Source organism: Gossypium raimondii, chromosome 6, assembly GCF_025698545.1.
Source record: "Gossypium raimondii isolate GPD5lz chromosome 6, ASM2569854v1, whole genome shotgun sequence".
NCBI lineage: Eukaryota > Viridiplantae > Streptophyta > Magnoliopsida > Malvales > Malvaceae > Gossypium > Gossypium raimondii.
This window is the reverse complement of record NC_068570.1, coordinates 4,136,040-4,207,509: the sequence shown is the minus strand read 5'-3', so window position 1 is coordinate 4,207,509 and position 71,470 is coordinate 4,136,040. Positions and strand designations below refer to the sequence as shown.

General features: G+C 34.2%; 6 protein-coding genes and 1 long non-coding RNA gene across 16 annotated transcripts in view; 4 read left to right on the top strand and 3 right to left on the bottom strand.

Moving 5' to 3' along the window:
- The first annotated feature begins 24,588 nt into the window (after positions 1-24,588).
- On the top strand, positions 24,589-28,778 carry LOC105771674 (uncharacterized). Its single transcript, XM_012593084.2, has 2 exons — positions 24,589-24,734; positions 27,890-28,778. The coding sequence occupies exons 1-2, from the start codon at positions 24,589-24,591 to the stop codon at positions 28,776-28,778; spliced, it is 1,035 nt and encodes a 344-aa protein (XP_012448538.2).
- A 1,407-nt stretch (positions 28,779-30,185) lies between these two features.
- On the bottom strand, positions 30,186-32,052 carry LOC105772478 (uncharacterized). Its single transcript, XM_012593744.2, has 4 exons — positions 31,852-32,052; positions 31,643-31,765; positions 31,270-31,326; positions 30,186-31,110 (listed from the first exon to the last, which is right to left on the bottom strand). The coding sequence occupies exons 1-4, from the start codon at positions 31,919-31,921 to the stop codon at positions 31,064-31,066; spliced, it is 297 nt and encodes a 98-aa protein (XP_012449198.1). The 5' UTR covers positions 31,922-32,052; the 3' UTR covers positions 30,186-31,063.
- A 1,254-nt stretch (positions 32,053-33,306) lies between these two features.
- On the bottom strand, positions 33,307-34,964 carry LOC128041938 (uncharacterized). 2 transcript variants are annotated; one of them, XR_008197093.1, is made up of 5 exons: positions 34,567-34,964; positions 34,296-34,372; positions 33,738-33,814; positions 33,545-33,631; positions 33,307-33,356 (listed from the first exon to the last, which is right to left on the bottom strand). It is a non-coding gene; the product is annotated as an uncharacterized LOC128041938 (long non-coding RNA). The 2 variants fall into 2 exon arrangements; XR_008197092.1 differs by having other exon boundaries at positions 33,346-33,631; positions 34,567-34,957.
- A 1,342-nt stretch (positions 34,965-36,306) lies between these two features.
- On the bottom strand, positions 36,307-44,214 carry LOC105771673 (uncharacterized). Its single transcript, XM_052632650.1, is given in 8 exon segments — positions 36,307-36,959; positions 37,153-37,292; positions 37,370-37,471; positions 37,654-37,806; positions 38,386-40,340; positions 40,343-42,833; positions 43,873-43,898; positions 44,181-44,214. Coding segments are annotated over 8 exon segments (5,181 nt in total). The 3' UTR covers positions 36,307-36,679.
- On the top strand, positions 43,648-47,839 carry LOC105771672 (uncharacterized). The gene is made up of 2 exons (XM_012593083.2): positions 43,648-44,077; positions 46,781-47,839. Exon 2 carries the CDS (start codon positions 46,822-46,824, stop codon positions 47,587-47,589), a length of 768 nt encoding a protein of 255 aa, XP_012448537.1. The 5' UTR covers positions 43,648-44,077; positions 46,781-46,821; the 3' UTR covers positions 47,590-47,839.
- A 5,490-nt stretch (positions 47,840-53,329) lies between these two features.
- LOC105772476 (uncharacterized) lies at positions 53,330-57,452 on the top strand. Of its 9 annotated transcripts, none has more exons than XM_052631906.1 (10): positions 53,330-53,579; positions 53,649-53,893; positions 54,081-54,143; positions 54,270-54,343; positions 54,627-54,701; positions 54,801-54,869; positions 55,250-55,370; positions 56,378-56,483; positions 56,887-57,051; positions 57,124-57,452. In XM_052631906.1, the coding sequence occupies exons 7-10, from the start codon at positions 55,303-55,305 to the stop codon at positions 57,205-57,207; spliced, it is 423 nt and encodes a 140-aa protein (XP_052487866.1). In that variant the 5' UTR covers positions 53,330-53,579; positions 53,649-53,893; positions 54,081-54,143; positions 54,270-54,343; positions 54,627-54,701; positions 54,801-54,869; positions 55,250-55,302; the 3' UTR covers positions 57,208-57,452. The 9 variants fall into 9 exon arrangements, with proteins under 9 accessions (XP_052487866.1, XP_052487865.1, XP_052487864.1 ...); XM_052631905.1 differs by having other exon boundaries at positions 53,643-53,893; XM_052631904.1 differs by having other exon boundaries at positions 53,330-53,893; positions 54,633-54,701.
- Positions 57,453-69,567: 12,115 nt separating this feature from the next.
- The window catches only part of LOC105772475 (probable trehalose-phosphate phosphatase D), a 2,323-nt gene continuing 420 nt past the window's right edge, over positions 69,568-71,470 (top strand). The window contains exons 1-10 of the mRNA XM_012593736.2: positions 69,568-69,653; positions 69,745-70,010; positions 70,103-70,315; positions 70,390-70,485; positions 70,576-70,632; positions 70,723-70,824; positions 70,903-70,980; positions 71,094-71,163; positions 71,264-71,334; positions 71,436-71,470. The exon at positions 71,436-71,470 is cut by the window's right edge and continues 58 nt beyond it. Of these exons, the coding sequence (XP_012449190.1) occupies positions 69,768-70,010; positions 70,103-70,315; positions 70,390-70,485; positions 70,576-70,632; positions 70,723-70,824; positions 70,903-70,980; positions 71,094-71,163; positions 71,264-71,334; positions 71,436-71,470 (965 nt within the window). The 5' untranslated portion in view covers positions 69,568-69,653; positions 69,745-69,767. The remainder of the gene's footprint in view (positions 69,654-69,744; positions 70,011-70,102; positions 70,316-70,389; positions 70,486-70,575; positions 70,633-70,722; positions 70,825-70,902; positions 70,981-71,093; positions 71,164-71,263; positions 71,335-71,435) is intronic.

Here is a 71,470-nt window from a genome sequence, read left to right as displayed (position 1 = left end):
ATATATAAATAGATTTTAAAAATATAATAAATTAAATATATTAAAAAATTAAAATAAATGTTTATCAACAAATTGAAAGTAAATTAAAAAGAAGTCTTTATACTTAAATAACACTAAGATAAGTGCCTCTAAAAATAAAATAGTAACAAAATTAACAATAAAACAAGACTAATATAATATCCAAACAATAATACATAGTAATATAATAGTGAAATAACAATAATTTTTTTTTTGCAAATTTAGGTCGGGTCGGGTTTGGGCCAAAAAAAGCTTACTTGAGGCTCGACCCATTTTTAAATGGGCTTTACTTTTGTTACCCAAACCAAATTTTTAAGTCTAAATTTTTGCACAGTAAATCGGTGAGATTAGGATTGAAATATAAGACCTGGCGACATGGTCGTGTGTCATCTGATAATTTCCTTAGGGTGCAAGTTAGTGAGTTACACGGCCTATGTAACACCCCGGAATTGGGTTAGAATTATTCAGGTTAGTTGGTTGTGGGACTGTTAAGTTGATTTTTGCGTTTTAGTGCCAAAATGAACCATCAGGGTTAGTGGCTAGGTCTTTGGCAGCTTAATCTTTGGTCTAGAGTTTGAGTCCAGTGTGAACAATGTGGGAATTTATTTTCTCTTTTTAAGTATTTTTTTATTTACAATTTTAACTCCTTAAAATATATGTTAAACCTTTGGAGGGTTTTTGATAAATTGGGTATTAATTAAATTGTTTTGGAATTTATTTTTTTATAAGAAGATAAGAATAATAAAAATAAGAAAAAATAAAATTGTTTTTCTAGTTCCACACTTTACTCACTTCCCCATTTTTTCGCCGCTTTCTCCATCATGACTTTCACGTTTGTTTTCTTTTTGTTGCTACGATTTCCGTTCATCGTTTCTTTTCCTTCCTCCTCTCCTCCTCTTCAAATTTCTTTTCATTTTCACCACAATCATGCCCCGAAACCCTTGTTCTTTTTGTGTCTCCCCTTCTATTCATTTACAACTCGTTGCTTGATTTTCTTTCTTCCTTATGCTGATTTTGTTCCTCCAATGTTGAATGTTTGTATCCTCTGCGAACCTCTTTATGTGGCTATTTTAACAAAATAGTCCAAAAAATTATTATATTTACAAAAATAACCCAAGTTTAAAAACAATCACCAAAATAACCTGAAATAAACAGTGAAATGAGGTTGTGGCCTGTCAATGGCTGGAACCAGTGTATTTTCTTTAAATTGTATAATACTGGTATACAAAAAAGAAAAAAGGGAAAAAAAAAATTTTGGGTGTTGGCCTGTCAATGGCCGGCACCCCCTGTATACGAAAAAAAATTATAATATATTTTAGAGAAAGGGTGAAGAGGTGGGAAAGTAGTAACCGAAATCAACGTGAATGTTTCAATTACATTAGTAAGGATTTCGGTAAGATCTTAAAAGATGTGGCTTGATATGGGCTAAAAATAATAAGAGTATTTACACCTCAAAATTTGGACTAGAAGTAGGAAAAAGAAAAGAATAAAAAAAATCACGTGATTAAGAGAAAGAAAAGAAAATACTAGTTTTATTACTTAATGCATATATTTTAGAAATAATTGATTTCGAAAAAACTGGGTGCCTATATTAAAACATTAAAATAACAATATTTATTTAATATGAATTAAAAAAACAATTTTACAATGATAATATAATTTTTTTTATATTCCTTACCTACTTTTATTGCTTATTGCATTATTAATTAAACCTTTAAACCGATGAAGATATAGTCCTGGCAGTTGCCTACTGAACTTATTCTCAATGTTAATGATGCTAATCTATAAAATAAACAATTTAAGTAAAAATTAATAACAAAAGTAAATAGAATATCATAATAAAAAATATTGAAATATTACTTTTGGTGTTAAATTGTTGTTGTAATGACAGTAAACAATAGAGCAGTACCGTACTACAGGGGCAGAAGAATTGGTTAGGTAACTAGATCCTGCATTCTCGAATATGGATTTAAGCACCAGATCAAGTTTCACCGCCAACACCCAATCATATGAATATTTCTTTTGCAAAATATTTAGGCATTTGTCAAGATTACGCCACCAAATCTCTTCACGCTTCATCATGTGATCCAGATTTATAATAAAATGGAACTTATCAACAGGTCTCCAAAATAAAGGCGCATCTAGTAGAAACATGGGACACATGTATTTCCTATCCATTTGGACATAGGCAAATAAAAAATTTATGAAATTAATGAAGTAGAACATATGAGTTATCGAACTTTAAAATAAATATATAAAAGATAACTCACAAGTTTTGAAATTTGAGCTGGTTAAGAATTAATGATAATTCATTCGGTATATTGAAATTCTCAGAATTTTGGATAATAGATTCGAATGCAATTTGACGATATAGTTCATCAAATATTTCAACTCATTAATATCACCTTCCATTGGTATTTCAGATGCATTAAAATTGGGTAAAAACTTTACCCCAAAATTAGTGATGAATATAGACTTTATCGGATCTTGCGTGTAAATGCACTTATTATTTTTAGCCCATATACAAGCAACATCATTTAAGATCTTGCAGAAATCCTCACTAATGTAATTGAAGCATTTACGCTGATTTCGGTTACTACTTTCCCACCTCTCCATCCTTTCTCTAAAATATATTACAATATTTTTAAATATTCTACTGCAACCAGCCATTAATCTTGATACCGTAAAAGATGATGATTGGATATTAAGTTGTCATCACCTTGTACGGTACCAAGATGAATGGGTGGTTGCACTAGAATATTCTAAAAATATTATAACATATGTTAGTGAAAAGATGGAGAGGTAGGGAAATAGTAACCGAAATCAACGTGAATGGTTCAATTACATTAGTGAGGATATCATTAAGATCTTAAAAGATGTGGCTTGTATATGGGCTAAAAATAATAAGAGCGTTTACACGCAAGATCCAATAAAGTTTATATTCATCACTAATTTCGGTGGAGTTAAAGTTTTTACCCAATTTGAATGCATCTGACCAACTAATGGAAGGTGATATTGATGAGTTGAAATATTTGATGAACTACATCGTCAATATGCCATTTGAATCTGTTATCCAAAATTATGAGAATTTCAATATGTCGAATGAATTATCATTGTCTCTTAACCAGCTCAAATTTTAAAACTTTTAAGTTATCTTTCATATATTTATTTTAAAGTTCGATAACTCATATGTTTTACTTCATTAATTTTATAATTTTTTGTTTACATATTTCCCTATGTCCAAATGGATAGGAATACACGAGTCTCGCGTTTTTACTAGATGCATCTTTATTTTGGAGACCTATTGATAAGTTCTCTTTTATTATAAATCGATCACATGATGAAGCGTGAAGAGATTTGGTGGCGTAATCTTGACAAATGCCTAAATATATTGCAAAAGAAATATTCATATGATTGGGTGTTAAGCATGATGATCGTACTCAAGCATACATAACTTGTAATGTTTACCGCTTTAATGTCATTACAATGACAATATAACACTAAAAGTAAGATTTCAATATTTTTTATTATGTTATTCTATTTACTTTTTTTATTAAATTTTACTTAAATTGTTTATTTTATAGATTAGCATTATTAACATTTAGAATAAGTTGAGTAGGCAACTGCCAGAATTGTATCTTCATCTATTTGAAGGTTTAATTAATTAGGCAATAAGCAATAAAATTAGGTAACAAATATAGAAAAATTATTTTGTCATTGTAAAATTATTTTTTTGATTCATATTAAATTAATATTATTATTTTAATGTTTTGATATAGGCATCCAGCTTTTTTGAAATTAATTATTTCGAAAATATATGAAAGGTAAGGAAGTTGGTTTTCTCTTTCAATATATTTAAAACTGTCACACCTCAAATTTTGGACTAGAAGTAGGAAAAGAAAAGAATAAAAAATCACGTGATTACGAGAAAGAAAAGAAAATACGAGATTTATTGCTTATTGCATATAGTTTTAAAAATAATTTATTTCAAAAAATTGAGTGTCTATATCAAGACATTAAAATAACAATATTTATTTAATATGAATTAAAAACAATTTTACAATGATAATATAATTTTTTTATATTCCTTACCTACTTTTATTGCTTATTGCATAATTAATTAAATCTTTAAATAGATGAAGATACAGTTCTGGCAGTTGCCTACTCAATTTATTCTCAATGTTAATGATATTAATCTATAAAATAAACAATTTAAGTAAAATTAATAACAAAAGTAAATATAATATCATAATAATAAAAACATTAAAATATTACTTTTGGTGTTATATTGTCTATGTAATGACGGTAAATATTAGAGAAGTACCGTACTACAGAGGGATAGGAATTGGTTGGACAACTAGATTCTGCATTCTAGAATATAGATTTAAGCACCGAATCATGTTTCACCGCCAACACTGTAACAACCCGAATTTGGGGATAGTTGGAATAGTGGTTTTCGGACCACAAATTCGATGAGAAAAAAATTATTTTCATTATATTTTTATGGTCTATGATTTCACAAAATGATTTCGTGAAAATTTCGTTAAAAAATTTTGACGTTTGGGCACTCAATTCAGTCAAAAGGACTAAATTGTAAAAAGTGTAAAAGTTGAGTTCTATATGTTAGAGGTCTCCAATTGTTATGAAATTTTAAATTGGAGGTCTTTATATGGTAATTAGACCATTGGTTAAATTGGTGGACAAGAATGGGCATGGCTAGGCATGTTTACAAAGTTTTTCATTAAGGGCATTTAGCAAGGGGGAAGCCATGGTTAGGGTTTTCAAGCTTCCAAGCTCAATAGTAAGTCCATCCTTGCCCCGTTTTTAATTTTTTACGTTTTTGAAATCCTCGTAACAAGATCTAGCTATTTCTACCATTATTTTGAACTAGGGTTTGTGTTTAAAAATTTACCCATGAATTATATGCATTTATTTTGATGTTTTATGGAAGAATATGAATGTTTGGGGTGTGATGAACGTCTTTTACTAATTGATTTTCGATGAAAATGTCTAAAAGGATTAATTTGTAAAAGTTATAAAATATGTCACAAGTGTGTGGATAAGTGAGTATTGTGGACTGCTATAGTTATGAAAATGGTTCGGCTAGGCCTAAAATGCAAGGAAATTGAATAAAAATTATTTTACGATCCCAGGGGCAAAATCGTAATTTTGTGAAACTTTAGGGGCAAAAACATAATTTTTCCAAAGTATGATTTTTGGACTGGAATGAATAGTGTGAATGTTATATAAGTTAAATGTGTTGTTATAGATCAAGAAAGACGAGAAATTAAAATTGATCGATAAAAAGAAAAGTGAGAAAAAGTGAAAAATTCCCGAATAAACCTTTGGAATAAAAAGGGATACGAATGAAGTGACAGAAATGATCACATATGTGGCACGGACTGTGTGTAGGCCACTATGTAAAAGTGAAAGTGATGGTCACGTGTGTAGTATTATGTGCAGGCTACTACGTGTACCGGAATGATAGGTCGATGCGTAGTAATATATGCAGGCTACTATGCATACCGGATAGTTTATATCACGTGTGTAGGACTATGTGCAAGCTACTACGTGTATCAGATGGTAATGGTCACATGTGTAGGCTACTACGTGAACCGGACATCATTGATTAATAAGGTGGTTGCTCTGTGCTGATTCCACCAAACATCATTGATTAATAAGGTGGTTGCTTTATTATTATTCCGAAGTGTTCATCGAGAAATTGACTAAGTGTAATTGAATAATAAATATAGGTGTGGAATTTAATTGAATATCGACTTAGAAATGGAAAAGTGAATTTTGAATTGAATTGTGATTGAAAGTGGAAAAGTGAAATTATGAAAGAGTACATTTAACAACAAAACAGTTTAGACAGCAACAGTTGTGTGACTTTGAAAAATTACCAAAAATGGTGGAAATTGAATTAGAGGCTGAATAATATATAAAATTGAATCTGAATGAGTCTATTTTCACATAAAAGAAACAAATCAAGCAAAATAGTTATATATTTTGAGATATTTGAAGTTTAGTTAGACAAAGTCAAAATGAGTTCGGAATCCCCTATTCTGACTTTGGAAAATAGTCAAAAATTGTACAAAACTAATTATTGAATAAATTTTATATTTTTAGAATCCTCAGTGAATCTATTTCCAAGGGAAAGAAATGGAAACAATATATGAATTTTGTACAATGGGATAATTAATTTTTAGTGAAGAGAGGTTAGAACTGTCGAGTGGTGAAACAGGGGAAATTTAAAGAATAAACTGTACTATTTGGCTAAACCAAAAATTCTGAAAATTTTATGGTAAGAAGATATGTGAATCTAGTTTTGGGGAAAATTAATAGTTCTTAATTTGGAGCTCTATAGCTTTGGGTAAAAATAATTTAGTGACTCTGACTTGGAGAAACAATTTTAAGTATACATTTAAGTGAATAGTGAAACTATAGAAAATGTTATTTCTAAGAGTGTTATGTACATTAAGGATGTGGAATGGAGAGGAGGAAGAGGAGAAAATTGGAAGAACATATTAATTATTTGTGTATAATTGGCCATATGCTCGATTATAATCGATAAACGATTGAAAAGAAATGATGTTTATAATTGTGCATTATTAGTTATGGTTAAAGTTCATATGAGAAAATAAAGTTTCATAGTATGTGTATGTGGTATACTTGGTATATGATTTGGTATGTAGCAATGTCAGAAATGGTTTATGAATTAACTCATGTTGGTAAGTTTGATACATAAATAAATGTGGTGCTTATCCATGCTTATAACGCTTATACTATATGTTTATTTGGCTAACATATTTGGTGTGTATGCTTAGGCTTTGGCCAAGTTGTGGCTGGATTACGCCACATTAAATTTTTAAAATTATGCATTGAGATGGTAAATTCCTAGATGGAAATATGCTTGTGATCATAAAAGGGTGGTAAGGTTTAAAGTTTGTAATCTTTATTAAAATGGTTTATCATGTGGTTAGTCTTCAAAAAAAGACTAGCTTGCGACTATGGTTGAGTGTAATGTTTATATCTTGTGTGATATGCATAGGAAACGAGAGTGGAAAGGAAATGAAATACTAAGCTCATGCTTGAAGTGTAAAATGACGCAAAAAGGGGACGTTAAGTTAAACGATAAATATGTATTAGTATTGAACTTAATGAAATTGAACTGTACGTGAATTAAATGGAAATTGCAAATGATATGATTTGAATTAAATAAATTATTGTGGTATTGAAATGTATATTGGATTGAGAAATTGAATTGAATCGTGAACATGAGAATCGTGAATTAAATGAAATGGAAATGAAGTATTGAATAGCATGAGTATGTATTGGGTCTCAAAAGCCCAATTTGTTACGAATATAGTATTTTGAAGTTATAACGTGAAGATTTATAAAAGCATGTTAAAAATTTGAAGAGTTTAAATTTGAATAAAATTTTATAACTCGGTTTAACATGTTTATAAGTGTATGTGTTCTGGTAATGCCTCGGACCCTATTCCGGTGTCAAATACGGGTAAGGGGTGTTACAAACACCCAATCATATGAATATTTCTTTTGCAACATATTTAGGCATTTGTTAAGATTACCCCACCAAATCTCTTCACACTTCACCATGTGATCCAGATTTATAATAAAATGGAACTTATCAACAGGTCTCCAAAATAAAGGCGTATCCAATAGAAACGCGGGACTCATGTATTTCCTATCCATTTGGACATAGGAAAATAAGTAAATAAAAAATTATGAAATTAATTAAGTAAATCATATGAGTTATCGAACTTTAAAATAGATATATGAAAGATAACTTACAAGATTTGAAATTTGAGCTGGTTAAGAAATAATAATAATTCATTCAGCATATTGAAATTTTCATAATTTTGGATAACAGATTCGAATGGCATATTGACGATGTAGTTCATCAAATATTTCAACTCATCAATATCACCTTCAATTGGTTTTTCAGATGCATTAAAATTGGGTAAAAATTTTACGGTATACAAGCCACAACTTAATATCCAGTCATCATCTTTTACGGTATCAAGATTAATGGCTGGTTGCAATAGAATATTCTAAAGCAGTGGAATAGGTGGAAGACTGTAAGTCCTTGCTCCCTGAACAGCAGTGGAATAGACGAATGATTGTAAAACCTAGTTCCCTGACCAGCAGTGGAATAGGTGGAAGACTGTAAGTCCTAGCTCCCTAAACAGCAGTGGAATAGGCGAAAGATTGTAAAACCTATTTCCCTGACCAGCAGTGGAATAGGTGGAAGACTGTAAGTCCTAGCTCCTTGAACAGCAGTGGAATAGGCGAAAGATTATAAAACCTAGTTCCTTGACCAGCAGTGGAATAGGTGGAAGACTGCAAGTCCTAGTTCCCTGACCAGTAGTGGAATAGGCAAAAGATTGTAAAACCTGGTTCCCTGACCAGCAGTGGAATAGGTGGAAGACTGCAAGTCCTAGTTCCCTGACCAGCAGTGGAATAGGCGGAAGATTATAAAACCTAGTTCCCTGACCAGCATTGGAATAGGTGGAAGACTGCAAGTCCTAGTTCCCTGACCAGTAATGGAATAGGCGGAAGATTGTAAAGCCTAGTTCCCTGACCAGCTGATTAAATGCTAAAATTTCATATTTTATGTAATTAAATTGGTTAATTTATGAGAGTGCACCACTAATTTTCCCATGTTTATATTGAATTTTGTGCAGAAATGCAATTTGGGGCTAAATAGAAGAAAAAGGAAACAATTGGGCTAGATTGAAGAAAGAAGCAAAGAACGAGGGCCAAAATAAAATTTTTCCAAGATTAATTAGCTGAAATTGTTTTTGTTGACTTAGTGGGGAGATTATTTTGGGATTTTTTTTTTTGTATATCATGGAATATTTTCCTTAATTTTCTATAACTATTTGGCTCCTAATTTAGTAAAGCCACGAGTATAAATAGAGGCTACATTGTTCATTTTATTCATCAATCAAAAATATTAAGTTTTTATCTTTCAATTCATTCTCTCCTTTCTCACGTAGCATTGTTGTTTCTTTAGTTTCCTTTCCTTCAAATTATTAATTTCCAGTAGCCAACCACCTATTTACCTTTAGTTTCAACTATTCACAATTTATTATTTGTCTTTAGTTTCCTTTACTTTCAGTTCCTAAAATTTCTAGCTTGTTACCACTCATAATTTACAATTTCTTTTTGAAATTCTCTTTTCATTCCCAATAGTCAACCACCCCACTTTAATATATTTTTCCAACCCCTATAATCAATCACGTCACCCATCTTTTCACCCATTTACCTTATTTAATTTATCAAATACCAACATGCCCCAAACCTTAGCCAACTAAACCCATTTTTAACTTTAGGTCAGATTTAACCTCGTCAAAACCCGTGAGTTACGAACCCGAGCGATTTAACTCCTAAAATTCCAGTACTTATTACTTCTCCGGATTAAGAGTATGATTTTGTCAACTCACAAAGTCAGATCAACACTAAGTCAAAAAAGATGTCGTTTGATTTAGTGTGATTAGACGTACAGTTGGAATTCCGAAAGGAACATTTCTAATTGGTTTTCTGTGAACACATTGGCGTGCCAAGTGGAGATTGCTGTTTGGTTCCGTCAAGGGGAGTAGTAACCGGATTTAAATATCCCACGCGATTGAGGGCATTGGTTCGAGCTTGGCTCTTCTAGGATGCAAAGCTGCCGGAGTTCTAAATCACGAACGTTTCGTGGTTGTTCCATCGGTAAGAGTTAGTTATTGGACGTTCCATAACTAATTTACACAAGGAAGAGTTGGTGCCCGAGGCGTCCTTGGTAGCTATAACTAGCTTATTAGAAAAGAGGAGTTCATCCAATTTCGAGGATCGATTCAAAGACGAGGAAAATTTGTGCCTAAAGCTGAGCTCATTCTAATTAATTTTTCTTAATATTTATTTCACAGTTTTTATTATTTTGTTTTCAACTTTTACTTTTGACGTTATTTTTCTGTTAATTTTAGGTTTTCAAATTTTTATACCCCTGAACGTCTTGGGCACGACAGCTGCCTCGACATAAATCTGGTCAAGCGAGCAACAATTTATAGTAAACCAGTCTCTGAGGGATCGACCCTACTCCCTATACTGCATAATTTGAAAATTAAGGCGTAGGTTTATATTGGTGGATTCGACACCCATCAGTTTTGGCGCCGTTGCCGGGGACTGGCAACACTTACAATTGTTTAAATCATCCTCATGACCAGATCTACATCCGGAGATCTTGAATACGACCCAGAGATCAAAAAATCAGCACGAGCACAACGAAAAGAGATAGAAGCTCTTAAACGTGCAAGTAAAGCAGAAGTTGAGCTAGGACAAAGGCTCTTAGAAACTGACGTTGAAAAGTTGAGACTAGCAATTCGTACAGAGGCAATTCGACGTGGGAAACAAATCGAAGTGCTTGATCCTGAGACCGAACCACTTCCTGAAACAAAAGAAGTAGAAGACAACCTCGGTGAACCAGAAAAGATGGCGAACCGAACCATTCGTCAATTAGCCGCTGGTCCCAACGAGCAAACACCGTTATGCATCAACTATCCAACTGGAGAAACTCCGTTCGAGTTGAAGTCAGGTCTTATTCACCTTTTGCCCACTTTTCGAGCCTTGAAGAATGAAAATCCACACACTCACTTAAGAGAATTCCACATGGACTGCTCGAGCATGAAACCTCAGGGAGTAACCGAAGATGAAATTAAACTTCGGGCCTTTCCTTTTTCTTTAGTTGATACAACAAGAGAATGGTTATTTTACTTACCTCCAGGTTCTATTACAACGTGGGATGACTTATCTCGTGTTTTTCTTGACAGATTCTTTCCAGCATCACGAGCAGCTGAACTTAGGAGGGACATAGTGGGAATCCACCAAATGGAAAGTGAATCACTCTATGACTATTGGGAGCGATACAAAAAACTGTGTGCAAGTTGTCCTCAACACGGTTTGACCGAGCAATCACTTCTTCAGTATTTCTACGAGGGTTTGCTCCCTATGGAGATGAAAATGATTGACGTAGCTAGTGGTGGGGCGCTTGTCAATATGACTCCTCAAAGGTCAAGAGAATTGATATCCAACATGGTGGCAAATTCCCAACAATATCGGCCAAATACAGAACCCACAAGATGGGTTAGTGGGGTAAATGTTTCATCCTTAGAAGATAAATTGAATAAGCTGACGAATATTGTTCAATCTATGCTTACAGAAAAGAAGAATCTGACCCAACTGTGTGGAATTCGTACTATATCTGAACATCTGACGGATCTGTGCCCACACTTTAATGAAAATTCAACAGCACATGTTGACGCTGTTGGAGGTTTTTCGGGACCTCCACAAAGACGCTATGATCCTTTCTCAAACACTTACAATCCCGGGTGGAAGGATCATCCTAACTTGAATTACGGAGCTCATCCCCGATATAATCCATCGTACCAAGACCTCTGCAACTGCCACCCAAGCCGAGCACATCTCTAGAAGCTGTTATGGAAAGACTTGCCGTCGATGTTGCGAAGTACCAATAGAGGACAGACGCATCAATACAGGAGTAAACTCTCGATGGCGGTAAATTGTTTGGAATCTCAAGGTAAACTACCGTCCCAGACGGAGCCAAATCCTCGGCAAAATGCAAGTGCAATAACTCTTCGTAGCGAAAAAATTTTGGAACCAGTTCCCGACAAAAGTCATGGGCAAGACAAGGAACGGGAATAGCAGATCTCTAATCCAAAAGCCAGACCAGAATCAGAAATTCAGAAACCAATCATGATGCCACCTCCTTTTCCAGGGAAGCTCGCAAAGGATAAGAAAGAGAAAGAGGAAAAAGAAATCCTCGAAACCTTCAGGAAAGTGGAGGTAAATATCCCTTTACTCGATGCTATCAAGCAAATCCCTCGTTATGCAAAATTCCTCAAGGAATTGTGTACTAGCAAAAGGAAGTCAATAGGAAACGAAAGAGTAAATGTAGGAGAGAATGTCTCCGCAGTACTGCAAAAGAAAGTTTCACCCAAATACAAGGACCAAGGGATGTTTGCTATTTCCTGTGAGATAGGTAATGTAGGCATTAAGAAAGCCATGTGTGATTTAGGGGCTTCCATTAATGTTATGCCTTATCCTATTTATAAGTTGATTAATGTGGGTCCTTTGAAAAAGACAGGAGTAATAATCCAGTTGGTGGACAGATCAGTCATCTATCCCGAAGGGTTGCTTGAAGACGTTCTCGTTAAAGTTAGCGAATTAGTTTTCTCTGCAGATTTCTATATTATTAATATGGAGAACGATAACTCAACTAATTCGCCTGACATTTTACTTGGAAGACCATTCCTAAATACCGCAAGCGCAAAAAATGATGTTCAGAGTGGAATATTGACAATGGAGTTTGATGGCGAAATCGTGAAATTCAATGTCTACGAAGCCATGAGTCATCCTAACTCATTATCAAATATTTCCAGTATCGATAGTATAGATTGTTTAACTCAAAATTATTCTGAATATCATGACTTTGATGAGTTGGAAACTGTCCTTTACAGAAGCATTGACATGGATGACATAAGTCGTCTCGAGAAGTTAGCAGTTATAGAAGATCCGTTGCGAGAAATTGTCAAACACTTGGAGACGCAACCATCATTGACGAATCGAGGTAGCCAATTTGAACTATTACCTTCCCAAATTAAAATGTTGCCTTCGATTTTGTAGCCACCAACCCTAGAGCTTAAAGCATTACCGGACCACCTCAAGTATGTCTTTTTGGGAGAAAAAGACACTTTACCAGTGATAGTGTCAAACAGACTAACCAAAGATGAAGAGGAAAGTCTAGTTCGAGTTCTGAAGGATTATAAAGAAGCAATATTGGTTGGACAATAGCCGACATAAAAGGGCTAAGTCCATCCACTTGTATGCACAGAATTTCCATCAAAGATAACACGAAACCAAAGAGAGATGCTCAGAGGCGCCTTAATCCACCGATGATGGAGGTAGTAAAGAAGGAAATCCAGAAAATGTTGGATGCTAGAATGATATACCCAATCTCTGACAGTGATTGGGTTAGCCCGGTTCATGTCGTGCCCAAGAAAACTAGCGTAACAGTGGAAAAAAATTCGTCAGGAGAGCTAGTTCCTACCCGAGTCCAGAATGGATGGAGGGTTTGCATCGACTACAAAAAGTTGAATGTAGCTACCCGAAAGGACCATTTTCCACTTCCCTTCATCGATTAAATGCTCGAGCGATTAGCTGGTAAGACCCATTATTGTTGTCTCAATGGTTATTCAGGATTTTTCCAGATCCCTGTGGCACCTGAAGATCAAGACAAAACAACTTTCACGTGCCCCTTCAGAACGTTTGCATATAGACGAATGCCGTTTGGATTCTGCAATGCTCCAGCCACTTTCCAGAGATGCATGGTGAGCATATTCTCTGATTATGTCGAGAAAATCATTGAAGTCTTCATGGATGACTTCACGGTGTACGGTAACTCTTTTAACGAATGTCTCGATAATCTTACTAAGATATTACAAAGATGCCTAGAATTTAATCTTGTTTTAAATTATGAAAAATGCCACTTCATGGTTGACAAAGGGTTAATTTTGGGTCATATAGTTTCCTCAGAAGGTATTGAGGTCGATAAAGCAAAAATGGATATTATTAACTCATTACCTTACCCCACATCTGTGAGGGAAATTCGTTCGTTTCTTGGGCATGCAGGATTTTACAAACGATTCATAAAAGACTTCTCGAAGATCGTTCAACCACTTTGCAGTCTGTTACAGAAGGATAAAGAATTTAAATTTGACCAGACTTGTAAAGACGCATTTGACGTGCTGAAGCAGAAATTAGTCTCCGCCCGCATAGTGCAACCACCAAATTGGAACTTCCCGTTCGAAATTATGTGTGATGCAAGTGATCGTAGTGTGGGAGCTGTTCTTGGCCAAAGACTAAGGAAAGAGCCTCATGTTATCTACTACGCTTCGAAAACTTTGGATGCTGCCCAAAGCAATTACACAACCAATGAGAAAGAATTATTAGTTGTTGTGTTTACTTTAGATAAATTTAGATCTTACCTGTTGGGAACTAAAGTAATCATCTTTTCTAATCATGCAGCTTTGAAGTATTTAATAGGGAAGAATGAGGCAAAACCTTGACTGATTAGATGGATTCTGCTCCTACAAGAGTTCGATTTTGAAATTCGAGATAAGAAGGGATGCGAAAAATTAGTAGCTAACCATCTGAGTCGATTACAGATTCCAGCAGATGACACACCATTGAAAGATAACTTCCCAGATGAAAACCTGTTTTCAGCAAATGCGGTTCATCCTTGGTATGCAGACATAATAAACTATCTCATCACAGGTACTATACCTTCAGAATTACCAAGGTCTAAAAAAGATAAGATTAAAAAGGATGCTCGATATTACATTTGGGACGATCCCTACCTTTGGAAGCATTGCTCCGATCAGGTAATTCGACGGTGTCTAGCAGAAACAGAGGTACAGTCTATCTTAACTTTTTGTCACTCTTATGCATGTGGAGGACACTTTGGACCTAAACGTACCGCACATGAAATTCTCGAGTGTGGACTATTTTGGCCAAACATATTTCGTGATGCCTTCTTATTCTGCAAAACCTGTGAAAGATGCCAAAAAGTCAGTAACCTTAGTCGTCGAAATGAGATGCCCCTTACTCCTATTCATATTTGCGAAATTTTTATGTGTGGGGCATCGATTTTATGGGTCCTTTTATTTCTTCTTTCAGTAATTTTTATATACTCTTAGTTGTTGATTACGTTTCTAAATGTATAGAGGCGAAAGCCACTCGTAATGATAATGCTAAAACTGTGGTTGACTTTCTTAAAAGTTCTATCTTTTCCAGCTATGGCACTCCACGAGCATTAATCAGTGACAAAGGAACTCATTTCTGCAATAAGCTCGTAAGTGCACTTATGGAGAAGTATGGAGTGACTCAACGAATTTCTACTGCTTACCATCCACAAACAAATGGGCAAGCTGAAGTGTCAAACTGTGAAATCAAGTCCATCTTGGAAAAGAACGTTAAACCTAACATAAAGGATTGGAGCTTGAGATTAAATGACGCACTTTGGGCGCTTACAGGACAGCTTACAAGGGACCAATAGGCATGTCACCTTACCGACTCATTTTTGGTAAACCGTTCCATCTCCCAGTCGAATTAGAGCACAAGGCATTTTGGGCAATTAACCAATGTAATATGGAGATGGAGACTGCAAGAAGGGCTCGAAAGTTGGACATTCAGGAACTTGAGGAAATTAGAAACGATGCATATGAAAATGCTCGAGTTTATAAAGAAAAGACGAAGGCGTTCCACGATAAGATGATCACTAGGAAGCAGTTTTCAATAGGACAAAAAGTTCTACTATACGACTCCACCTTAAAAATTTTCGCTGGTAAGCTTCGATCCAAATGGATAGGTCCATTCATTATAACTAATTTATTCTCGAATGGTGCAGTAGAAATACAAAGTGAAGAAACCTGAAAGTTTTTTAAGGTGAATGGTCAACGACTAAAACCCTTCTACGAGAATTTTCAAACGCACACAATTGAGGAGGTCGTTCTCGAGGAGCCCGGAAGTTGAATAACAGGTCATCGAGCTAACAACGTTAAACAAAGCGCTGTTGGGAGGCAACCCAAATTTTCTTTTCCTTTATGCAAATAAAATTTTTGGTAAAATGAAAAATGAAAATGCATGTCGAGGATTAGTTTTGTCTAAGGAAAGACTTGGTACTTAAGTATGTCCATTGTGACTCACCTCTCTTTCCTGGGAACTTACTTGGTGCATTTATCACGACTATTTTACCAAATATCGTAATTTTAGTTTTTAATTTATTTCTGGAGTTTATAGCTTAGCTAATAATTTTGAAAAAAAAATTTAATTTTAATTTTCCTATTATTATTATTTTTACTATTTTATTTAGTTTCTATTTTTATTTTTGCAGGGAAGCATTCCAAGACAAAAGTAAAATTCCACATGACAACCCACAAATTCTTTTTATTTTTCAGCCAAGGCCCACTCTACATATCCACCATTTTAAAATCAATCCAAGCTAACCCATTAAACCAAACCCAAACCCATCATACCTACCCAAAACCAAAAAAGAAAAAAACAATCAAAATTTAAACCCAAAATTTCCCCCCCAACCGTCCACCCCTTTTCCATTTAAAAAAAATCAAAAAGTCTTACACCCATCAAATCAAACTTTTCACCTAGAAAAAACAACCCCACTACCCCATATTAACTCTCCACTTTTACCCCCCAACCGTCTACTCCTCTCAAGTAAAAAAAAAACTTTCACCAATCAAATCCTATACCTTTCACCCATCACATCATAGCCTTTTCTTTACCCTAAAAAATAAAACAACACACAATCACATTTACCCCCCATTTGACCAGCCAAAGAAAGAAAGATAAAAAAAATATTTTTCAAACTCTACCTTCTTTCTTTTATTTCCCCTTTCTTTCTTCTTCATCTTCAACACCATAACTCAAACCTCCAAGAAAACCACCACCACCGTCCACCACCAAATCATGGTTCGTACACGCGAACGCGCGACGCAAGAATCGCCATCCACCATAAACTGACAACAACACCGATTCACTGCCCCAACATTCGTCATAATTGACCCCGACGAATCTCCTCCCTCTTCGCCACCACAACTGCACCGCCTTAGAAGCAATCGCAGCCCAACTCTGATCACCGTAGTCTACTTACCCCATGAGCCACCCGTTTCGGCCGACCACCATTCCGACAGCCCAGTCGAACCACCTAACTCATCTAACAGTCACGATCGCCCATCTCCCCGACCAAACGTCCATGCACGTCGACCACCACAACTGAGACCTTCGAGAAGAACTCTGCGGTCCCCAAACGATGGTACTGAACCACGTTCAACGCAAAGACAAACCCGAGGCCACCAACAGCCACCTTTGGCCGGTTCATCCGCTCCAACGGCAGATGATACTGAAAATTATGAAAATGAAACGAAAAATCAAGACACTGAGTATCATCCACGAGAGTGAGGTCAATTCCGACAAGGGAGAGGATTCATGCCACCGGAGAACAAATTTCACGGGAATCTAACGTTTACAAACCCGGCACATCAAGCACAATTCGAACAAATCCAACATCGCCCTCTTCTAGTATGTAAACACATGGACTCATTCTCATTATATTCTTTAAATATTGAAGAATCTGTTAATCAATATTTTGATGCTATTGGGTGGACCGATTTTGCTGCCATTGATGAACCTGCATATTATGAGTTGGTTTTTGAATTTTATTCAACATTTTACTTCGACCGTTCTGCTAACACCATAGATACACCTCATGCTGTTAATTTTCGCTTGCTAGGTGTATATTATAATCTATCTATTTCTGAGTTTAATGTTGCTCTGGGATTTGTTAGTGAGGACTATTTAGCAACTGATGACTATTATGACTCATTTCTCGACATACCGCCTGACTTTGATGCTAATGAAGCTTTAGCTTTGTTAACTGAAATGAGACAAATTTCGTACGATCCGAAACGTTGTAAGGACATAGGAATTCATAGCCCCGCACTACGATATATACATCGATTCCTTGCTTTCAATTTTTCAGGACGTAATGATGCGTCTGCCTCTTTAACTAGAACTGAATTATTTTTTCTATGGTGCATGCATTCGGACAGGAAAGTGAAATAGGCTATTGGTTTGCTATTCAGTTTCAGCATGTTTTGCGGTCGAATCGGCCACTAATCTTGGGTACTTACATCACACGTTTAGCCTCCAATTTGAATCCATCAACTATCAATTTTAGTTCTTTAAATTTGGCATACAAAACGGACTCTTTAGATACATACTGCTTGGATTCTATGGGGTTACTTGCCGATACCCCTTCTTCTTTTTATTGTCCCTCCAGGTACAAGAACAGATCGGTCGCATAGAGTGTTCCGATGAAGACACCATCAAGGGCCGAAGCCTCCAAGTTCTGTCGAATCTCGCTTAACCCGAATCGAGGAAGGACTCGACTCTTTACGTACCTTAGTGACAGACGTTCTCACACATCTATGAGAAAACCCTCCACGACATTAAAATACATGGGGAGTTTATTTTCCTTCTTTTACATACTTACTTTTACTTTATATCCTTTAATATTTCATTGGGACAATGTAAAATAAGTAGGGGGAGGGAAACATAAATTGGTTCTAAATTTGCTTATCTGTCATCGCTATTTTTGCATGTTTTTGGTAAAAGGTAAATTTTTTTCTTTTAAGTTGAGATGGTACACTTATGGTTCGACCTATTTAGCTATTTAGTTCTTTAACATAAACTTTTTAATAACCTAGACTAAGTGGGTAGGAAATTTTTAGGAATTATGAGTTTGCTTGACTGCCTAACTTATTGTCTTTCAAAAAAAAAAGAGAAAAAATTATAATAATTCTCCTCTGATATGATTGTTAAGAGTGAAAAATTGGAGCTGTACACCAGACCAAGTAACCGGAATGTGGTGCTTGGGTTGTCATTACATCTCACGTAAAAAGGTTTGTGTGACTGTCTAATTTCTTTGCACTCACTCCGCTAACAAGTTATCATGAGTAGGGCGAAATAACCCGCTTAGAGACGTCTGAATTAAGTAACAGGAACATGGTGCTTGGGTTGTCATCATGTCGCGCGTCAAAAAATTCGAAAATGTCCTAAGTACAATAAATAATAAAATGAAAGGTAAGCCTATCAAGTTCTACTAAATTTTGAAATATATTTACTTACTTCTTAGGCTAGGTTATTTGAGATGTTAATGTTCCAGGATTAAATTGTTGAATTGTACAAATCATGGGGGTCAAGTCCTATTTTGGAGAAAATTTTTCCTTTTGCAGATTCATACAAAATGCTCGAGGACTAGCATAAGCTAAGTAGGGGGATTTGATTAAATGCTAAAATTTCATATTTTATGTAATTAAATTGGTTAATTTATGAGAGTGCACCACTAATTCTCCCATGTTTATATTGAATTTTGTGCGGGAATGCAATTTGGGGCTAAATAGAAGAAAAAGGAAACAATTGGGCTAAATTGAAGAAAGAAGCAAAGAATGAGGGCCAAAATAAAATTTTTCCAAGATTAATTAGCTGAAATTGTTTTTGTTGACTTAGTGAGGAGATTATTTTGGGATTTTTTTTTGTATATCATGGAATATTTTCTTTAATTTTCTATAACTAGTTGGCTCCTAATTTAATAAAGTCACTAGTATAAATAGAGGCTACATTGTTCATTTTATTCATCAATCAAAATATTAAGTTTTTATCTTTCAATTCATTCTCTCCTTTCTCACGTAGCATTGTTGTTTCTTTAGTTTCATTTCCTTCAATTTATTAATTTCCAATAACCAACCACCCATTTACCTTTACTTTCAACTATTCACAATTTATTATTTGTCTTTAGTTTCCTTTACTTTCAGTTCCTAAAATTTCCAGCTTGTTACCACTCATAATTTACAATTTCTTTTCCAAATTCTCTTTTCATTCCCAATAGTCAACCACCCCACTTTAATATATTTTTCCAACTCCCATAATCAATCACGTCACCCATCTTTTCACCCATTTACCTTATTAAATTTATCAAATACCAACATGCCCCAAACCTTAGCCAACTAAACCCATTTTCAGCTTTAGGTCAGATTTAACCTCGTCAAAACCCGTGAGTTACGAACCCGAGCGATTTAACTCCTAAAATTCCAGTACTTATTACTTCTCCGGATTAAGAGTATGATTTTGTCAACTCACAAAGTCAGATCAACACTAAGTCAAAAAAGATGTCGTTTGATTTAGTGTGATTAGACGTACAGTTGGAATTCCGAAAGGAACGTTTCTAATGGTTTTCTGTGAACACATTGGCGTGCCAAGTGGAGATTGCTGTTTGGTTCCGTCAAGGGAAGTAGTAACCGGATTTAAATATCCCACGCGATTGAGGGCATTGGTTCAAGCTTGGCTCTTCTAGAATGCAAAGCTGCCGAAGTTCTAAATCACGAACATTTCGTGGTTGTTCGGTCGGTAAGAGTTAGTTATTGGACGTTCCATAACTCATTTACACAAGGAAGAGTTGGTGTCCGAGGCGTCCTTGGTAGCTATAACTAGCTTATTGGAAAAGAGGAGTTCATCCAATTTCGAGGATCAGTTCAAAGACGAGGAAAATTCGTGCCTAAAGCTGAGCTCATTCTAATTAATTTTTCTTAATATTTATTTCACAGTTTTTATTATTTTGTTTTCAACTTTTACTTTTGATGTTATTTTTCTGTTAATTTCAGGATTTCAAATTTTTATCCCCCCAAACGTCTTGGGCACGACAGTTGCCCTGACATAAATCTGGTCAAGCGAGAAATAATTTACAGTAAACCAGTCTCTGAGGGATCGACCCTACTCCCTATACTGCATAATTTGCAAATTAAGGCATAGGTTTATATTGGTGGATTCGACACGCATCACCAGCAGTGGAATAGGTGGAAGACTGCAAATCCTAGCTCCCTAACCATTAGTGGAATAGGTTAAAGATGGCAAGTCCTACCTTCCTGCATCAACAGTGAAGCAGATCGAAGCCAATGGTCCTATCTCCCTGAAGTTGAAGTGAAGTGGATCGAAACACCCATTCCTATACCACTGAAGATGTAGTAGAATGGAATGAGGCTACGTGAAGAAGAAGAGTACCAAGGTCCAGCACTACCGGGCAAAATTGGCCCTTTTTAGTCTTTGCTTCATTCCCGTTACACGACAATGAGCAAAGAGGGGCAGCTGTAATGGCCCAATATTGCCCGGCCCAAATCAGAAATAAATAAACAAAGTAAATAAAACCAGTATAAAAGCAAAAATGTTAAAAGTCCATTTACAAATAAAGTAGTCCAAATACATCGGCCCAAATCGTTTTAACCCACTAGCCTAGCCCAATGTCCCCAATCCACTAAGCCTAATGCCCATTAGCCAACCCTAGCCTAATAGCCCAACACCAAGCAGCACTCAAAAAACCCTAGGCAGCAAACAACTTCCAAGCGCCGCAGCCACCAAGACCTTCGTCCTCACGTGCCAAGTCTTTGCCCTCGCGCGCGCCTCCGTACGTGCGCCACCGCTACGTGCCACGCCTCCATGCACTGCGTTGAGCCGCGCCACATCACCGTACAGCCTCTGTATACCTGCAAGAAAGACAAACAAATGGAAAAGGCAGAGAAAATCAAGCAAAAAGAATTAAAATCGCCAGCAAATCAGAGAAAATTGAGAGAAAAAACAAAAAAGAGCAAAAAAGAAAGGAGATTTCATTTTTATTTTTATTTTTTTACTCTGTATCTTTTCGGTATATAAACCGATTGCGATTGCAAAAAGGGGGACACGAACATTGTATGCAAACAAAAAAATCAGAAAGCAATAAAAAAATCAAAAAAGTTCAAAGAGGTGATTTTTTTGTTTCTTTTCTTTTCTTTTTCATTCTATTTGATTCTTTGTTTTCTTCTTTGGCACCAAACGAAAATAAAAAGAAGAAGAGAAGAAGTATCTTACCGGAGTAGATGCCATTGGAACCTGGTTTGCTCCGTCTGAATCGGAGTCAGATCGGGTTCATGACTGAGCGGCGCACAAAGGAAGGTCTGCTTAGGGTTTGCAGATCTGTCAAAATGGCTTAGGGCCTTTGTTTTTTTTAATTTTATGCACACTATAAAACGATGCCATTTGAGGTCTTTCTCAGTGGCCCCAAAACGGCGTCGTATTGGGCCATTAACCCGATGACCCGACCCAGATGCGGCATGGAGAGGGATATTTGCGCCACTGGTCCCTCTGTTTTAGCTCATATTTCTAATTATGTTTTCTTTATTTATTAATTTTACCCAATGTGTTTTGGATTCTGCTCACTTTAGTCCTTCTCTCAGCGCAGCATTTCGAGGTGTTGGGATTATTTCCCTTTTGATCCCTCGTATCATTCGCGCTTTTCACTTTTGTCCTTTTTATTTATTTTAATTCTGTTTGTGGTTCTTTAATTTTATTTTAATCGTATTTGACCCCCCTTTGTTTTACTTTATTTTCATTTTTTTCTCTTAGTTTAATTTAATACTTTTGTTATTTGCTTTTTAAATAAGTTCATTAATTAACTTATTATTATTACTGTTGTTAATATCACTAATGTTACTATTATATTAGTATATATATTTATTTACATTTTTGTACATACATTATTTTACTATATAATATTATTTTAAGTGTTAACATTTATATACGATATTATTTTATACATATATGCAATTTATATTAAACTATTTTGATTATATACATGTATATATAATATATTATTGATTTTATGTTATATCTCTTATTTATTTATACATATGTATGATTTGTTTTATTTTAAAAAACCTACATTAATATACTTTGGCTTATTTCAACTTTATATATATTATTATGCATATATATTAACATTTATATTATTATTTATACCAAGGTTACCATTTTATATTTGATTTGTCCAAATTAATACATATATCGTTTTATGTATTTTGGTTTTCTTTAAAGATTTATTTAGATACTATTAATTTATGTAGTATTTACTTTAACTCTATTTTGATTTATTTCAAACTTTCATATATGTGTATTTATTTTATATGTATACTTTCATATATGTGTATATATGTGCGTATATTATTGATTTTTAATTCATTAGCTTTTAAATGCGATATGTACATGTAACCATTGTTCTTATAAGTACGGCTTTATTGGTTTATTAATTGCTTATCGTCTATTAGTGTGCATTTCAATTTACGAATCACCATTTCGCATTGTACGTTATTCTTCCATTGTTTTATTTATTCAAAAGATTACGTTTCATATCATTTAAATGTCAAAAGCATTTTTATCCAATAAGCTTTTGAAATAACGCAAAGTTCGGTATTTGGAATCTTCGGAAGAATTGAGCCTATTGGGTTCTAATTTTTCTCGTCGAATCTAAATAATCAAGAATATCCCTTTTAATCAAAACATAAATAAAAACTCATTCTCGGGAACTCGATACGTCGTGTCCTAATGTATTGGATGTGACATGTCGTTTTCTCGAAATGAAGATTTTAAAAAATAATAAGGGCTATATTCAATGCTAGGAATTCTGAGAAATTGTGCCCTAACGTATTTGGTTTCAATTTTTCATCTGACTTAAAGCAATTGAATATCCCTTTTTAACTTCACCGCAACAGTTTTGAAAATCAAAAGACAAGCTTATTCTCGAGGACTAAAAATGTCGTGTCCTAATGTATTGGGCATAACATTTTATTACTCTGAGACGAGAAGGTCTTTAGCATTCGCCTCGATTTATCCAAGCATCTTTTATAAAATTAACATTAACAAAAAAGGGAAGGATCGTATTTTAAATCTTTTCAAATTCTTGACACTAAGACATTAAACAATTAATTCGGTACCAATTTTGGGCGTTACTAGGGTGCTAACCCTTCCTCGTGCGTAACCGACTCTCGAACCTGTTTTCTCAAAATTCGCAGACCTAAAATTATTTTCAAGGTGATCCGATCACACCCCAATAAAAGATCGGTGGCGACTCCCATTCCATTTCCAAAGTCGATCCCCATTTTTTCAAACATAAAAATGGTTTCGACAAGGCCTATTCAGATGAGTATCTACGAAACCCCAGCTCATTGCTACAGTATTGAGGAGGAGGCAAAAGACGATCATCCTTGGTATCAGAGTATCCTATAGTATGTGAAGAATCGGGAGTACCCTAGTTAAGCAACCGAGAACGACAAGAGAACTCTGAGAAGAATAGACATTGAATATGTCTTAGATGGGGAAGTGTTATACAAAAGAAGGAAGGATCAAGTACTGTTAAGATGTGTGGATGCTGTGGAAGCCAAGAAAATTTTGGAGGAAGTCCATGAGGGTATCTGTGGGACACACGCCAACGGTTTCACGATGGTCAGACAGATCATGAGATTCGGGTATTATTGGTCCACCATGGAAGAAGATTGCATTGATTATGCCAAAAAGTGTCACAAATGCCAAATTTACGGAGACAAAATACACGCGCCTCCTTCACTTCTTCACATCATGACCTCTCCTTGGCCGTTTTCCATGTGGGGTATGGATGTTATTGGGCCAATATCACCAAAGGCTTCTAATGGGCATCGCTTCATCTTCGTGGTCATTGATTACTTTACCAAGTGGGTGGAAAATGTTTCATACGCAAATGTCACGAAGTCAGCAGTCAGGAAATTCTTAAAAAAGGAGATCATTTGTCGATATGGAATGCCAGAGAAAATCATATCCGACAATGCGTTGAATTTGAACAATAGCACAATAGCTGAAGTTTGCAGCCAATTTAAAATCAAACATCATAACTCATCGCCGTATCGTCCAAAAATGAATGGTGCAGTGGAGGCGGCCAATAAGAACATTAAAAGAATTATGGGGAAAATGACTGAAACTTACAAGGATTGGCATGAGAAGTTATCATTTGCTCTCCTTGCCTATCGGACATCAATTAAAACTTCTACCGGTGCAACATCATTTTCTCTAGTTTATGGAATGGAGGCAGTATTACCCATTGAAGTTGAGATCCCTTCTCTACGGGTGTTATCTGAACTACAGTTGGACGAAGCCGAATGGGTCCAATCTCGTTACGATCAGTTGAACCTAATAGAAGAAAAGAGGTTAAATGTTATCCGCCATGGGTAGATGTACCAGAAACGAATGATGCGAGCCTATAATAAAAAGGTTCGCCCCAGAGAATTTCGTGAAGGGGACTTGGTGCTAAAAAAGATTCTTCCTATGCAAAAAGACTTTAGAGAAAAACGGATGCCAAATTGGGTCCTTATATTGTGAAGAAGGCCTTTTCCGGTGGAGCTTTGATCCTAAGTGAGATGAATGGTAAAAGTTTACCAAATCCTGTAAACGCAGACTCCGTCAAGAAATACTTCACTTGAAAGAAAAGGGAACCAAAGTGAAAACCCGCAAAGGGCACTTTGCTCCCTAAAAAAAACTTTTGGAGAGGCCAAGGTGAAGACCCGCAAAGGGCGCCTTGAGACCAAATGGGACTTAAGTCAAAAACCCGAAAAGGGCGGCTCAAGTATTGATCGAAATGGGGCACGAGGTGAGTTGAGCTGCTCAAATTTTGATTGGGGCATATGATGATCTTGCTTTACCTGAACCAATAAGAAAGGGTACGCGACATCTTGGAGCATTGACAAAGTACTGCAGATCCCCTAAACACATATCAAACTCAAAATGGCCTTCAGAAAGTTTGTACAGAGAAATTCAAGCTGCGATAACTAGGGCACCTAGTTCTTATTTTATTAAATGTGTTATCCTTGCAAATACCTTTCTCTTCTTGTTAAGATACTCATTCTCAATCAACTTTTTGTTATTCTTTCTTCGTTATCCTCGATGCTTTATTTCTTCCGAGCTATGTTCATAACCAACTTTATTCTTATCCATTATTATGATCTTTTTGTAAGCATGTTGCATTGGAATAATGATTAATGGACTAATAAAACTTTCACAAAGGAAGTTTCGCATATTACTCTGAAAAGTTTCTAAATAATAAGAGCCTGAAACAGGACCATTGTTTAGAATGCTCCAAGTTTAAAGGTTGGAAATTTAGGAAGGAAGAATCTAAATTTGGACTTGCTCTTTGGATTTTGTTGTCAAAAACATTGATTGAACAAAATGACAAGATGCCATGTTGGTGGCAAAACTTAAATAAACAGGCAAACAATGATTATCAGGCAATAAGAGGAGGTTTCCTCGAAGAAGAAAGCCTTCATTTGAGTGTAAGACTTTGGTATGTCACCCTGAGAATGGCGTAAGGGACCAAAGAGATTTAGATCCCGTATCCTGGAATTGTGATAAGAGATGATTGAGAAAAGCCTTCATTTGAGTATATATTTATACCATCGAGCTGTAGTGGGAGAATAATGGTACAATTTTTGCATCCCAGTGGATTGAACGTTGAAGTTCATAGTGGGGGCAATCCGACTAGGTGTTTCTTTGGAGACGTCAGTTGAGAGGGAAGGCATTACAGCGTTTCGGTGATAAAGCATTAATAAATTTCGTACAATAATAACTTAAGCAATAAAGCAAAATTGTTGTAAAAAAATGACATTCTGCATTCATGCAAACATCATACATACCTAGTTAGGAGCATTTGACTCATTCTGATCATGACATCCTAATCACTAGGCATAATTAAGTTCATAAAATGAATTATACAGGTCATGTTCCCCAAAGAACAGATCCGTGAAATCACAAAAACCTAGCTCCCTGACCAGCAGTAGAATAGGTGGAAGACTGTAAGTCCTAGTTCCCTGAAAAGCAGTGGAATAGGTGGAAGATTGCAAGTCCTAGCTCCCTGACCAGCAGTGGAATAGGAAGAAGAAATCACAAGCCCTAGTTCCTTGACCAGCAAGGGAATAGGTGGAAGATTGCAAGTCCTAGCTCCCTGACCAGTAAGGGAATAGGTTGTGTTCAATGCTAGGAATTTTGAGGAATCGTGCCCTAACGTATTGGGTTTCAATTTTTCATCTGATTTCAAGCAATTGAATACCCCTTTTAAACTTCAAGAATTTTGAAAATCAAAAGACAAGCTCATTCTCAAGGACTAAAAATGTCGTGTCCTAATGTATTGGGTATGACATTTTATTACTCTGAGATGAGATGGTCTTTAGTATTCACCTCGATTTATCCAAGCATCCTTTGTAAAATTAACATTAATAAAAAAGGAAGGATCGTATTTTAAAATCTTTTTAAATTTTCAACATTAAGACATTAAACAATCAATTCGGTACCAATTTTGGGCGTTATGAGGGTGCTAACCCTTCCTCCTGCATAATCGACTCCTGAACCTATTTTCTCAAAATTCGTAGACCTAAAATCGTTTTCAAGGTGATCCAATCACACATCTTTAAAAGATCGGTGGCGACTCCCCATTTTTGTTTTTTTAAAGTCGACAACAAAAACTTTTTTTTATGTTTTTCAAAAAAGGGTGGTTTCGACAGCCTAGCGACTCCACTGGGGACACCAAGAGAGCCAAGCCGTAAAATGGATTGTTTTTGTCTTATTATTGAAAATTGAAGATTTAATTTAAAAAATTACAATCCTCTCATTGCATTTGTGTGTGGTACGATTATTGTAAATTAAGTTTTATATCCTGGCATCACATTGCATAAGACTGTCAGTCTTACCCTCTTAAGTGGGAGTGAGAAACTAGTCCTTCGTGAGGTTTTCACCTCCGTGCAGGATAGTGAATCGCTTCCGGGATACATCCATACCTATGTCTTCGTGAGATTTTCATCTCCATATAGCCATAGGGAAATGTATTCCCCCGAATCGAACTCGGTCCGTATGAGCCTATAATGGGTGAGGATCGAGGAATCTACTGGTTCGGGTACCTCAACTGTAGAACCAAGCCGCATATAGAAAACACTAGGAGCCCACCCTTGATCATACTGCAGAAACCCTAGCGGTTACCCAGATAGATGTTCGATTCTTTTATTTACTTGAAGTTATGTTTTTGTATATTGCACTAACTTATGGTATTTTTGCTATGTTTTCATGTCACTTCATATTCAAAAGAGTGTCGATTCAAGTTCGATTACTAAACTAGAAAGTTTGGCATAGAGAACGGATTTCTTGATAAAGTAGAGGACAATGCTGTTGTTCGTATGTGATCAGAGAAAACACAATTAGAGAAAGGAGATAGTCTAGCTGGGGAACACACGTCGGAGTTGTGGGACTACACCCGTATCAGCGTAACTCAAAATAACCTTCAGGAATTAAAGGTAATATAGGATCACTGGAATGACGAAACTAAGCAATTGTTCAACTCTAGTTATGGGAATTTACCTTATCTACTCGACATTAAGGCAGATGAGCATCTGTTTCGGGCTTTCGCTCAGTATTGGAACCCCGCGTATAGTTGTTTTACCTTCGGAAGGGTTGATTTAGTGCCCACTATAGAGGAATATACAGCTTTGCTTCGTTGCCCGAAGATCCAAGTTGATAAAGTCTACTCTAGAGCCGTTAATGTCCCAACCTTTGTAAAGAAGTTGATAAACGTCACCGGAATGAGTGAGCAGTGGGTCACAGCACGGATCAAGCAGAAGGGGGAAAGCAAATGCATCCCTTGGAAAATCCTGCAAGAGCTGATTTTGGCGCACCCTGATGCGAGAAAAAAAGTCGACATCTTTGCTTTGAGCATTTATGGGCTAGTAATTTTTCCTAGGGCCCTAAGGCACATAGATGAGGCGACCTCTAACCTCTTTGACCGACTTGATAAGAGGGTTACACCAGTTCCGACAATTTTAGCAGAAACCTTCAGGTCGCTGAATGCATGTCGAAGGACGGGCAAAGGCAAATTCATCGGATGTGTGCAGCTTCTACTTGCATGGTTCCACAGTCATTTTTGGAAAATTGATAAGGTTTCGTATCGAGTGTTTTCTGAAAGTTATTCGCCATTAAAAGAGATAGCAGCTACACCAAGAAGAGATGACATCTTGGAAGAGAAATGGTTGGTCATTCTTCAGAGTCTTCATGAGGAGGACATAGAGTGGAGAGCCCCGTGGTTGCTTTCGGATGAGATCTTGTACCGATGTGGTAATTTTGATTGGGTCCCATTACTTGGAATCTGGGGAGCTGTTGGGTATGCTCCATTGATGGTGCTAAGACAGTACAGGTCAAGGCAGTTTATTCCTGCGACCCAAGGTTTAGCTGAGTTCTAATTCTCGTACAAGGACAATGGCTATAAAAAGAAAATTCGAGAGATAACCAGTGCATGGAATCAAACTCGACGGATGAAGAGATTACGCGCGAGAAAGGTATTAGCACCCTCGCGACGCCCAAAATTGGTATCTCGTTAAACGCGCGTTGTCTTAATTTTAAAAAATACGAGTTCAATTTAATATTTAATCGTGATTCGATTGAAACACGAGAAATTTTTTAACATGAAGAATTTTGAAGCAGAATTTTTTTTTTAAAAAAACGAAAATTTTTGAAACACGAAAATTTTATAAACACGATTTTTCAAAATACGAGAAGATTTTTTTAACACAAAAATTTTAAAACACTAACATTTGTAAAACACGAAAACTCTTGAAAATGCTAAAAGTCGAAAATTTTGAAATACGAGTAATATTTGAAAATACGAAAATTTGAAACACGAATTTTTTTTTAAAAACGTACCGTATTTAACACAAAACTATGATATTCACCCCTACATGGCGATGAAATCATCGAATTAGTGTTAAATTGATCCAATTTGATATTTAATCGGGATTCTAATAAAACACGAGAATTTTTATTAAAATACGAGGAATTTTGAATATTTTCGATTTTTAGAAGGGCGTCTCGTATTTAACACGAGTCATCGATATTCACCCAACATAGCGATGAAATCAACGGCTCGATGCTAAACCGGTTCGTTGCCTTGTGCATTAAAAATAATTTTTGTTTTTTTTTTATTTTTTAACATACAAATAAAAATCACAATAATATTTCTAAAGAATAAATTATTTTAAAAAAAATGCTAATTTAATTTAAATAAGATAATATTTAAATAAATGAACTAGAGTAAAAAGATTAAAAAAAATTTACCAAAAGCCCTTTCCTTTTTCCTTCTTTTTCTTTTTTCCTTTTTTCCCTTTTTTTTTCTGTAGATTGGGCCGCTGCGAATCGGGCCTGCTTCACTGCTGTTGGGCTGCACTGGCGGACTGGGCCTGCTGGACTGGAGGCTGCTGGCCTGTTGCGTCTGGGCTACAGGATGCTGGGCTGCTACTATTTTGGGCTTCTGCTACTGGATCAGCCCACTGCTTCTGCACTAATCTGCTGCTGCTATTTTTTTTTTCTGGACAGGCTTGCTATTTTGGGGCTGCTGGAGCGCGGGTCGGGTCGGGTCGGTGCGAGTCTGGTCGGGTCGACCCGGCTGGTTTTAAAATATTTTTTTTCTTTTTTTTCTATTTTCTTTCCCTTTTTCTTTCTTTCTTTCTTTTTTCTTTCTTTTTCGGGTCACCCCTAGCCCCCTTTTTTTTTGCCGCCGTTGATACCTCCGGCGCACGGTGGTGGGACAAGCGGCGGTGCTTCCCTTCTCCTCCTCTCTTCCTTCTCTTCCTTCTCTTCCTTCTTCTTTGCTGTTTGGGTTGTTTTTTTTTTTATGGCTTTTTGGTTTTCTTCTTGCTTGTTCGTGTAGGTACAAAGGCGGTGAGGGGATGCCGACGCACGGCGGTGAGCACGGTGGTGGTGAAGGCGGCGGTGGAGGCCCTTTTGCTTGCTGCTGTTTGAATTTTTGCTCAAAAAAACCGTTTCTTTTGCTGGTTTTTCTCTGTTTTGGTTGCTGAAAATCCCCCCTCCCTTCTCTTCAATTTTTTCTTTTTAAAAGCTCCAAATTTTGTCCTCTTTCTCATTGTTTGTAGGTGGCAGAGGAGCCATGATGGCCTAGGGGGGCTGCTGGAGTAGCTCGGCTGGGAGGGGTACGCTCGGCTGCTGCAGCGGCGATTAGACAAGTCCAGAAGGACTAAATTGCATAGGATGCAAAGCTTCTGGGGCAAAAGTGTAATTTTAGCAAAATATGGGCCAAAATGTAATTTCTTGAGAGTTTAGGGGTCAAAGTGAAATTTTCAGAAAGTCTAGGGGTCGAAATATAATTTTATAAAGTTTTGGGGTCAAAATGTAAATTTTAGAAAAGTTTGGGGTCAAAATGTAAATTTTGAAAAGTACAGGGGTTAAAATGCAAAAAAATAAAAAAATAAAAAATTTCTTTTTTTTTTTCAAACACGAAATTAATCTCGAACAAAATTCAGTGATTACAGTACTCTTATTGTAATCGACTTAATGGTGGTCATCTTTTATAAATACAAATTTGTCATCACACAAGTTTAAAAGAAAGTAAAAAAAAAAAAAAAGCTGATCATTTCATCATTCAATTTTAAACATTTAAGAAAGGTATAGGTTTTCTGTCTGGCCATGATTCTATTTTCTCAAAGCACTTGACAGGTACCACCCCATCAAAACCTTAAGTCAATATCACTTTGTTGTCTGAAATGTAAAGCTTCATGCCTTCTGCAGTCATCAAGAAAACAAGCGAAGACAACTTAAGAACCGTAGTTTGGCAAGAACAAATCAATATATGTTCGGCCACGACTCTAAAGAAAAGTGAGAAAGATGACTTGCTTCTTTCATGATTCTATGAACCGAAGCAATGACTGCAAGCATGCTTACCTTCCAAAGCTTTTCTAACATCAAGATAGATCAAAACGTTAACATCTCGTCTCATACCTGAAGAGGGTAAAAGATACAAATCATCATAAGCCCTCTACAGCATTTAGATTCACTAAAACTCAATTTATGCCGATTAGTGCTTGTCATTTCCCATTATCGCTTAAAATTCACGTTTTATATCGGCACCTTAATAATCCCCTTTCATAATCTTTAGCATGAATCCTATGGTGAAATGTAGATAACAAGCATAACAACACCCCTAAGCAGTTTGTCACGTATACAGTGCTGGCATATTAAAAATAGAGAGTAAAATGAAGGAGTTCGTATGTCAAAGTTCAGAGGAACAGTAAAGAGAAATTTCATGATATCTCACCACTTGTCACTTCACCGTCAGTCGGCAAGCCACTTGAGAAGTGAACATGCAATCTTTTCATGCGCTTCAAACCCGACTCCAAAATTGATTCCAAATTCCTCTTATAGGTTCCATGTACGCAAACTATCATCTCAGGGAAAATCAAGAGGATTATGCAAAATAAAAGGCATAAAGAAAGTCCATAAATCTAAGAGACATGATGTTCTTACATTGCACTTCATCAGCTGAAAGTATTTGTTTTAATAATCTTTCGGACTCAACTGTCTGCCAACGTGACATACAATATCTTCCTTAGAAGTGCATAGACATAAATAAAGATGCTCAAAACAACAGCTAAAAATAATCTAAGGTGACAATTCAGATAAAGCATGAAGAAATTAATAAATTTTTAAGAAAGATTCATCACCATGACGGTATGTAGGGGTGAGCATTCGATCGAATCGAATCAAATCGAATCGAAAATTTTCGAGTTAATCGAGTTTTCGAATCTTATTTTATCATCCTAAATTTATTTGAAGTTTTCTCGAATCGAGTCGAGTGAGATGGAATTCGAATCGAATCGAATCGAATATATTTGTTCGAGTTAAATTTTAAAAAATAATTTTTGGTCCTTATAACCATTGTCACCCATCATAATAAAATTTGTCCACCTTAATCAATTTTTTTATTAACTTTCAACACTTCATAATTTATTTATTAATTTTTTATATATTGGTTAGCTTCTTTGCTTGCTTAGTTGTTTCAATTATCTTGATTCTTGTCACTATGTATTTTAGAATTAAAAATATATTAAATGTAAAATATGATTTTTTAATAAAAGTTATTTTAAAAATAAAATGTGAAATTGATACCAATATAAAATTTTAACACGAATATTTTATGGCATAATTAATAATTCAATTTTAATATAAATATTCAATATGACTAAACAATTCAATAATATAAATAATATAAAATGTGAAATTTAATTTAATAATATAAATAGTAAATATAAATAAAATTATTACTATTTATGTTTAGTAATTTTTTGGATAATTTTGATTTTTATTTGAGAGTAAAGGTGAGAAGTAAAAGTTTAGGGAAAAATAAAAGTTTTGGGTAATAAAAGTTTGAGGGAAAGTAAATAGGGGGAGTAAAATTTTGGAGGGAAAATATTAAAAAAAATTGGAGGGGGGAGGGTTTGGGATAGATGAGAGGTGGGATGGCAATAAAAGTTTTAGGAGAAAAGTGGGAGGGAGTAAAAATTTTGGGGAAAATTAAAGGTTTTGAGGGTTTTTGGGAGTAAAATTTTGGTGGAAAATAGATTTTAGGTAGATTGGGGGATTGGGAGGGGAGGGGAGTCAAAGTTTTGGGGGGAAAGTGGGAAGGAGTCAAAGTTTTGAGGGAAAAGTAAAAAGGTTTGGGAGTTTGGGGTAAAAATATAAAATATTATAGTTTGATATTCGAATTATTTGAATTATTCGAGTTATTCGAATTCGAAAACTCAACTCGATTCGAACTCGAAATTCGAAAAAAATATTCGAGTTGATTCGAATAACTCGATTAACTCGAATAACTCGATTCGTTTAACTCGAAATTCAAATTTTTTTTCGATTTTTTCGAGTCGAATCGAGTTTTGCTCACCCCTAACGGTATGGCCTTGGTTTGTACGTATCAGAAGCTCCCCATTTTCCTCAAGAACGCTAAACCGTTGTTTGTTATCTTTTCTGACAGCCTACAATCAATAAACATAAAAACCATGAAATTTCTTTTGGCTGCAAAACGAACATTTTCCTTCTCATGATTGTTTATACACCAACATTTTGGAGACCAAGAATCTAAATTACTACTGGTAACAGCTCAAAGATCACTTATAAGTAAACAACAAATAGCATTTAGCTCAAAGAAAGAAAATGTTTATACATCAATAGCTCAAAGAACATTTCTGAGGCAGTACATGAACTGTCCTCTTTCTCCTCCCGCGTTCGGCACAACTCATCTGCTTCTTCCCTGCATTAGTAAACTGATCACTTAATTTGCTTATATAAAATTCAACATGCAAATACATGGATTTAGCAGCACTAAAAGGAATAGAATTATGGAAGAAGAAAACAACAATTTTTTTGTCGGCATCATCCAGCTTTTGCTTTTGAGCACCGTCAGCTGCTGACTGCTCACTAGGCGATGGATACACTGGAAAATCATTACCGAACATAATATTAAGTTGCTACCAACTATGAATTCAGTCAATTGATACAACAGTAAGTCCACATCTTCATCAACAAAACAACTGCACAATATATTTGCTACTTGAAGAGATTTATGTGCTTCACCTCATTTCTTTCCCATTATTTACATTTTAGAAAAGATTTCCATTCATTTCCTCGGCAGGGATTTCATTAACATTGTCTTTTACAAAAACTAGAAGTTTTTCATAAGAATTTCACGACACTACTTATTAATGTATTAGATGCTCAAAGAAAGAAATTGCATCAGTTGCTAGTTTCAACTGCCTAAAATCTCATTAGCACATTCATCATAAGAAGCCTTCTTTTCTGGAAAGATTACTGAATGCAAAACAATGATCTGAATTTATCTGTAGGACTATTTTTGAAATTTAACCAAATAACAGAGGGGTCATTAAAATAAAATGAAAATTTTAGCAAAAACAGACCCTTTGGTTGCGTCCTCTAAGGTATACAGCAGTTTCATGGCATCGGTGTATCTCAATTCACCAGCAATAGTTGAAATCTGCAAAAGGAGAAATGCATGTTAACCCGTAAACAGTCACCACCATCACCTTGACCAAACTGATTTGCAAACCAAGGGAAGGGAAAGGGAAGGGAAGGGAAAGGGAGAAGAAGGGTAACCAAACATCAGAAGAAACAAAAGAAATAATATGGGTAAAGAGGAAAGAAAAGCAACTGGAGTTGCTAAATTTTTACCGGACCAACAATCTCCAGTTGATTTGGGGCTGACCAGCGTGGTGGAGGCTGCTTCTCACCGGACTGGCATGCTGAACCAAAGGGCTGACCAGTGCGGTTGCTGCCATTCCCCCCCCCCCCAACCGCACCTCACTGGTATGCAATGGCAAACCAAAGGAGCCCTTAGTTACTAGTAACAGTCTTTCACTCAGTTTTGCCTCCTATAATGAAGACAGTCACAGTTTTTAGTGTATATAGGTACTATATATGTTGCTTTTAACCCTCCTGCACTTTGCTTTATATCTGAATTCTAGTGTTCTTTTTGTTATTATATGGTGTGTCATATGTATCGAACACTAATATGTTCAGTTTTTCGTAGTTTTTCATATGTTTGAAGGATTATTATACACTCGTACAAACGTTCTAATGTGTACAAACTCATATAGAAGTCCGGGTAACATAGGTTATAACACTGTGATATGGTATATACTCGACCTCTGTTTTCATATGAAATCACTCTTTTTTGTTTCACAGACAAAGAAAATTGCCCAAAGACAATACAGGATGTGAAGCTAATTAATGCTGGAAAGATACTTGAAAACAACAAGACACTTGCTGAGTCCACACTTCCAGTTGGTGAACTTCCAGGAGGTGTAATTACAATGCATGTCGTTCTGCGCCTTCCTTTGTCAGACAAAAACAATGGTAAATCCCCAGCATATCTATTTGATTCATTGCACATGAAAGTAGCTTGAGGGATATGACACAATATGCCTTCTTTTAACCATTATTACAATCGACCAACTAAATCACCAATATAGTATGTTGCCCCCTGGTGAACATTTTCTTCAATATACTTTCAGCAGCTATCATTCCATAAGTAACCTTAACATTTTGATCCTATTCCTCCTCTTCTGCATGCCAAAAGTTCCACAAAGTTTTTGCTTATAGGTGAAAAATTAGGGTTCTTTTAGTTCATTTCCACATGATCCATCTTTGTTTTCCTATTCTTGTCTCTGAGCACCCATAGCTGTTGGAAATTGGAAAACCGGGGTTCAAATATATGTTGTTTAGCACCATATTTGCATTATGAACTTTGCTTGATGTGCCTTAATTACTAATTCCCCACATTTTATCCAGAGAAACAACAGGATGATTCTCAAAAGAAAAGTAGCTGTTCATGCACAATATTGTAGCTGCTTAATCAGATCCGATACTGGTTTCTTCAATGCATTCCTGTTAGATTTGTTCTGATTGCAATCCTTCATCTTTACATGTTTGAGGCTTATTCTGATGGCTGCAGAAACATAAACAGAAAAAGTAGTATGATTTGGTTTTACTGGAATATCTTGCATTTCCTTTGTTGCTTCTGAAAAAAAAAGGGTAAAAGACAAGAAGTGTTCAATTTGAAGTTTAGTTGATTATGGATCAGAAAAAGATTAAAAAGTGAAATTTATAGGAGAAATTATTAAATTTTTTGTTTTTTTGTTGATACTGCTTTGAAAATGTAAATCCTTGTCACCTGCACAGTGGATAACCATGTTTGATTGTTTACAATGATCTTTTTTTTTTCCATTATACATGGAGTAGAGTAGACCTTAGATTTAGCATCATTACAATGAACTTTCCCATGTTAAAACAAGGTTGATTGAAACCAGAAAGGCTTGAGAAAAGCCTAGTGAAGAACGCAAGGTCAAGCAGAAAATCAACAAAGAAAAGGGCAGGTATGCAGAAAAAGGAAGCAGAGATTAAAGACAGGTGTGACACAAATATTGAATAACTGCTGCTAGTGATGAAGTGAAAATAGTTGTCAATAAAGAATTTCACTATACAATAGAAGAATTAAATCACTATGACCAGGGGAAAAAGGTCGAAGTGTTGCATCTATCTATACCTTATGATACTGTTAAACCCGTTACAGAGGCCGGGAAATTTATATTTATTTACATAAAATACAGCTGCTGTGCTTTTGAACATTGTGTACCAAGCTTGGCAAACTTGAACCCTGCAATAGCTTAATAGCCGGTGAAGTCTTAGGAAATTTAATAATTTAATGATAAGGAGCAGCAGGCATTAACTTAATCCTGTAAGGGGTCATTTTGAGGACATCCAGTGCCATGCTTGTTCTTGTGGCTCAGGAATGGTCCCCAGGAGAAGCTGATGAGGAGCGAATTAAGTTTTGACCTTTCCTCAATGCCCGAACATTCTTGAGAGTCATCATTAGTTTTTGTCTCTCTCCTTCAACCTCTGCAAATTGAAGGCTTAGCTGAGAGTATCGTTCATGCATCTCTTTTAGTTCAGTCTCTACAGCTCCATATCTGCCCTTTATCTCCAACATGTCTTTGATCAGTTCATTGATGTCCCTGAAACTTTTGAACACTGCTTCCTCATCATTGTGTTGTTTCAGGAAAGAGCTGCAGCACAAGAAAATATTATGTCAAATATTCTTTGATGTTTCCTTTCCTCAGCTAGGGTTAGTACTTTAAACATGCAAGCCACAGAAATTTTCTTGAAGCGACCTTCAAGGCCAAAGCAAGTTGTTTCCCTTAATCAAAAAGGTTGTCTCAGAAAAGCAGGCTAGTGTTATTTTCTAAAACACAAGTATACCTCTGAAAAAGGATGCTTGACTTCTTTGTTTGCAGTGCCTCCGCAAGCTCAAGTTCCAATGCAAGTACTCGTTCTAATGCATTTCCAGTTTCTGAATATTCATTAAACATAGGAAATATGCTTCCCAGTTCTTCATTCATCTGTGCATGGGCAAAAAGTGAGAACCTGATTGAATTACTCTATCAAAGTTTCATGGAAGAGGTCCATATTGATCCACCTTATCTAACTGCATTAATTCTTGCTGTAAACCTGGAAACTTGGTGTCGAAATGATGAGCATCTTTTGAAAGAACCAGATTCTCATTTTTCATCCTTTCCAGCTAAAAGCATAAAAAGAAAAAGAAAGAAGAGTAAATTAATCACCATTACTAGGTATTATCCTAAAGAAATTTTATGCCACAAATGTAATGATTCCCTAGCTCAACAATGTAAGAAGAAATTGCAATTGAATTCAAGATAGATCATCACTAACTGGCACCTTATGCTTTGACAATAAACATACCTCACTAGTTAGGTGGTCCATGCTAGATCTTAAGCTTTGAGCTTTAAAACGATCATTGATTAAAGCTAGATGCTTTGCATCACTGTTTGGCAAGTTGCATTGGTTGACAAGTGCCAGACTGTGAACTTCATGTATATCATTAGATACAAGATCCTGATAAACAATTAAGTAAATCATCACTATAAAGAAATTTCATTATGTAAATAGAAGAGTCACACAGTAGAGGAAGGATAAATGAATAGATAACATTTTCTTCAAAGAAACCTTCATCCAAGACTCTTGATAAAGGAATAGGATAAATTTGAAAATCGAAAAAAACTTTTTAACCAGTTAACATACAGTCTAAAGCACAAAATGCAAGATAGCTTATCAGAAGAACTGAAAGGGAGACCTTAAAGATTAACAACTTTGACGATGCTACTAAACCTAAGGCCTAGCCTGTGGACAGGTCTAGATAACATCAAAGTAAAAATAATGCAATTGTATCCTTAGGACCAAATGCATTTTCATTTGTTTCTTAGAAAGGCATACTTAGCATTCACATTAAGTTGATAATCAACATACTAAATGCTTAAATTACATCATTAAATCTAAGATAGTGAAAAAAATATATATGCAACACAATAGAATCATATGCCACATAAATATTATAGTAATATAGGTCATTCAAAAACTGAGAATTGTCAATTGAATCAAGAATAGTGAAAGATATAGCAAAGTTATAACAGTTACCTGCTCAAGTTGCGAATTTGTGGGTGCACTTGTACAGTCACTTCCATCATCTGCATCTTTGGAGTTTTTTGGAGTATCTTGGTCCAAATATTTAAGATCAATGTCCCTAGTTTGAGCATTATTGACAACCAGCTCATCAGAGAAGCAACCATCTTTCAGTTTGCCATCTTTTTCGTTCTGAACATTCATGGTTGATGTGGATGCCTCAAGCAATTCTTTCACTATGCTAAGTTCAACTGAGATTCTAGATTTTTCCTCCTTGCATTCTTGCAAAGAAGCTTCAAGTTTCTCTTTTTCTTCCTTGCAGCATTCAAGGCTTATCATTGAGCAATCCAATTCAGCTTTCATCAGATCATAAGCCCTCATTTTTTCACGCTTGTCTAAAACCAACGACTGTAACTCAGCCTCCAATTCCAAGATCTTAACACCCAGTTCTTCAATTTTCTTTAAATGAGAAGCTTCTGATTTCTTTCTATTCTCAATCTCATCAATGGCATCTTGTAATTTCCATAGCATTTCCTCACTATGCTTTTTGGAGATAGCCAACTGGTGCTTTAGTTCTTGCAGCCGTGTTTCATACTGTTCTTTGATACATGCAATTCGTAAGGACTCTTGCATAGCAGTTGGTGGTGCTTCAGATTCCCTCATCTCCCGAGCCTGGATGGACTCCGCATCAGCCTTATCTTTGAGCTCCTTCAAATGAATGGACAAGTTCTTGAACTCTTCAGTCTTCAAAATCTGTTCAGAAAGCCTTTGAGAAAGCTCATTACACTGATTCTGCAGCAGCAGCACTTCATCCTTACGCCCTACCAGTAAGCTTATCTGAGTGCTTTGTTCATCCAATTTAGCTTTGAGTACTAAGACATTGAGTTCCAGTCCTTCCTTCAATATCATCAGATCATCAATCTCTTCTTGGGAACCACCTAGTAAGTGCTTCAGCCTTTCAACTTCAAGAGCATGCTGATGTTTATCCTCAAAGAAAGCAAACTCAAATTTTTCAATCCTACTTTTGTAATCCTGAAGCTCAGATATTGCAGAGCTATTTTTATTTAGAAGCACCTTGTTTTCAGCCATGGAAGCTTCTAACTCTGATTTTAGGGAGTCCAGACTCACCGATAATCTTCTATTTTCTTCAATGCAATGTGCTTCACGAGCAAGACAATCATTAAGTATACTCTCAAAATTAAGATGCTTCTCTTGAAGCTCCCCAAGGTGTCTTTCAGAGCTGGAAAGTTGACAAACAAGGTCAGTGGTCCAGGTTTCATATTGAGTTCTTAAGAAAATGACGCTAACACCTGCAGCTACTGAAAGTTCATGCATTTCAGACAACTCAGATTCCAGAGAAGTAATAGTGGAAGACTCTTTGAGAGCATTATTGAGGCACTCATCATACTGCTGTAAAAGACTGCAAACTCTAGATTTCTCTGATTCTAGGTCAAATAGCATTTGCTTAAGATGGGCCGGTTCAGAATTCTGCTGATCAAATTGCAACAACTGATGGTGCTTCTCATTCATTTGGGAAGTAAGGTCTGTAACCATACTCTCTAAATTATTTTTGGTGCTTCTTTCTGCTTGCAGCTCATCATGCACAGAATGCAAACTTTCTTTCAAACCATTAAGCTCCAAAGCAAGATCGGCTGCCTCCTCAGATTTATCTTGTAAAGATTGCACCAACGTTTTGTTTTCTTCCACAAGTTCAGCCACAATCAACTTACTGCTTCCCAGATCTTCATTAACAGACTCTAAAACCAACAGTTCTTCAGCAATCTCCTTATTCTTAGAAGTAAGTTCTTGCAGCTCTGCTTCAAAATGCTGAAGATCAGATAAAAGATCTCTCTGCCGCTGTGCATAGGTTTCAACTTCAGAGCTATCCTTGAGCTTGTCAGTAACAGCTTCAATTTCCAACTGAATCTTTTCTACAACCACATTGGACAAATCCATTTTATCAACCATGATTGTATATCACGTTCAAACTTCTGTTTCATTAGCACCATCTCTGATTCTACCGCACTTAAAGACACCTGAGCCTTGTCTCTTTCATCCATCAGATCTTTCTTTTCCTCCAAGAGATGAAGAAATTTTTCATATGCATTATTCTGGGCCTCTTCTACCTCGACAATGACAGATGTCAAGTCCATGGATTCTCTATCCTGACAAACCAAGTCACTTGAGAGGGATGGTTCATCAAAAAACTTACCATAGGATGACAATAAGTTAAGAAACTTGTTTCGCAGAAAGTCAACAGTATTTTGCAGCTTTTCCTTCACAAGGTTCAATTCATCAAACTCAGTTTTGATCATTCTCAACTCATCCTGCAAAGAAGAGTTATTGTTTCTAAGATTATCATTTTCCAGAGTTCCTTCCTTCAATAAATTAGCCAACTCAGTTTTCTCCATGACACAGGCATCAAATTTGCTCTTGTAACTTTGGTACTCCATCAAGTGGCACTCCAGTTCAGTTACCTTCTCAGAGAGAAGATGATTTTCATGGGTAACATTTTCCACATTTGCTTCCAAAGCTTGTTTCTCCAAAGCCAAGTCATTATACTTGGCAATGCAAGTAGCCTTGTACTCATTAAGGGAATGAACATCATCGGTAGCTGTCTGCAGCCTTTGCATCAATAACTCCTTGGACTCAACAGAAAGTTCCAATTTCCATGTAAGCTCATCCATTTTCTCTTTCATTGTTTTCATTTCATCACTTGCTTCAAGCAAAGTATCTTGTAGAGTGTTTGAAAACACATCCAAGTATGCATTCTGATAATGCATTTCACAAACTTCTTCTTCAACCTTCTGATAAAGGGTTTCCTGCAAATGGAGGGATCTTTTCAAGTCTTCTAAAAGAATATCTCCACCCAAATGTTGTTTCTTCACCCCTACATACTGATTTTGAGAATGCAAGGGCTTGGTGGGTTGGAATTCTTCTGAATCCAGCCCATGGTTCCGCACCATCTCTGAGTATCCTCGAGAGTTTGTCTGTGAAGAATCTACAAAAGCTTGCCTGATAAGATTCTCATTTGTCTCAAACACAGACATAACCTGAGAAGAAAGCAGCTCAAGATCCTTTTGCAACTGGCCCACCGCAATTGAATAATTAAGGCGTGCCCTTTTCAGTGCTGCTTCTGCAATAATAGCCCTTCTTTCCAGTTCCTTGCTTAGAGATTCCAAATCTTGTTTTTCTTCGGCAAATCTCAAGACTTGTTCATTCATATCTTGGCGCATAGCCTTCATCTCAGCGTTAGCAGATTGCACCCTATACAAGCAAGTAGAATGCTCATTTCTGAGACTCTGCAATTCTGCCATCATCTGTCTTTGGTTTTCCTCAAGCTCCTGAACAAGAGCTTCATAGTAGCACTCCATCTGGTCCATTTTCTTTGCAAGGCTTTCCCACTCAGCTTTTGATTCATCCAACTCTCTCAGAAGTTCAAAGATTTTGCTTTTCATTGCATTAGAAGTACTCATAGAATCAGGTTCATGTGACACAAGGCCAGGCACAGTAATACAAGGTACCATGCCTGGTTCTGGTTGATAAAGTTCTGCATCAAAACTAGTTGCCGGTGTAAAAGAATTAGTTAAACTCATTTCTCTGGTACTCTTCATGTTGCATCTGTCGGATGGTACTGACCTAAGAATAAAAATTTCTTTTTGAGTTCCCTGTTTGAGATCTTGCAAGATGCCAAACAATGCCTCCAAGTCTGCTTGAAGGAACCTTTGGTCTCTTTCATGGTAATTCAGACATGCCTTGTTTTGAAGTTCCCTTATCTTTTCTTCCATAACTAAAAGCCCCTTTGAGAATATGACCTCTAAGTCTTGAAGTAAGTGATCCTGGTCTTTCTTAATGGCTTCTTTGCTGGTTAGAGAAGGGCACAGTGTAGAACTCGACATCCGCTCAAGGTCATCTTTCAACCTCGAGCACTCTAATTTTAAAGCAGAAACCTCTTTTTCCAACCTTTCTCCTGAAGAAATCTCCGTGACAAGTTGCTGAGCAAACTTCTCAGTTTCAGCACCTATTTGACTAGCATGATTTTGTAACAAGCTTACTTCCCTCTTAAGTTCCTGAATAGATGACTCTGCCACTTCCAAGCATCCTCTAAGTCTGCTATTTTCTTCGTAGACAACGGTTAAGTCATTATCCCCAGAATGGTCTGAACTCCAGCCATGAACCCAATTGTTAGTCCCCTGTGCCAAAAACCGATGATCTGAAGGATCTCCTTTCTCTTGCTGAGGGCTATGACCAAGGCCTGTCAAATCACCTGAGACTGTACTCTTTATGCTGTCAATTTCATGAGTACTGGAAGTATCATGCTTCTCTGCATATAAACTTTCTGATGTATTAGAAGAACCATCAAACCCAACAGCTGAGTCTCCATAGTCTTCATTCAAGCCAACATCTTCTTCAAGCGATGAGTGTTCTTTAGATTTTTCTTTAAATCTAACCCTCGGATTGACCTATGTACAGAACAAAAGGTAAAAGATTAGATTATCTCCTAAGAACAGAAGACAACAGGAAATCACGTACTGCTCATTCATAAGAAGCTTGCAACAACTGAAGAGCCTACAATATAGATTTTCACATAACTTGAACACCCAAAATTTCACCCCCAAAAAAAAAAGAAGAAAAAGTATATTTAAAGATACATCGAGTGCTTGTTGCAAATTGGTTTAATTTAGACTAAAAAAAAGTTCAAATTTCAATGTGAAAATAGTCACCAAGTTCAAGTTCTAAAAAATGATTTAACCCTTAAAAATGGTAACAATTTGTTTGCAGAAAAATAAGTAGTTATATCACTGGAAAAAAAACTGGGGTGGTGAAAACAGATTCCATCTAATTTGCCTGGAAATTTCATTATCTGCTGCTGGTTGCTGGCAACTAGCTATTGGCATTATGATCCTTATGTTGTCCATTATGATGCTAACCTGAATAATTAGATTATTTAGATAAAATACCCCTGCAAATTGATTATTTTTAAAGCTGTTTTCAGCTCTCTCATTGACAGATTCAACCTGATGTGGTCACGATTTGAATGGTATAATTTGGTCTAACTAGCTGGCATATGAAATTTTCATTGTAGTTCAATCTTATTGTTGGTTTTTTTTAGGTATCTTGAAACGTGTTGTACTACCATAAGATTCGAATTCAATTTTTCTTTTAAAAATACCCAACTCCTAATTACCCAATTTAATAAAACATGGGTTGAATTTTAAAAAGGCTTACAAAAAAGAATCTTTGAACAAAAGCATATCTGCAAATGGAGTTTAGGTTCCCCATTAGGCAACTTATGCATATCTTAATGATAATGATTCTTTCGTTCCTTATATTACTATTAGTTTAAACTTTAAATCTTTCTGTTTTTGGAGTTTTCCTGGTAGTCTCAAATGCACAGTTGTATTTCATTGTTGATGGGCATCAAATTGCTGTAATTGTTGTAATACCAATTTTTGCCCGGTCCCTAAACTAATTATAAAAACAAAAGCCGTGCCACGTCACCATCACCGTACGGCCTTGCAGCTGACCTGCAAACAGAGAAAACGACACGACAAAAGAGAAAAACCGTATTTCTTTTCATTTTTTTATTTTTGTTTACTTTCTCCCGGCCTATAAAACGAAGGCCGGGGCCTTTGTACAGTTTTTTTTACAGAGAAATTAAAAAACAAAAGTATTCAGAGAGAAATCAAGAAGGAAATTCTGAAAGGTGATTTTCAAATCTTTCTTCGTTTTCCCTATTTTCTTTGATTCTTGAGTTCATCTTTTAGGGTAGAAATAAAAGAGAAAGCAAGTTTAGAGAAAGGGGGTACCTCGCCGTCGAATCCTTGCTCTCTCTGTCGTCATCGGAGCCTGAGCAGGGGTTCAGAGATCCGTTTGAAGGATCGATGAGCCGAGCGAAAAAAAAAAAAGGAGCTTCAGTTTTTAGGGTTGATTTTAGTTTTAATGGTGAGACTTGAAACGTTGCCGTTTGTAGATAATGTGATAGCTTCAAAACGGCGCCGTCTGGAGGTCCGTGACCCGCGCGATGACCCGACCCGGGGAGGATCCGCGCATTCTGACTTATTGGGTTATTTCCGAAATCAGTCCGCCCCCTTTTCTGATGTGTTCGAATCGGTCTCACCCCTTTTTCAATTTAGTCTCACACTTTGCTTTTGTTTAAATTCAACCCGGTTTGCAACACGGCGTTTTGGGGAAACGGGATTTTTTCCCAATCGAACCCCATATGATTCGCGTGTTGTAGTATGGTTTTTTTTTATCTCATTAGTTACCTGTTAATTCGGTTTTGTTTGTAATTTAATCCTTTTTGTTATTTAGTTTTTTTTCATTAAGAAGCTTATTGTTATTACTATCATCAGTATTGTCACATTCATTCTTATTCTTAATATACTATTATATTATCACGTTTTACATATATATATGCATTGGTTTATTTTTAGTATACTACTTTATTTTATGGGCATCATCGTTTTAAAATTTTATATGTATTCATTTTTCTTACGATATACTATTATTATTATTACTTGTTTTTGTCTTATTCCACAATATGATTTCTCTAAAATCCACTTCCCACGTATTTCTTAGATTTGTATATGTATATACATACATATTTTACATAATACTATTATATGTGCATATATTTCTTATTAAATTGTTTTCATTATATTTACACGCATAATCTATCGTTGAGTTTACATTATTATATAGATAGCTTATTTCTTTCAAATACTTTAGCATCTTTAATCTATTTCAGATTATGTCAATATTTTAATTCATGCAAATTTATTTTAATCTTTTAATACATATATCAGATTTATTTCTTAAATTATGTTTAATCTTACATGTTTCATTGGTGTCATTTTGCTTGATTCTTAATTAGTTCCCTCTTATTAGTGATATTTACATAATGTACGAAATTATTATTATTGTGCTTGCTTGTATTTGTTCATTAATTGCCTATTGCTCATGGGTGTGCTTTAGTTTACGAATTATCATTTCGTGTTGTACATCACTATTCAATCGTTCCTTTATTTATTCATTCAAAAGATTACAAATGTCAAAATTACTTCATGCAAAAGTTTTCAAGATAACGCGATACTCGAAATTTAGAATTCTCGAGAAAATGGAGCCCTAACGTATTGGGTTCTAATTTTCCTCGTTGAATTTAAATGATCGAAAAACTTTTATAATCAAAATGCGTAAATAAAAAAACTCATTCTCGGAATTTGACGCTACGTGTCCTAATGTATTGGATGTGACATGTCATTTTCTCGAAATGAGATTTTTAAAAAAATAAGGGTTGTGTTCAATGCTAGGAATTTTGAGGAATCGTGCCCTAACGTATTGGGTTTCAATTTTTTATCTGATTTCAAGCAATTGAATACCCCTTTTAAGCTTCAAGAATTTTGAAAATCAAAAGACAAGCTCGTTCTCAAGGACTAAAAATGTCGTGTCCTAATGTATTGGGTATGACATTTTATTACTCTGAGATGAGATGGTCTTTAGTATTCACCTCGCTTTATCCAAGCATCCTTTGTAAAATTAACATTAATAAAAAAGGAAGAATCGTATTTTAAAATCTTTTCAAATTTTCAACATTAAGACATTAAACAATCAATTTGGTACCAATTTTGGCCGTTATGAGGGTGCTAACCCTTCCTCGTGCGTAACCGACTCCCGAACCTATTTTCTCAAAATTCGTAGACCTAAAATCGTTTTCAAGGTGATCCAATCACACCTCTTTAAAAGATCGGTGGCGACTCCCCATTTTCGTTTTTTTAAAGTTGACAACTAAAACTTTTTTTTTTGTTTTTCAAAAAAGGGTGGTTTCGACAGCTTGGCGACTCCACTGGGGACACCAAGAGAGTCAAGCCGTAAAATTGATTGTTTTTGTCTTATTATTGAAAATTGAAGATTTAATTAGAAAAATTACAATCCTCTCGTTGCATTTGTGTGTGGTACGATTATTGTAAATTAAGTTTTATATCCTGGCATCACATTGCATAAGACTGTCAGTCTTACCCTCTTAAGTGGGAGTGAGAAACTAGTCCTTAGTGAGGTTTTCACCTCCGTGCAGGATAGTGAATCGCTTTCGGGATACATCCGTACCTATGTCTTCGTGAGATTTTCATCTCCGTGTAGCCATAGGGAAATGTATTCCCTTGAACCGAACTCGGTCCGTATGAGCCTATAATGGGTAAAGATCGAGGAATCTGCTGGTTCGGGTACCTCAACTGTAGAACCAAGCCGCATATAGAAAACACTAGGAGCCCACCCTTGATCATACTGCGGAAACCCTAGCAGTTACCCAGATAGATGTTCGATTCTTTTATTTACTTGAAGTTATGTTTTTGTATATTGCATTAACTTATGGTATTTTTGCTATGTTTGCATGTCACTTCATATTCAAAAGAGTGTCGATTCAAGTTCGATTACTAAACTAGAAAGTTTGGCATGGAGAACGGATTTCTTGATAAAGTAGAGGACAATGCTGTTGTCCGTATGTGGTCAGAGAAAACACAATTAGAGAAAGGAGATAGTCTAGCCGGGGAACACACGTCAGAGTTGTGGGACTACAACCATATCAGCGTAACACAAAATAGTCAGTCGATAGAAGAACATTTGCGGGTTGTTCCCTCTGAATTGGAAATGATGAAGCAAGATTTTGAGAAGAGGAATGCAGAGCTTGAAAAGAAGATTGAACAATTGGAAGAAGAAAAGATGCACTTGGGATTAGATGTGGATGTTCAAAAGTTAGAGACTGAGAAATTAAGAAAAGGTAAGAACAAGGCTGAGGAAGACCTGGAAAGTTTGAAGACAGACTATAAGAAGATAAGGTTATCAATGAGAACTGCTGGGCTAGGGAAGACCTCAGAACAGTGGCGTCAAGAGATTCGGGAAGAAAAGAACAAGGCTGATGGATGGGAAAAGAAATTTCGAGAGGTTCAGACGCGAAACGGAGCTTTAGAGAAAAGTCTGTCGGAGAACCAAAAGGAAAAATGTGAACTAAAAGATAGAGTGGTCGAGTTAGAAAGATCTCTTCATCATTATCGAAGTCAAAATTCTGCGATGGAGTTGAAGGCAAGCTTGAGCAAGATCGAAGAAATGAAAGGAAGAATAGATGAGTTGGAATCGGCATTGCAAAGTTTTGAGATCCAGACTGAGCACTTGGAAATCAACGAAAATCGACAGAATGAGCAAATTCACCATCTTCAGAGTTAAGTTGAAAATAGAAATCATATCATGGGAGAAGCCATAGTTCAAATCCGAGAAGTAGCTGATCACCTGCAAACTTTGGCAGTACAAGCCGATGCACTGAGCGTAAAATATGAGCTGGAATCAAGTCAGGGACAAGAACTAGCTTCATTACTTAGAAAAATTAAAGTTCTGAGCATTAGGGCCAGAGCATATATGTAACCTGTTTTATGTAAAGAATTTTGTTTTCTAACAAAGCTTTCTAAATGAAATTGAATCAGAATCGACGCCTCTTTGCATTCATGCATTCGCATTACATCATATGCATTAGAGTCCACCGAAAGACCCTAATTGGTTAAAATTATTACAGCTAATCTGGAAACCGACAAAAGCTTACCGATTAAGCATCAATACGGTACTCGCCAAAAAACTAAGGAAACGAACCAAAGATTAGAGAAACTGGAGCAAATGCAAAAAGATATGCAAGAACGGTTACAAGTACAAATGCAAGAGCGTCTAGATAAAATCCAAGAGGACATGACGGAAAATTTGATCAAAGCTCAAAAAGATGCGATGGCTGAATTGACCCATCTACTGACGGGAGGAGTAGATAAAGGAAAGGGCCCTATGGCCAATCCTAGAGAAGGTAGTGAGGATCCGTTATATCCTTTGGGTTTTACCCCACCAAATGCACAGACCCAAGCTGAAATATACCCAAGGAGACCATCCGTCACAATTAGGCCCCAAACTGGTGTCTCAGTTCTCTTGATTTTCCTAGGAGGATCAAGTTTAAGCCCGGGAGATAACCCACCTAATCCTATCATTCCTGATTTTGATGAAGCTGCTGAAGAAGGAAAGGCGAACGTGGAATTACCAAAACAATGGGCGGATAAATATAAATGGTTGGAGGAAAAATTTAAAGCCTTGGAAAGCGCTGATAACAACCAGGGAATCGTTTTGCAGCTTGAAAGCTCATACTAACATTTAAATATTCATCCCTCCTAAAAATTTCCAATTACCCACTAAAATTCAAAATAAATATTCAATTCAGTCCTTAATCCCAAAACGATGAAACCTTGTTTTGCCCCTCAAAAATTAAGATGAAATTTTATTACATTGCAATGGTCAGCCACCAGATAATATTTTGCATATGGTTCATGAAGATATGAGTAGGAAGGTGCATACCAGATTATTTTTAATCTAAAAATTAAATTAAAATTCAATTTATCATAAAACATCCACATAAGCACATTTTCAAAAAAAATTCAAAGCCCAACTAATTAGCAAGTTAGCTTTTTCATGATTAATTCTAATTCTAATTATATAGATGGATAATAATTTCATGTATTTCATACTAAAGTATATTTTATTTTAGCATATTATTTGTGACGGAAGATTAACATTTTTTTTTATTTTTTTGATATAAAAGATAGATTTAGTCAAGATTAAATTAATCGAGTCCAAGTCACTTTAAAATAATCATCATGGAGTAGTTAAAAATTTTCATAGCATGGTCGCATGAATATAAATCTACCCAAGGGCCTTGAGATGGTGCTGCCAACAGAAAGACATGTGAAATTCGAACCATCCAAATATGTTGAAGTAGATCTTTAATTGCTCGTGTCACAACTGAATAATATTGCTCACCTCCATTTACTTCGATCACTTAATTTCAGTACTATCCATCTCAAGTATCATCCACTTTAAGCTGAAATTCTATGCTATTTGGAGCTTTTCTATTGCACCCCAAAATTCAGCCATAATCACCTAACAACAATAAATATTTTTTAAGAAACCAGCAATCCAAAAGTCATGATGATCACGTATTAGTCCGCCACTTGAAGCATGCCCAGACCTCTGACAAACTGCACCATCAGTGTTTACTTTCTACCAATCATCTTTAGCTGGTATCCATCTTATGAGTATGCAAGATTTATCAATTATGTGCCTCAAAAGGATACTCCATCTCATGATTGGACTGAAGATAACTATCTCTTAGAAGCTTTTCTCCAAAAACACTTTCGTTAAAATAACTTCATCTTTAGTATCAAAATGCTGTCTAATCAGTTCAAAGTGATCTCCCTTGATTCTTCTTAATCTACAAAGTCATCACTCGGCACCATGGAAATCAGATGGCTGAAAGCAGATTGGATGGGTTCAAAGTGAGCCCATTATTCCTTTTACCATCAACTAAAGTTTTACCTTTGAATAATTACAGTACTAACAGTTCCATTCACAGGTAATCGAAGTAATTCAACCCAACAAATCGAATTTTATTGCTTCAGATGGTTTCGGTTTATTGATTTTTTAAAAATAGTTAGTGGTACTAGTTTGTGTATAAAAATATTTTTAATATTATAAAAAATTATAATTTAAATAAAAAGTAAAATTATGCTTGGTTCGGATAATCATAATTTTTATTTTATTTTATAAATTAAAAACCAAGTTAAACTGAATAAATTTAAATAATAATCACACAAATTTAATAATAAACCCAACATTATAATTCAAATAGATTTTCAATTTTCTTACTCAGCTCAGCTCTAGGAGTAATATCTCATAAATTAAGAATATTGACTTCTACTTGTATGATAAATGGTTTAATAATTAAGGGGAGGGGGAGGGGGAGGGCTTTGTGGCTAGGGACCATGATGGAGTTGTTTTGTGGGGTGCATGGCTGAGTCTCAATGGCATTCATTGGTTTAATATAAATTTTATCTGATTTCAAGCAATTGAATACCCCGTTTTCTAAATAAGCCTCATTTTTTTGCCCAAGCCCATATTTCGGGCCTATATTTTTACCCAAACCCTCCCATATTTCGAGCGGGCCGTCGGGCAGGGCCGGGTCGCTCGGCCCATGAGCACCTCTAATACAGATTGAGTGATAACATATATACAAAATATAACATTCATGATTATTTCTTAAAAACAAGAATTTGTTGGATTCCTACTAACTAGTAGATTTGGGTTCCTAAGGTATGTATGAATTTGACAAATTCATACTTTTTTATACATGATTATTTCATATTAGTGCTTTCCTAATAGATTCCCAGCCCTTTTAACTTCACTCGAAAAGGCTATACAGTTGTCTCAGAGATGAAGTTTTGGCTCTGAAGAAATTCTGTATGATTGGTACGGTCATCATGATTTAACTGGCCTCGGGAATGTACAACCTTCATCACTGCACTTGTTCCTTTTAGTCTTCCTTTCTGTCTTCTTGCAACATCTTGTTTTAGTGGTTTACAAGGTTTCCTCATCTTACTGAACAGAAATTTTTGCAACATACATATGATAAGAAGCAAGATGAAAGTGCAGAAAATATAACTATTACTAAGTGAGGATAGATTTATTCAATAGGCTGAATTTGATTCGAGATAGTTAATGTTATTACTAAGTGAGCTATTTGCTTGTTGAAATCAGTAAGAGAGTGGACAAAATATTACTTAAGAATATAACTCTAATAAATGGGAATTACTTAATCCTACAACTAGAGAATTTGAAGTAGAGAAAAAGTAATTAGTAGGGGACAAAAGTGTTTATATGGAAATTCCTGTTAAATATTTTGCCATCCTATTTCCGGTTTTGTGTCGCATGTTTTCTTGGAAAGTAAGAAGGTTTTGTTATTATTATTATTATGATTAACAATGTTGATTTTTAGGGTCATTTGGTGCCTTTTAATGTGTTCTGTTGCTGGATATGTTTTTAATTATTTTTGTTAGAACTTTGAAGTTGTTGATGTAATTGAGTAGTTTATTTTGGGTACCGAAACATTGACAAAGTTAAAACTACAGATAGAACATGTTTAAAGCATAACTATATGGTATTCTGATTTTGCATTTTATTCAATTCTTTTTAAGGCCATCGCTTTTGCCTTTGTATATATAATCAAATAACTAGTAATATCACCCATTACGTGGTTTGATTTTCTATTTTAATAATTAATTAATTTTATTTTTAAATTAAATAAAATTCAAGTTAAATATTAAGTCTTTTTCTTGTTCATTATATTTGTTTTTGAAAATTAAATTAAAACTTCATGGTGAATAATATGTTGTTTGATTGAATTCCTTTAAACAAATTATCCTAATTGAATAAATTGTAATTATGTGCATTGTTTTAGTAGGTAAGTTGTTTTGTTTCTTATGTATATAATCACTTTAAATTTTTTTAGAAATATTATTTTCTTTTACTTTTAAAAAATGTTATTTTATTTTTGTTTAATAAATCATTTTTATCAAATTCATGTAGGCATTAAAATGCAAATTTATTTAAATATTTTTATTTTAATATTAGAATGGAGGACTACACCAAAACAGGCTTTTAGCGGCACCTTCAACGGCGTTTGGACAAAAAATGCCGCTAAAAATCAAGCATTAGTGGCGCTTTATGGAAATCGCCGCTAAAGATTGAGCATTAGTGGTGTTTTTATAAAAGCGCAACGGCGTCGTTTTATTATCTTTCGGGGCTTTAGCAGCGTTTTTAATAAAGCGCCGCTAATACTCGGGGCTTTAGCGGCGTTTTTGAAAAAGCGCCGCTAATGCTAGGGGACTTAGCGGCGTTTTGGGTAAAGCGCCGCTAATGATAGGGGCTTTAGCGGCGTTTTTGGTAAAGCGCCGCTAATGCTCAGTGTTTTAGCGGCGTTTTTGGATAAGCGCCGCTAAAAGCTTTTTTATTTTAATTAGTTTATTTATATTAATTAAATAAAATTCAATTTATTTCTAATTGAATATTTAAAATCTTTAGGAAAAAATAATGACACGTAGAAATAATTTGAAATAAAACACATGGAAAAATTAAAAAAACTTTTGTTTAAAATAATTTTAAAGTTTTATGGGTACTGATTCTTGATTTTTTAATTTATATATTAAAAAATTCTTATATAATCGTAAAAGATATAGTATTAATTTTAAAATATTAAATTAATTATCACTATAATTTGGGGTTTTAGTTTAGGGTATATGATTTATTTAAGATTTAAGGCCAGTTTAGGAGTTACTATTTTAAAGTTTAGAGAGTATGGGGTTTAGTGATTATGGATTAGGGATTATGGTTTAAGGGTTGGGATTTAAGGTTTAGGGGTTAGGGGTTTAAGGGTTATACATTAGGGGTTAAGAGTTAGGAATTTAAGATTTAGGGATTTAGGGGTCGGGTTAGGGTTTTGGGTTTAGATTAATTATTTTTTAATTTATATTTTAAATATGTTCTTATATAATTGTAAAAGAGATAATAATAAATTTGTTTAAGGTTTTTAGTTTAGGGTATATGATTAATTTAAGATTTAAGGTTGGTTTATGAGTTCATATTTTAAGGTTTAGAGAGTATGGATTTAAGGATTATGGTTTAAGGGTTGGAATTTAAGGTTTAGGGGTTAGGGGTTTAGGAGTTAGATGTTAGGGGTTAAGAGTTAGGAATTTAGGGTTTAGAGATTTAAGGGTCGGGTTAGGGTGTTGGGTTTAGATTAATTATTTTTTTAATTTATATTTTAAATATGTTCTTATATAATTATAAAAGAGATAATAATAAATTAAATATATTGAAATTATGAGTACAGTTTAAATTATTTAAGAAATATATAATAGATAGACTTTATATTTATTGGCATGTGGATTTAAAAATATATTGAAATTTCAGCAGAGCAAAACAGCGTCGTTTTATACAAAATAAAATAATTTTTTGCGGCGTTTTTAAGAAAAACGCCGAAAATAATAAAAAAAATCAAAATCACGCCCACTCCCAAAAAATAATTTTTGATTACCCGCTCATTACTCCCTCTTCTTCTCATATCCATGGAGCGCCCTAAATGCCCCCAAATAAAAGTTTGTACTTAATTCTTTTTCCCTTTCAATCTCAAAATTTGCCCCCAAATTTCCCATTTTCCCTTTCAATCAGATATTTCTGAATAAGAAAAAGAAAAATCAGTACTTTCTTTCCATTGAAGAACTAGAAATGAAACAGGATTTCAAGGGAAAATGTCAAGAGAAAAACTAAGAAGAGTCGCACTTCCTCCTGTTCAAGAGGTGTTCTTTTTTATTTCTATTGCTTTCAGTATATATTTTTTTGATTATTTCTGTTGATAATAGTTGTAGGAGTTTGAGTGGTGATTCTTTACGAGGTGTGGAGTTGCTGGTGCTACGGCGGAAGAGGAGAATGGAGTGACAGTTGTTGAGATGAATGCTGGAAAGCGGAGACGGGGAAGATTGCCGATGAATCAAGTGAGAACCACGTCGTCATCGGCGGCGCCGCCACTGCTTCAAAGGAAGGATGAGGATGATGAAGAAGATGTTTGTTTTATATGCTTCGATGGCGGCAGTCTCGTGCTTTGTGATCGACGGTGAGTTTGGAAATTTTTTAACATTCACAATGGAATGCTAAAACTTACAGAGTGTGTAGTACATTGATTATTTTGGTAAATGTGGCGCCTCTTCCTTTTTCAAATGCAAAGGTGTAGTACATTGATTATTTGGCCTCTATATTTATTCCAACAAGCATGGTAAATTTCTGCTTGTCTCTTTGTTCAGAGGGTTGCTGATGAGAGGGCAACAAAAGCTGCAGAGCTTGAGCAGAAGGTGGCACTTCTTGAGGTAAAACAAAATGATAACAGTGCTTTTTTAATGAAAGCTTGTCCTTCTGGCTGGGCTAAATATGAAGTGAAAAAGCTCTTGAAATTAACCTGATATATCAAGTTGAATGCACATCTTTAAATCAAGAATTGCAAGACATGGAAGCTCGTTTTCGTCGTGGACAAAAGAAGTCCCCAGAAGAAGCAAATCAAATGCTTCAGGTAAATATGATGAGGATGTAACTTTCTGAACTCTGTCTTGAAAATTATATTTTTTGGTCTATTTCCATCTAGCCAGTCTAGAAAATAAAATGCATCTTACCTATTTGATTTCAGTACCTCAAGTAATCTACTGGAATGTGGGTTTCTATATTATTAAGAACATTCTGAAGTCAACAGTTCAAAATGTAATTAATATCTAGTTATAGGCACAATCTGTGGCCATTAGCTGTTCCACCAACTGTAATTAATGTAAGAGGCAATGGCTTAAAGATGGTGATGTTAGATGCAGGCATGGCAGGAAGTGGAGCGTGCACGCCAAGGTCAAAGAGATGCTGAGAGCAAGCTCTCTTCATTAGAGGCAAGTATTATCATTGTACATTTATATCAAGATTATTTTGTTTTCTTTTGCTGACTGATTTGTGGATTTATTTTCTCTGATCTATTTGTCTAGCTGCAGGCTGAAGTGCAGAAAATGAGGGTTGAAATGGCTGCCATGAAGAGGGACGCTGAGCATTATTCACACCAGGTAACTGTTAAGATTGATTCACCTTTTAATTAGAAGTGTGGTTGTCAATTGTATTAATGATGTATAAACTGAAAGCGCTTATTATAGTGACTGTTGAACTTAGTAAAGCCTTAAATTTCATTGCTTATTTGATTTATGTAGTTGTATATCAACTATCAAGTTACATGGCACTGATTTACTGTTCTTGATATCTCATTTCTTAAATTTTCCATCTCATCTGAAACTGTGATGAAATTCGGTTCATCAGTTGCTTTCCATATGCAAGTTTATAAAGTATATTTCAAACCAGGCATTATTTTATTTTCTAACCCTCATTTTTTAGCATACTTTTCTTAACATGGAAGAATAAGCTATGATTTTGACCTTGATGTTGATGGCAGTCGCATTATTTAACACCAAAACCCATATTTTACGGGTTTTTCAAAGAAGAAAAATGCTGAGAATAGATGGTCTCTGCAAAAAGATGGGCTACAAGGACGCCAAGTTACTGATGCTTTACGGGTATTAGATTTATCCTTTTTCATCTGCTTCTTGTGTGTTCCTAGCTTTCACTGTAAAATAGGATAGCTAAATTATATGGTTTCTGCATGCTCCAAATTCCTGAAAAAAGGTTGAGAACATTGGCAAGTAAATTTTTAGAGAAAGTTCTATGAAGTTTTTATGGATTCTGTGGCGCAGACCCATATTTTTTATTTTGGCATATCATGTAATTGTTGTACAAGTAAAGTAAAAAGTAGACTGAAGCAGTTTACTATGAAGTTTTTAGAGAAAGTTCTATGAAGTTTTAATCTATGCTTGTTTTCCCATAGATTTCCATTCTAACTAGCTTCGATATGGATCTGTTGCTTTCAGTTTCACGCGATCTCCTCACTGTTAACTTGTAATTATCCTTTTTCCTCACTGTTGAAGTCGAGTTCGTTGAAAACCCCTACTTTTAAAAATATATATACATTCGTTTCAATTTATTCTGTTGAGTTTACTTGAAAATTTGTGGAATTATGTATTACCTGCTTTATTTTTTTAATAGCTTATACTGTTAGTGAATTAGATAGATTTACTCCCTGTTATACCTATATCTAAGTTGAAATTATATATGCCTTTGCATTCCAAATATGAAAAATTGGAAATTAGGCATAGCCTATTGAAATTGGTGTTTTGATATGAATGTGTTATGCTTCTGTTTGTGCAAATCTGTATCGTACCATGGTAGGATATTCAACATTTGAGTTTGTGTTGAACAAATATGCAATGGAAGTGCTTTGTAGGATTATCAAAGGAATTCTCACCAATAAGGTTTGTTTTACATGATTTTTTTATGTGCAATTGTTTTTACTATCAAATTCATGCTCATATTTTAGTTTAATAGCTTTTCATTTTTGAGATGGTTATAATGGGGGTTTTATTCTACCAATCAGTTGGTGGGTCTTTTTTTTTGTCCTTTTTCATTTTCTACTTTTTTTTTTTCTGGTTTTGTAATGGTGAATGCAGTATGGTTGATGGTTTTGCAGGGGAAGAAGTTCTATTAATAGGTATTTACAATGGAAGAGTGGTAAGGTTTGGAGCAAGTCATTTTCAGCTGGGGATGATTCTTGTAATTCTTGTTCTGAATTGGAGGTAATTTGCAATAGCTAATTTTATTATGTTCCTTAAAATTTCCAGAATCCAAATTATTATGAGGGGAAATTGTTAATTTTACTAAGAGAGCAAGGGTTTTTATTATGAATTTATGATATATTTGTTTAGGTTTGTTGAAAAGACTTTTAGATTCTGAAATCATGTTGTTATACCAGGATGGTAAGTCCCATGAAAAGAGTTTTAGATTCTGAAATCATGTTGTTATACTAGCAAAGAAGCATTGGCATAACAATAGACTTTTAAGGGGAGACATATGAAAACATGAAACAATTGTTTACTCGTTGAGAATTAACGGTTTTGCTAATGAATGACATGTCGTTATCATGATATACATGTTTTGATTTTCTTTTTTTTCTTACCGGTAACAGCTAGCTTTGTGCAGGATTTATATCTCATTCTCATGCAACATGCTACCACTTGGGTGATACAGGTTAAAAAGTTGCAGCAGCAGTTGCAGGAAGAGACCGATTTGCACTTAGCTCTAGCAAGTGCTGTTGAACATTGTGGTTCACCTTCTTCTAGTTCTCCAGGCAAGCTTCCAGATAAGGTCAGTCTCCTTCCGTGGGATTTCTGTTCTTTTTTTATATTCTTTTCTCAATTTCTGAAACTTGGATTTCAGGCCCAGGAGCTTTTAGATAGCATAACTGTTCTCGAGATTACCATAGCAAAGTTACAGCAAGCATTACACCAGGGACTGTGTTAATTTTGTTGGCTGGAAGGTTTATGGGGAAGAGAGTTGTTTTCTTGAAGCAACTTACTTCTGGGCTCCTTTTGGTCACCGGTGGGCATTACATATTTTACTGCTATCCTTGTTTCGTCATTGATTTGCTTACTGCTTGAAAATATTGGATGTATGATATATGTTATTCAATTGCAAGCTGGATATATGAACATGTTTGTTAAAACCCTTGTTATTGATTTCTGCAGTATTACTTCCATAGTTTCTCACTTGGTTTATTTTCTAGAAGCATTATGCTGCTTTTATCTTATAAATAAGATTTGATGGTAGCAAACCAATTTAACATTTAATATGCCCGAGATTAAGTGATGCTATCTTGAAATTTAATGCTTCAGAAGACGATAAACGTGGTGAAAAATATCGATTCACTATAAAATTGATTTGATTAAAAGTATATTAATTTAAATAATATTTTTTTATTTATCCTTAAAAGTATATTTAAAGTTTAAATTAAAAAATAAAACATAATATAATATTTATCATAAAAATAAATATTATTTGATTAAAACAATTTTTTTTAAATGTTATGTTTTTAGTGGCGTTTTTGCAAGAAGCGTCGGTAAATGTCTGTTTTATAGCGGCGTTTGTGGTAAAAGCGCCTCTAAAGGTCATGATCTATAGCGGCGTTTGTAGTAAAAGCGCCGCTAAAGTTAGCGACGCTATCATTAGCGGCATTTTTTGCGGCGCTTCGAAAAGCGCCGCTAAAGGCCTAAAAAAGCGCCGCTAAAAGCCTGTTTTGATGTAGTGAGGATAGATTTATTCAATAGGCTGAATTTGATTCGAGATAGTGAATGTTATTACTAAGTGAGCTATTTGCTTGTTGAAATCAGTAAGAGAGTGGACAAAATATTACTTAAGAATATAACTCTCAAAATGGGAATTACTTAGTCCTACAACTAGAGAATTTGAAGTAGAGAAAAAGTAATTAGTAGGGGACAAAAATGTTTATATGGAAATTCCTGTTAAATATTTTGCCATCCTATTTCCGGTTTTGTGTCGCATGTTTTCTTGGAAAGTAAGAAGGTTTTGTTATTATTATTATTATGATTAACAATGTTGATTTTTAGGGTCATTTGGTGCCTTTTGATGTGTTCTGTTGCTGGATATGTTTTTAATTATTTTTGTTAGAACTTTGAAGTTGTTGATGTAATTGAGTAGTTTATTTTGGGTACCGAAACATTGACAAAGTTAAAACTGCAGATAGAACATGTTTAAAGCATAACTATATGGTATTCTGATTTTGCATTTTATTCAATTCTTTTTAAGGCCATTGCTCTTGCCTTTGTATATATAATCAAATAACTAGTAATATCACCCATTACGTGGTTTGATTTTTATTTTAATAATTAATTAATTTTATTTTAAATTAAATAAAATTCAAGTTAAATATTAAGTCTTTTTCTTGTTCATTATATTTGTATTTGAAAATTAAATTAAAACTTCATGGTGGATAATATGTTGTTTGATTGAATTCCTTTAAACAAATTATCCTAATTGAATAAATTGTAATTATGTGCATTGTTTTAGTAGGTAAGTTGTTTTGTTTCTTATGTATATAATCACTTTAAATTTTTTAGAAATATTATTTTGTTTTACTTTTAAAAATGTTATTTTATTTTTGTTTAATAAATCATTTTATCAAATTCACGTAGGCATTAAAATGCAAATTTATTTAAATATTTTTATTTTAATATTAGAATGGAGGACTTTCATCAATAAAATTTATAGGTTTGGAGCTTATTTAACTATAAAATACATCTATCATAAAAGAAAAGATAAGTTTATTTTTATAAAATAGACATTTTATTGAATTTTAATATTATATTAATTAACTTATTATTGTTAAATATTAAAATAGAATATAGAAAATATTTGTTACTAAATTTTGTCTTCAAGTTAGCAAAATTCAAATAATTGAGAAAGAAATGGAATTAATGGGTTATTTTGCAATTATAAATATTATTAATGTTATTAGTCTTGTAACTACTTTTCTAACAGAAATTGTTAGCAATATATATTATATTTTGAACAATTTCATTAGAAGTTTTGATCATACCTGTTATGTTTGATGCAATTCTTAAAATTACTTAATAATTTTTCAATTTATAAATAGAAGGATAATATATTTTAGTGTATTTGAATCGGCTTCTCTCACATTAACAACAATATTCATATTAATTGAGTTAAGACTCAATCGATATATATATATATATATATATATATATTAAATACTAAGTAGATGAAGCTTTTATTTTGCTTAATTTAAAATTATTTAAAAGTTGAGTAAGGTGATGATAATCAAAAGTAAGAAAAAGAATCCAATAGGCTAATCATTAACCTTATGTAGGTATAATCTATATGTTAGGACCTAAGTTATTTATTCAATCTTTGGGGTTATCTAATTGAGGAAAAAATATCCTTTGCCTTATTCCCAATACACTTATGTATTAATGTATCTCAATGCTCCACTAATTTTGAAAGAAATAGTGATTTAGGAATTTGATATAATGTTTTTGTTTCTTGAAAAATCGCAAATATCATATGTTACTTTCTTAATTTTTAAAAATATAGTTTGAATTTTTTCATTAATTTAAAAATAAAAACTATTTTATGATACGAAAATTAAAACTAATTAAAAATCAAATAAAAAAATAAACTTAGATTTATCCCAATTCTCGATGTTTGTTAAAGAAAAGTTATGAATCTTAGATTTGGTCTAAAATCACTTTTTATTAATAAAATCGTGAAATTAAACAATATTTTATAAGTTGATGGTAGGGTTGAGTGAGCATGATTTGTGGGGCAGGCCCCATGTTTTTTAATAAACCAAAATCACTTCTGACAGTTTTTTCAGTTGCTTCCTTGCCCAATTTCGATTGCCCTTTGCAACATTGTCCTTTCTATTTTTATGTTTTTTTAAAATATGAATTTGATTAAATTTAATGTTAAATTAAATTAGCTTTTTAATGACAACGTTGTTTTCTTCAAAAATAAAACTTAATTTTAAAATAGTATTGAAAATTTTATATTCTTTATTATTCAACCCAACCACATTAATAATTTTAGCTCCAATTTGATTTTCTTGGTCAAACCTATTTGTATATATATTTATTCTTTTAAATTCTATATAGTTTGTTTTATTTCAAAAGCTACGTATTTTATTTAATTATAACAGTTAACTACGTTTGCAATGAATCTAATTAGTGATTGAATCGATTAAGTTATTAATGTTCAATCCGGTCGATTTAATTGGTCAATCCAGTTTAAATTAAATAAATAATTAAAAATTCATAAAAATAAAATATCTCCAACCACACTCTGTTTAATTGGAAAATCGATATCAAAATGGCATTCTGTTTTTCACAAAACCTACAAAGTATCGATACGGTATCGATATCTTTTCATAAAGTATCGATAAAATTGTGTTGGTATTGATAGTTAATCTCCAACAGTTACTAAATTTAGCATTTATTACAAAAAATATCGATAATTTTTATCTGATATTGATACTAACCCAATATAAACCTAATCTAGTATAATTTATAAACCTAACCCGATTTAAAGTATTGGGACTGAATCCGTAACTTTCATAAAATACAAATACTGATAGAGATGTTTAGTCGATTATTTTAACCTGAAAGTTTCAGGGCTGGACTTGCTCAATTGGTTTGCAGACAAGTCTAGATACAAAAGCTTGGACATAAGATGTCGACTTTTGCACAACTGCCAATAGGAAGACACTACACCTTGAAATTCATTGTCAAGTTAATAAATTTTAGGTTCGGGTAAACACCTAAATATTTAGATATATTCCCTCTAAATTAGTTTTTTTCAAGGCGTACTTTCTTCAAGCTAGTGCAAATTTTCAACCCTTGAGGGATTGGCCCAATAAGCTAGTTGTCATTTGCTGTGAAGTATTCAAGTGGTCCACCATGGCAAATGCCTTGCAGCAAATTTGTGTTAATTATATATTGATATGGACAAATTTAGTACAATTTGAGGTTTATAGAACCAGATTATTTTTAAATAATTATATTCAATATTAATACCACGTATAAAATCAACCCAGACTCCAACTAATCTAACCCCACCCATCACCATCATATGTAGTATTTAGCTCAATGAGTCTGATAGCCGGAGGCAACTACCATTCCTTACCCATAAGCACACCCATTAAAACCTTAGAACAAAATAGAAACATAAATGTGAGATGAACTCCCCATGTTCTGGTGCTGCTTCCCATGTCACAATTAGAAAACCATTAAATTTTTTAGAAACAATTTTGAGGATTTTATTAAAAGCTTTATATCCACTTAGTTGTAGCAATTTGGGAATTAGCCCCGCCTAGTGTGCTGGAACTCAATTGCAATGGTCTTCTCACAACTTCAAATGGGTAAGTAGCCGTTATCCATTTTTTAATTTAGTGACTTCCCATATTAATTTAATTGCATATAGAATAATTATTTGATTTAATTAAGTGTTATAAAAATATTATTTGGTCGATTTAAATAAATCTGATCTTTAAAAATTTGTTGCTTCATAATATCAATCTTCAAATATGGACTAATACATGTCTATAAAAAAAATTAAAATAGTTTGTTTTATTTCAAAAGCTACGTATTTTATTTAATTATAACGATTAACTACGTTTGCAATGAATCTAATTAGTGATTGAATCGATTAAGTTATTAATGTTCAATCCGGTCGATTTAATTGGTCAATCCAATTTAAATTAAATAAATAATTAAAAATTCATAAAAATAAAATATCTCCAACCACACTCGGTTTAATTGGAAAATCGATATCAAAATGGCATTATGTTTTTCACAAAACCTACAAAGTATTGATACGGTATCGATATCTTTTCATAAAGTATCGATAAAATTGTGTTGGTATTGATAGTTAATCTCCAACAGTCACTAAATTTAGCATTTATTACAAAAATATCGATACATTTTTATCTGATATCGATACTCACTGTTATAGGTGTATTAAATACTCTGGTTTTCACATCCCCAATGGCTCTATTAACTACCACAATAACCTCAATGGTTGGAAATCAATTAGGGAGTATAAATACCAGCTTCTAAAGTTCCTACAACAACAACAAAGAATATTTAAGATTGTATACACTTGTACTCAATACTTTCATAATTCTCTTGTATACACTTGTGAGCTCTCATTGTTTTTCTTTTGCTCAAGTGTATTCTAGTATGTTTGTGCTTAATTTGCAAACATTCTGAATTTGTTAGGATTATCTCTTTGTTTGCTTATTTGTAATTTTTTGAGAGGGTTTATCTTAAGATTTAGGGTAGAAATCTTAAGAGGGTTGTAAGGTTAAACCTTGTCCTCAAAGGTTGAACAAATTAGTGAATTTGAGAAATCCTTAATTGTGAAAAGCTAAGGTTGTGGAGTAGGCAATTGGGGTTAAACCACTCTAAATCTTTGTGTTCATTGTTTCATTTTCTTTCCTTGCTTTTACTAAATTTTTTAAAAGTCAATTCACCTCCCCTCTTGACAATTTCGGTTTGATTAATCGAGCTAACAATTTTTATATTTAATATTTAAGTAGACTGAACTAATATCACATAATATAATATATAATACAACATAATATTGTTGAGACTCTTAGTTGTCTTACATCTGAAGTTTCTCCTTGTGTTCAAACATTTCTTTGAATTGCATCACTATGTTTTATCTCTGGTTCAAACATCATGTTTGGACAAACCTTTAGTCAATAGTTGAGACATCTCTTTAAGATAGCCTAAATGTAGTATGTAGTTGGTATCTTTTACTTTGACCTTCATGATGTGTTATACCATCACTAAAAGATCCTCAAGCCATGTTTTATTATGCTAATCAAATTTGGGAGAGGAAGAGGATGAAGGATCGGCTTTCCTTATCTCAGGAACTTATCCTTATCCTTTAAGCCTTTTACTTGATAATCGACTTTACTATTTGAGATTGAAACTCGATGACTTTATCTTGGATAATGTTACAATTCAAATGGTGACTTTATCTTTACAATGTTACTTGAAGAAACTATCATATTTTCCCTATAAATAGGAAACACTTATGCACGTGCCAATGCATCTTTTGTGGAGTGCTTTTGTTTTATTTTTCTTGTGTAATTGTAGCTAGCATTTACTTTGTAATTTGCACTTTGTGGTAAGTAAGGCGATTTGGGTGAGTGATTGTAACAAGTCGGGGTTACCTGTTGGGGTTGCAATTAGTTCTTGTGTAAGGGTAGATCGGGCTTTAGCCAATAGGTATTTGATTGATTATTGAATAAATAATTCATAGAGCTAGGCTTCGTTGAGTAGGATTATTTGCCAAATTGCGTTAACAATTTTTTTGTGTCTATCTTTTCTTTTTCTCTTATTTGCTTATTGCCTTTGTTACATAGTCTTCTCTAAACTTGTGTTCAAACATCAGTTGGGACAGAAAGCAAATAGGTTGCTATTTCAAATACAATACAATACAATACACATTGTATCAAATTTCAATACCACATATATGTTATAAAATCTTATGATGCTCTAATCAAATATTTATAAATTCAATTTCCCTCTCAATACCACCTTTACCGGTCTTGGCTAGCTATCTACCCCAAAAAATCTTGATTGATAAGAATTTTGTTTTAAATGGAATCTAAGATTATATCTTTTCAGCATATTGAGAAATTACCCTCACAAAATAATATTAGAATCAACCCTTAAATCCTATACAAAGTCCTCATACTTGTATTATAAATTAATTATCCACAATCCTCTATTTATTGAAACGTGTATTTTCAATTTTAACACCAACTTCTCTTCATTAATTTTGTTAAATAATTCGATATGACTTATGTTTTAAAACATAACATTTTTGTACAGTTAAATAAATGTTATACAAATTTCTCTTTTTGTTTTTTTAAAAGATCAAAAAGTTATCCAATTGTACCAATCTATATATGTCACAGACTCATATTATTTCATGCTTAAATAGATAAGTGGTGTCAAATTATTTGATGTAATTAACAAAAAAACAATTGGCATATAGTGAATGGAAATGATCAAAGGATGAACTAAATCCTCCAAAACGCATAGTATAAGTGCCTTGTATCAAATTTGTCCTTTTTAAGTGAACCGTAAAATTATATATTGTTAGCATATTCCACTAAATCCGAGTAGAACCCACAATTTGTAAAGTGACCAAATGCAGTTATTCTTTGTGTATTCCAAGCACCTTTTAATTAGATTTGCTCACATATTTTTCCGCCTGCAAAAAGATGATCAAATCTAGTTAAACCAAGGAAGCAATAAGATTTGCATCCACTTGCAAATATCATCGCATCGATGGATAAAGTAATGGATTTTGGCATACCGGCCAAAGATGGCATTCATGGCCAACATGGGATAGGCAAGCAACCCAAAGGGTTAGCTTCTATATTCTCTATCATTACTCTCCACTTTAAAAAGATATGCAAAGCTAAATATACCCTTAATCTCCCTTTGATTCGTTGAATGAATATCTTTGAGATGCTTAGAAGCGATTTTAGTCACTATTTGCTATGACCCACTTTGAAGACCCTCCCCCCATTTACAACAATTTTGGCTTGTGTTTATATATATAATCGGAATAAAAGATTGAATCCAAAATCTCATGATTCACAACTTAACTAAATTTGTACTCGCATTTACATATTCATATTCGAAGCTATAAAATTTATATTATAAGAATCATAATTAAATTATAAATTTTTAAAATATATATAATTTTATAATTATAGTAATTAATGTTTGCTTCTATCACCACTAATCAATTTGTTTGCTTACCAAAAAAAAATATGGTTTTTGTTAATGAAAAGAGATTTAATGGGTACTTAAAAGGCTTTATGTTTGAATCAACCACAGTACATATGCATTTTATCATAATTTTTGACAATAATTGAGAGTTTTTGCAATAAAAAATATTTTTAAAAATTACTTTTCAAGTCAAATCAAGAAATTGGTTGTAAAACCACGACCCTATTTGTGGCCCTGCAGTTCTTGCCCCTCACCCAATCAGATGCAGCGCAATTTCCAACAAGTAAACAAGAGCACACGAGTGGCATTTGGTAACCGGCTCACAACTCTTTCAACTTGCAACGTGCTTTTCTCACCGCCTTGTATCTTCAAGTTTAAGCGATTGATAATATTTTTATTATTTTGATAGAAAATAAAATATGAAATTGACAATACGTAACAATGACTAGCCTAGGAAAATAAAAATTTTAAATTTGCTCAAAAATGATTTATTGAAATTTCCATTAAACCAAAAGATTAGAATACTAAACTTTCTTAACAAGAAAGTTATTCCGAAATAAAGAGTTTTTGGTATTTGGGAGATCTGAATATTTTTGTTGGAGGGAATCTCTTTAATAATCTAACTTATTGTTTGCCTAACCCACTCTCCTTTTTGACAAAATTTCGTCACAACCAGAATTTTGAAACTGAAACTTCCAGTTATCACATGGGAGAGGTAGCTTCCAGGCATCTCCATGGCCTCCAGTTTTGACTATTTACATGCATCCAAAGCAAATAATAAACACATAACATTAAACCATATTATATATGCATATATTAAGGTTGAAAGAAAGTCGAAAGTTGGTATAGAAACTACCATACATTGCATGCAAACATACTTTGTTTACTGTTCCCTTTCCTCAAAAGAATAAACCTAGTGTATAAAGACTTACGTTCAACAAATGGGGTTTTGGTATTTGAAGTCAAACTTCCTTTCCTTCAATTCTTACATGCTTTTTTCCCCATGCAATTCGTGTCTTCTGGTTTGCTCCATCTTATGGGCAACGATACCACTTTCGTTTCTAATTATATCACTGTCTACACGAGGAAAGATTATAGGATCATGGCATGTCATCAATCTTGTAGAGTACTGAAAATGATACTCAAATCATAATGTCGGTTTATGAATACTTAATCAATTGATATTGTGAAAATATTTTGGGTTAAATCCCTATTTGGGGTTTGAATTTGATAATTTTGCTCATATTGGGGTCTAATTTTTTTTGCCTAAGTTAGTCTCTGAATTTAGTAATTATTTCCACATTAATGCCTAAAATCTAGAGTTTTCAAGAAATAACTTGGATAAAAAAAAAACCTCAAACTTCAATGTGAGAATAATTGTGAAGTTTAAGGTCTAACTTAGACAAAAAAAAGTTCAAACCTCAATGTGGGAATAACTGTCAAGTTCAATGTCTAACTTAAAAAAAGAACAAATCCCAATACAAGAAAAAGAATCAAATTCAAACCCCAAAAAGTGATTTAACCCTAAGGTATGCTCCACCACATGGCTTATACGTTAGAAAGTATAATTTATAATAAAGAGATAGGGTACAAAAGGTGAAATTTAAAGAAATATTATTATGAAAATGGATGGGAAACTTCATTCATGCATGCATCTTTTCAATAATTGCCTGAAAATATTATTAACCATATATAAGTTAAAAAGAAAAGTTGTAAATCTAATTCAGATACGAAAGAAAATTTGAACAAATGTTTTGTGGTTCAAAACAAATAATATTTTGGGGGACAAAAAGTGAAGAGTCCAAATCAGATAATAATTGGTTAAGTGAAACCGTACGTTATGAAAAATTTAGTTTTAATTGCCGACCTTAATAAAAAAAGGTGAGGGCATAAATGTCAAGTTTATAAGACAAAAAAGCTGCTGGTTTTGATTCAAACTGCATCAAAGGTTAGGTTGGGTTGGATTGGAGCTGCTTGTTTCAGTATGCCTTTACAAGGGGCGGTGCTCATTCAAATCTACCATTGAGAGAATAATAAACTTATTCAAATTGGACCTAAGTTAAAGGGGTGAAATTAGAAATAAAATATTTTAGGAAGGTAGAATTGAATTACATGAAAAATATCAATATATAATTTTATCTGAATCCCTTAAATCAAATTTCTTTCAACATATAAATTACTTGGAAAGTTAAAGAGAAATGATAACATACACCCTTTGCCTTTTTCAACATTCATTTATGAAACTAGTCTTCATGGCAATTATATAAATTCATTCCATATGTTGTGAATAAAAAGTAGTTATGTCAAATAGAAATTATTGACTAGCAAAAAAAAAGAATTGTTGAAGGAGTTTCGAAACCTCGATTGATGCGGTATCAAAAGCATCTACACTTGACCTCCATGTTAAACTCATCTTAACGAGACGATCTGCAACTAGATTACAATCTCATTTATCTCTTCTAGTCCATTGAATTATCCTAAACATAGTAATTCTTCATGTTTCCATGTACAAACTCCTTAATAGGAAAGTCTGCACTCGAAGATTCAACTTCATTAATTTCTAGAGCATAAAAAAGTCTTTTTCTTTTTCTAGAAATATTTGACCAAAAAATTAACTTTTCCGACTGTTTTCAATGTCCAGAAAATGTAGGGTAAAACCTATATCATGATTGCATAATTCATCTATATTTTATAGAAATGATAATAATAAAAAAACAATGAAATAATGGGAATGCATTTGATGTATTAAATATAGTTCCTCTCCGAGAAAAAGGAATAATTGTGTTAAAACATTAAATTCTTAAAGACCATTTTATTTATAAATAACATAAATTTCAGAGATTAAATCTTGTAGCGTAACATAAAATAAAAAAATTGAATGAATCGTACTAAAATAAACACTTAGGTGGTCAAAAGCACACGCATGAAAATGGATTCCTATAGCATCATAAATTTTGTAGTATATTTGACTCTCGAGAAATAAAAATTGAGCTCTCTTGTTGATTACCAATCAGATAAAAAACAGTTGCAAACAAATGAAAAAAAGTAAGAAGTTAATTTCTTAGACTTTTCTTTTATATATCCAGTCACGTCTCCCATAATTTGCACGACTCTCAATAATTCAAAATTTAATGATGGAAACATTCTTTTTTTCTAAATAATCTTTTAGACATTCTTAATGATAAAACATTTTATTTATTTGTTTTATTTTAAAATAATTACATCACACAATTTTAATAATGAAAAAACATAATTACAACACTTTTTAAGTTTAGAGGTCAATTTAGAACAAAAGTTATAATTAGGGTAGTCAAGTTGAGTCTCGACTTAATTTAGTATTGGCCTGAGCCAGACTTTTAAATAAGAATAACATTTTCTTCACCTATAATATTTAAACTCGAAACTTTATTTCTTTTGACACTCAATCCGACAATATATTAACTAAAAACATTGAAAAAATCACGTGTGAGCTAATGGTTTTTCCTTTGTTGTAATTCACTTCTCAAACTCTCACATTTCATCGGTCACCATAAGTAGGTACATTAGCAAGTCGAATATCTACTAAAATTTTAATTCCAGTCACAACTTTTAAAATGATTTTAATAATTATATCGAAATAAATGGTTTTAAAATTTAAATTTTGTATTTATCTTATTTTATTATAATAAAATTTTGAGATATGTTTGACTTTGAAATTAATTAAGAAAAAATTTCGAAATTTTTAGAATAAAATAATCGACCAATTTTTCAATCAAGGAAAACAAACATAATATTTTATTTTTCATTCTGATTTTTCTCAAAAAAAAATCTAAAACCATAATATTTTAAGTGAAAGGAAAAAAAGAAGGAAAGATTGACTGTTATTATTTTATTTTAATAAATTAAGATAAATATAAAATTTAAAATCATTTTAATTGTTATTTTAAAGTTAAATTTGTACAAATAAATAAGTCCCTATGTGAGTGTTGAAGGAGTTTCTTGGGATGCTTAGCAATGAGAGGAATCAAAATTGAAAGAACCCCTTCATCCCCATTTTTTACAGGCTTCTGAACAGGACAAGACCATGTACCTGCCATTTTCTTTTTCTAATTTTTCTTAGAGACAAGGTAAATAAGACAGTTGAATCCTTAAATCCTGCTGATCAATGTAATAGTGACTAATTTCTTTATTCCATACCTTTACAATTATGAACTTCAACTTCAATTTTTATCACTTTACCAACAAGTTGCTTAAAAATAAAAACCCCCCATTTCTGTTTTTCATGGGGTGTGAAATAGACCATGGATCTCATTACTGTTCCCCCTGCCTCTCATTCAAAGAAAACAATGGAAGGAGGTGTCTAAAAGTACAGGTGGCGAAGAAAGGTATGGCTGTTTCGTCGCTTAGTGCTGCCATACCAAGGTTTTTCCTTTTTTTTTTTTTTTATTAGTGCGCTTCTGTGATTTTCAACTTTTCTTTTCAGTATCTTTTTTTTTTAAATCAATTTATTATTTTCTCTCTCTAGACCCTTTGCCTTCCTATTTAAAACCCTGCCCTTCGCTGCATTTTTTCTGTACTACTCCTAGTCATTTTGTCATTGCCATTGTTATCTTCTCTGTTTTCTTTCTTCACTCTGTTCAGGTATCCTTCTAGTCATTGAACTTGATGTTTTTTCTTTTCTTTTCTGCTTTTGCTTATCTGGTCTGGTTTTTTTGGGTTTTGGAATATGCAGAACAAGTTAATTAAGAAAGAAGAATGACTAACCAACAAAATGTGGTGGTTGTGGATGTGAAACCCCATGGTGGTGTTAAGCCACCATTATCATTGCCAGTGGCCAAGTCCTTTTCACCACAAGACCTGAAGTTATTGTTAATGAAGAAAAGGTTTGAAACTGAGAATGCTTGGGTACTGGATTCCATGAGAGCTTCTTCACCTACTCGTATCAGCAACCCTACTACGACTTCCTTACCTGAAACTGATGTCAAAAGTTCCTGGATTGTAAGTTGCTATTTCTCCGTCAATCTTGATTTAAATAAAGTAAATAACCCCCCTTATTTTTTTATTATTGTTGTCTAATCCTTATGGAACAGGTTCATCATCCCTCAGCTTTGAACATGTTTGAACAAATAGTGACTGCTTCAAAAGGGAAACAGATTGCGATGTTCCTTGACTACGATGGCACACTGTCACCAATCGTTGAAGACCCGGATCGAGCTTTCATGCCCAGAGAGATGAGAGCAGCTGTAAGAGATGTTTCAAGATATTTTCCTACTGCAATACTCACCGGAAGATGCAGAGACAAGGTACCTACCTACATAACATTCTTTAATCATTACCAACAGCAAAAAAACTATTCTTGATGATGGAAATCCTACAGGTTTACAGCTTTGTAAAACTATCTGGACTTTATTATGCTGGTAGCCATGGTATGGATATCAAGGGACCATCCAAAAGCTGCAAAGACAATAATAATGTAAGAAACCATCAGTTTACTTGTACAAATTTAATCTTTTTCTACCCTTAATTTCCCTTTATCTGTTAGTCTTTTTTGTATATATTTCAGGGTAAGCAGGGAGTGCTTTTCCAGCCTGCAAGTGAATTCTTGCCCATGATTGATGAGGTTCCTTTTTTCCCCCATTATGTACAATGCATATTCTGGAAATATATATAAAAAAATATACTTAATTTTTTTCTTTTAAAAAAAGTACAGGTGTACAAAGCATTGGCAGAGAAAACAAAATCCATTTCAGGAGCCAAGGTGGAAAACAACAAGTTTTGTGTTTCCGTACACTATCGATGTGTTGATGAAAAGGTACACATCGAACCCACTTTTTGTCTCATTATTTTCGTCATTAAATTTCAATCCTAATCTCACTGATTTACTGTGCAGAGTTGGGCTACAATAGCTGAGCAAGTTAGATCAGTGCTGAACCACTACCCTAAGCTTAAATTAACTCAAGGGAGGAAGGTATAATCATAATCATAATCATAATATATGTTCTTTTTCTTGAACCCATTTTTCTTAAAAGAAGAAGAAGAAGAAGAATCATTATTTTATTTTATTTTCCTTTATTCAAGCAGGTATTAGAGATACGTCCCACTATCAAATGGGACAAAGGGAGAGCCCTTGAATTTTTGTTGGAAGCACTAGGTGAATATATATATATATATACACTAAAATTTCTGCCTTTTTAAATAATTATTTAAATATAATACTAATTTAACTTTGATTCAATTTAATATTTTTAAAGGATATAACAATCCAAATGATGTTTTACCAATTTATATCGGCGATGATCGAACTGATGAAGATGCTTTCAAGGTAACCTACAAATTATAATTAAATAATCTATAAAAATTAAATAATTTCTGGTCAATTTTTAACGCATTTGTTTTTTTGCCTTTGCATGGTTTTATGATCAGGTTTTACGTGATAGAGGACTAGGGTTTGGGATTTT

What these genes read in the sequence shown, in the direction of transcription:
- LOC105771674 (XM_012593084.2), top strand. Translation starts at nt 24,589, where the DNA reads ATGGAGGCAGTATTACCCATTGAAGTTGAGATCCCTTCTCTACGGGTG. An exon ending in TTAAATGTTATCCGCCATGG is followed by an intron (nt 24,735 to 27,889) that starts GTAGATGTACCA and finishes GTTCAACTCTAG; the next exon opens with TTATGGGAATTTACCTTATC.
- LOC105772478 (XM_012593744.2), bottom strand. Translation starts at nt 31,921, where the DNA reads ATGTCACGTTGGCAGACAGTTGAGTCCGAAAGATTATTAAAACAAATA. An exon ending in TTCAGCTGATGAAGTGCAAT is followed by an intron (nt 31,766 to 31,851) that starts GTAAGAACATCA and finishes CTGAGATGATAG; the next exon opens with TTTGCGTACATGGAACCTAT. An exon ending in TGACGGTGAAGTGACAAGTG is followed by an intron (nt 31,327 to 31,642) that starts GTGAGATATCAT and finishes TACCCTCTTCAG; the next exon opens with GTATGAGACGAGATGTTAAC.
- LOC105771672 (XM_012593083.2), top strand. Translation starts at nt 46,822, where the DNA reads ATGGAGAACGGATTTCTTGATAAAGTAGAGGACAATGCTGTTGTCCGT.
- LOC105772476 (XM_052631906.1), top strand. Translation starts at nt 55,303, where the DNA reads ATGCTGAGAATAGATGGTCTCTGCAAAAAGATGGGCTACAAGGACGCC. An exon ending in AAGTTACTGATGCTTTACGG is followed by an intron (nt 55,371 to 56,377) that starts GTATTAGATTTA and finishes ATGGTTTTGCAG; the next exon opens with GGGAAGAAGTTCTATTAATA. An exon ending in ATTCTTGTTCTGAATTGGAG is followed by an intron (nt 56,484 to 56,886) that starts GTAATTTGCAAT and finishes AGCTTTGTGCAG; the next exon opens with GATTTATATCTCATTCTCAT.